The 63,202-nt window shown below is 45.2% G+C and overlaps 2 protein-coding genes and 1 pseudogene across 2 annotated transcripts; 2 read left to right on the forward strand and 1 right to left on the reverse strand.

Moving 5' to 3' along the window:
* The first annotated feature begins 14,223 nt into the window (after window positions 1–14,223).
* LOC119364727 (PTI1-like tyrosine-protein kinase 3) lies at window positions 14,224–16,743 on the forward strand. The gene is made up of 6 exons (XM_037630237.1): window positions 14,224–14,581; window positions 14,672–15,043; window positions 15,124–15,409; window positions 15,568–15,700; window positions 16,102–16,188; window positions 16,287–16,743. Exons 1-6 carry the CDS (start codon window positions 14,467–14,469, stop codon window positions 16,401–16,403), a joined length of 1,110 nt encoding a protein of 369 aa, XP_037486134.1. The 5' UTR covers window positions 14,224–14,466; the 3' UTR covers window positions 16,404–16,743.
* A 98-nt stretch (window positions 16,744–16,841) lies between these two features.
* LOC119364726 (CMP-sialic acid transporter 4-like) lies at window positions 16,842–23,607 on the reverse strand. Its single transcript, XM_037630236.1, has 16 exons — window positions 23,422–23,607; window positions 22,600–22,868; window positions 21,994–22,110; window positions 21,682–21,738; window positions 21,327–21,404; window positions 20,534–20,578; window positions 20,351–20,410; window positions 19,749–19,871; window positions 19,553–19,630; window positions 19,243–19,312; window positions 18,638–18,745; window positions 18,379–18,512; window positions 18,216–18,292; window positions 17,896–17,944; window positions 17,750–17,807; window positions 16,842–17,169 (listed from the first exon to the last, which is right to left on the reverse strand). The coding sequence occupies exons 2-15, from the start codon at window positions 22,768–22,770 to the stop codon at window positions 17,763–17,765; spliced, it is 1,212 nt and encodes a 403-aa protein (XP_037486133.1). The 5' UTR covers window positions 22,771–22,868; window positions 23,422–23,607; the 3' UTR covers window positions 16,842–17,169; window positions 17,750–17,762.
* An 873-nt stretch (window positions 23,608–24,480) lies between these two features.
* LOC119360990 lies at window positions 24,481–46,121 on the forward strand (annotated as a pseudogene).
* Window positions 46,122–63,202: the final 17,081 nt, after the last annotated feature.

The following is a 63,202-nucleotide window of genomic DNA, read 5'->3' on the forward strand; positions in this document are numbered from 1 at the left end:
TCTCCAACAATGATGTTTTCTGTTTTGTCATCCCCACTGTTATAGTTGTGTAACTCTGCCACTATGAATAGCTGACCAAACCATCGACAACAGCTCATGGCAGATATGGTACACAATGCACACTAGTAACATCATCAAAGCAGTGAAAGGTTTGCTCGTAAACTTGGTTCAATGTAGTGGCGGATGGTGAAAAAATTAAGGTGGGGCGAACTCTTCAGTAATTTTTTAATGCAAAACCATGACAGTCAATACACACTGATGATGCATGTTAATATTTTCATGTGATCCTCATCAGAATAACCAAATACAATGAAAATATGAACATGTTTAAATAGAAAAACAATCTAAAACATACTGATAATGAAGCTTTCAATGGTATGTAGAAGGCCCATGCAATGGTAGTACCGAAACATTGCCACTTTCACGGGTGCTTGGATTAGAGCTACTGCCACTACCAAGTACTTCCAAATATATTGTGAAATCTGCATTTCACAACACTATATTGTCACTAAAGTGTATAATGTCCACTTGGGTAGTTATTTTTGGTCTGCCCAAGACCTAGTAACCGTGGAGGAGAATTTTAACCTCCAAAAACCTTTTTCTGAGGATGAGATTAAAAACGTCATTATGAGCTCTTATTCTCATGGAGCCCCTGGCCCTCATGGGCTTTTATTTTTTGTTTTATCAGACATTTTAGGATGTTACTAAACATGACTAGTTGAATGCCCGTTTGTTGCCACGGGACAATAAACTTCAATGTAGATACATTAATATTAAATATTATTGTAATTGACTGTGTGTACGTCGTATGGGGCTTATGACTGTGCTGAGATACATATCTTATTGGAGCTCATCCTCACTTCCTCCTCTACCATGTCATCCGCTGCCAACGATGGCCGTCGCGTCTCCATCTTCTCATGTCGTTGTTGACAAAGTGAGCATGATAACAGTGACCTCATGCTTACTTTTTTCTCTTTAGCCCTCTCCCTCATGCCCTTCTGTGCCATTAGATGTTCTTCTTTGCTTCAATTTCACCATGTGTCGGTGTTGTTCCACCATTGTTCCTCCCAATTTGCTGACTCGGGATTCACAATCACGAGGACAAGGTTTTTTAGGGGGACAAGCTTCACCTCTTATTGTTCATGTTTTACCTCCCCTTCTAATTATTTCCTCCCTAGTTTTTTCTACACTTTTTTACCTCCTAATTTGTTCACGTCCTATTTTCCATGGTTCATGTATGAGTGATCTCTCCTTAAACCCATTTTATACATTTCAATTAATGTGACAAAAAAATAAACTTCACAACATGTTGGAAACTGGGCAAGGTGTGTTCTATGTCACTTGGCAACCACAGCCTTTATAGTTGTTTTCAGGACACCACAACCATTAAATACAAAATCGACCAATTCCTCTCTAACTTAAAAGGTATTATCTTCTACGTGGTGTTCTCAAATCCGAAACAAAAAAATAGAAATGAACACTTGGGCATACCCCGTTTTGCATTTGTCTTTAGACAATAAAGATCGTCTGATCATACACATATACAGTACATCCTTTCTGTCCATTTGAGGTAGAAAATGGGGCAATACCAGCAAACATAAAACATCTCCTTCTCTTATTAATTGAGTGTCTTTGTAAGGGACTCAAGTCGTTACTCCTCACTGCAAGTCAGAACGATCATTGTACAGTACTTCTCAACGGGGTAAAAAAGATGGGCGGGGAACCCAGGCAACCCAAACAAATGAGCAAACACCTAGCGTGCATGCCATGTCACAGCCAGAGAAACTCGAACAAGCAGTCCAGAACGGCGCACCAGTCAATGAGTAAGTTGGCATATCGCGATAGAAAAGGGCGAAAGAAGAAGACTGGAGTTACAGAAGAGACTTACGAGTGCATGCCTCGATCTTGCGCATCTGCGCCAGCATCGCCGCGGGTGCGCGGGTAACGGCGGTGCCACAGCCTACGCTGGTCCCGCCTTTATCTCGGTCGATGTGCACGACGGTTGCGAGCTCGGCGACGGTCAGTGCCAGCCCATCCTTCCGCTCCCGTGCATGACCCCTGGGACGGTTTGCTATCGGCGCCGATTTCGCTGATGGCCGAGGCAAGGTCCCATGCCCGGCCAGCTCGCACGCGACTCCTGCGTCCGAGTCGGTGTCGCTGCGCTGGGCGAGCTCACCATCGCGTTCGGCTTCCAGAGCGACGCATACGAATATCGGGGTGGACTGTGGAGGGGAGAAGACTCCGTAGCAGGCTGCTGCTTCTCGTAGATCGGCGACGACAACCGCAGCACCAAGGCGGGGCCAATGGAGAATACCCCGGACAGCATCTCTTGGTCGTGGGAGGCAAGCGGAAAGTTCACAGTCAGGTCGGCATACGCCGCCAGGTTTTGGGGCAGAGAGATCATTCCCACTGCGAACATCACTTGGAAATCGAGAGCCCCGGCATCGTGCAAGTTCTTTACATGGCTCGCCCTACGCAACAGATGTTGGACATCGGATAGGCTGACCAGAAGAGGACTACCACACCAAGACAAGTGTCGTGATCAAGAGGAAGAAACAATTGACCACGTGCTCTTAACATGCGCCTTTGCTAGGATGGTTTGGGCAGGCCTATGCCAGGCATTGGGGAAGTTAGATTGGACACCTACTTCGGCTGAGTGCCTCCGGACTTGGCTATGCAGTAAACAAGGACTCCACACCATTTCCAACAAGGATTTACACACACTACTATTGCTGACGTTGTGGGAAATCTGGAAACATAGGAATGCGGTTGTGTTCGGTGGGGCAAGGCCATCAGTTGCTGAGCTTCTACGCAAAATCTCCGCGGAAGGTAGAACATGGTTGATGGCTGGGCTCATTAAAGGAAATGTGGATCATGTGTTTGCGGGTCTAATACGGTGGAGCATTGGGGAGGAGTAGTCTATGTTAGGGTGGAGTGGAGATGTGTGTGTTCCTCCTCTTCTTGTGAGTTGTAACGCAATATGATGTTGTAAATAACTGGTGGAGGTGCTCTTCGCCTTTCTTCTATCAATATATGATATGCACACTCGTGCATATTCGAGAAAAAGAAAGCACCAAGGCGGGGCACCAGCCGGCGACGGAGAACGGTAGGCCTTCGTGGCAGAGTGGTGCAGAGGGCGGCAATTTTTCTCAGCAGAGAGATGGAAGTGCGGGCGAGGGTGGGGTTGATGGGCGTGCGTGAAAGTTAATCGCACGAAGGAGGAGGTCGATGGATCTCCACATCTCGTACGTGGGCTGAGGTGACTTTTTTTCCTGTATATGGTGAGATCGTGGCCCTCGCGCGACGCTGAGTTTTTTGGCCGATGGCTGCCGTAAGTGGGACGGAGGTCGAACCATCACAACTACTGCAGATCCCCCTTTAATAGTAGAGATTTCATGGCTTTGATCGAGGATTTTTTAGAATGGATCGCGTGCTATATTCCGTCTTAATTTCTCTCTCAATAGTCTAATTCCTAAAGAGAGCAACGCTAAAGAGATGAAAAACGTTAGACCTAGCCTATTAGCCTAAGCAACTGTGGTATTTTTTCACCAAAGCAATGACTAACAGGATTTCTCCTGTGAGTGATAGATTTAATTCACCTAATCAAATTGGTTTTATCTGAGGTCGTTTTGTTATAAAAAGTGTTGTTATGGCTCATGAAGTCATTCATGAGAGCCATACTTATGATTCTTCTGCATTGGTTCTTAAACTTTGACTAGGAGAAAGTTTAAGACTGAGTTTGCTGGGACTTCTTTTGAAAATGCTACACTCTAGAGGCTTCAGAGAAAAATGGATCAAATGGATTGAAATGGTTTTATTCCAAAGTTTATTTTGTGTCAGAATCAATTATACTAATTGCCCATATTTTGTGAGTAGCAAAGGTCTGAAACAAGGGGACCCTATGTCCCCCATTCTTATTAACTTAGTTGTTGATATTTTTTTAAATGGTGACAAGGCTGCTTCTCATGGCCTGATTCGAGGGCTTCTTCCTTATGTTATCCTTCAATATGCTAGAAATTTTCAATATGTTAATGACACTATCGTTTTCCTGGAGAACAAAATTAAATTGTGCTAGAAATTTTAAGTGGGTTCTTTCTTGCTTTGAGGCCCTTTTGGGTTTAATATTAATTTTCGTAAAATTGATCTTCTATTTATCAATACAAGTGATGCTAAGATTAAAGAGTTCGCTCAGGTGTTCTGCTGTACGATTGGTTCTAGCCAAGGATTGGCATCTTTTGTAATCCTTATACGCGAGAAGTAAACCACACAACACGAGTAGAATGTTATCCCTTACAGCATCAATAGTCAAGCGCCTTAAACCCGTTTCAAATACCCGGGCGGACTGTCCGGTTACTGACCGGTCATGAAAATGCGACTCCGACGGGCGCCCTAAACGGGTCACAAAAGCCCGGGCTGACCGGCACCCCTCGTATCCAGCCCGGATATGGGCGGATATGGGGATGCCCGAGCGGATCTGCGATGTCGGTCTTGGCCCATGCTGGCCCACCCGAGCCCACGTATTCCTCTTCATTCGCTCGCCGGACCAAACCCTAGCCATTTTACTTCACTACATTCCCTCCGGCACTCAAGCTCCCGTCCGGCGATCTCTGGCATGGCGGGCAGTGGATCTAACTCCGGCCAGTCTGGATCTGTCGGCTGGGGCGTCGTCCCTATTAGAGTTAAACACGACTTGGTATTCCATAGTTGTATGTGTACGGAAGTTACACGTACAGGTGCAGGTATGCGTGTCCGTGCCCAAGTAGTATTAGCTACCGACTAGGATTGATAGTAACAACTCTACCGTCCCCCTATCGAATCGTTTTCCTCCTGGCCCTGGCGGCTGGAAACCCTAGCCGCCGCCAGGAGACCCAATCTTTCAGCGCCGTCCTCCGGCGGCTCCCCTCCGCCGGCGACCTCGGTCGTCGGTAGTGAGGGGGGTCGCCGGATCCACGCATGTGGATCGTTTTTACTTCCTCGTAGTTTTAGATTTTTAGGCTGTTCATCGTCTTTGTTTCGGCAGTGACGATGACAGCGCTGAATAAAGATTCTTCGGATCCTTCCTTGACAAGGCCATTGGTTCTATGGTTGGGGATGGATTTGGAAACCAGTCTGTTCAAGTAAGGATGGCGTGGCGGCGGCGACATCCTCGTGGTGGACCTGTGTCCTCGGGCTCCGCCGTTGCGACGGTGTTTGCTCCAGCGTCGGCGCGGAGCTTGGGAGGTAGTCCAGGAGCGGATGCATATTGTGGTCTGCATCGACGACATCTGGAAGACGGAACATGTGCTGGGTTCATGGTTCGTGGATGGCAGGTATGGTTTCCTTCCGCGACGTCTTAGTCGCGATGGGGTGCCAGATCTGGAGTTCGATGGCGTGTCTGGGGTGTTGCCTCGGTCTGATTCGTTCAACGGTAAGGGCTTCACTTTTGGTGAGCCACCTTGGAGGTCCGCAAAGCTGCATATCAGCGATGGAGCCGCGTCGAGCTCGGTAAGGAGGTGATTCATCATTCTTTTCTTCGGTGGCTGTTGTCGTGGTGCCGGAGGCAGGTGATGGGCGTTGGTGTCAAGCTCAGAGATGTTCTGCTATCTTTTCAGTTTTGTCATGTCGGTCCGTACGTAACTTGTAGTTTAATCTTTATGATATGAATGAGACACGTATTACCATGCAAAAAAAAAGTAGGATTGATAGTTCTCGGTAAGCTAGTATATATAGGTACGTACCCCTGTAATCTGTACCAAGAAAATCAGAAAAGCAATAAAGGGAAAAGTCCAGGAGCGACACGCCCCTGTGGCAATCAAATATACATATCGATCAGTTTTTTTGTGTCGCTAGTTACGCAAGTTTCCGTCGAGAGAGTCGCTGACTATACACGTACATACGGCCAGAATCCATTAAGCTGTCTGCTAGCTTGCTTGCTAGCTGGGTGTACGTACGTAGTGCTCCTGGGTGATTTGATCTAGGGATCAAAAACCAACAATTGGTATCAGAGCCTCGACGATCTACGATGACGGATAGCGACGTTGAGTCCGTCAAGTCCGACAACGTCGGTTCCAAGGCGAACAAGTCCGGCGACGGCGATTCCAAGGCGAACAAGAACGGCGACAAGGTGAAGAAGGGCGGCAAGTCAGCAACCAGTGGTGGTGGAACGGGCGGCGCCAACATGCAGGCACATCGCAACATCCCCATCCAGTACTCGATGCTCACCGACGCCAACTACGGCATGTGGGCGGTCAAGATGAAGATCATTCTCCGAACCCTTCGAGTGTGGGAGGCCATCACGGACGACGACGTCAACGAGGAGTGCGACGAAGGTGCCATGGCCGCCATAGCCCAGTCTATGCTAGATTCCGTGCTGATGACATTGGCGGAGTTCAAGACAGCAAGAGAGGCGTGGAACGCACTCAAAGAGATGAGGATCGGAGAAGATCGCGTCACCAAGGCTCGGGCACAAGTACTGAAGCGCCAATTTCACAAGTTGCATATGGAGGAAACTGAATCGGTGAACGACTATGCCATGCGTCTAACTACATTGGTGGGAGAGATCCGCGCGCTTGGTGCAAAGCTCGACGAGACTGAGATTGTGGAGAAGTTTTTCAGTTCGGTGAGTGATAAAATTCACGTGCATCATCGGCACGCTCGAGCAGTTTTATGACATCGACGACATGACCATAACGGAGGCGGTCGGACGCTTGCGGACATGGAAAGAGAATGCTCGTGGTTGTCGGAAAGGCAAAGGAGGAGGTGATGACCAACTCATGTACTTGCGCGCAAATTGGGAGTCCCCAAATAGCAAAGGAAGGCGCAACGTTGGCGAAGGCTCAAGCAACACGAAGCGCGGCGGACAAACCAAAGAAGGCAAAGGAAAAGGCAAGCCACAAGGTCGTGGTAAGGCGGACCGATCTAAAGAGCGGAAGCCACGGAACTTGGATATGTCCGAGGTCAAGTGCTATAACTGCAACAAGATGGGTCACTTTGCGAAGGATTGTCCGGAGCCTAACAAGCGGGAGATCAAGGCAAATTTGGCGAAGCAGGAAGACGAACGTCTAGGTCTTCTGATGGCCGAAGTTTGTGATCTCGTCCAAACAGCGGTTGTGAAACCAAACCGGAAGGTGTTACTTCATGAGAAAAAGGTAACACCAAAGTTATCCGGGAGCCAGAACGTGTCGCGGTATCTTGACACGGGTGCCAGTAACCACATGACAGGGTGCAAGAAGAAGTTCCTCGAGCTGGAATATGATGTTCAAGGCTCGGTCAAGTTCGGTGATGGTTCAAATGTGGAGATTTGCGGGCAAGGTTCTGTCCTCTTCGAGGGTCTCACAGGAGAACATCGCATACTCACCGGAGTGTACTACATCCCACGGCTTCGCAACAACATCATCTCTGTCGGGAAACTTGATGAGAATGGATGCAAGGTGGATATTGAGAACGGAGTGATGACGATCTTCGACAACCTCCGAAACGTGCTAGCACGTGTGAATCGCACGCGGAACAGACTCTATATCCTCAACCTTGACCAATCTCAACCGGAGTGTTGGCTCGCCAAGAGTGATGATGATTCGTGGTTATGGCATGCTAGATTTGGACATGTTAACTTCTACGCCTTGAAGAAGATGTCGAAGATGGAGATGGTATCTGGGATGCCGTTTATTGACCATGTTGGCCGTTCCCTGCTCAGTCTACCTATCGTGCAAGTGATGCACTCGAGCTGCTCCATGGTGATCTATGTGGCCCTATCACCCCAGCAATTCACGGAGGAAAGAAATACTTCTTCCTTGTGGTAGATGACTACTCGAGATACATGTGGGTCGTTCTCCTACGATCTAAAGATGAGGCGTTTGAAGCGTTCAAGAAGCTGAAGGCTGCAACGGAGATGGAACACAAGCTGAAGGTTCATGCTCTACGGACAGATCGCGGCGGAGAGTTTACGTCAAACGAGTTCAACGACTACTGCGAGAAGATTGGCATAAAAAGGTTCCTCACGGCACCTTATACGCCACAGCAAAACGGTGTTGTTGAAAGGCGCAATCGAACCGTCGTTGACATGGCGAGAAGTTTACTCAAGAGCAAGAACTTGCCGGGGACTTTTTGGGGAGAAGCTGTCTCGACGGCGGTCTATCTTCTCAACCGGACTCCAACGAAGGCGGTGATCGGCAAGACTCCGTACGAAGCAATTTACGGACGTAAGCCGAATGTGTCTCATCTACGAACGTTCGAGTGTGTGGCGCATGTGAAGACGGCGGAGCCGCATCTCTCAAAGCTTGCTGATCGTAGCACCAAGATGGTGTTCATCGGATACGAGAGGAGTTCCGGCACCAAGGCATACCGCTTCTATGATCCACGAACCAAGCGTCTACGAATTTCACGCGACATCGTGTTTGAAGAAAACCAAGCGTGGAATTGGAGCGCAGCAGCCAACGATGCTCCAAATGGTAACATATTCACAGTTGAATTTCCAACTGATGAAGATGCAGGGGAGGATGTCCAGGTGGTCGGCAAGACGCACAACCAAGGTGACCGCAATGGCAGTGATCACCATGGTGCCGACACCAACGACGACGCGCATGGGTCGCAAGGTGATAGCGACAATGACGCGCAAGACACGAGTAGAGATCTCGGCAACGACATCGACAACGTGGCGCATAGTGATGATGACAATCAAGATGATGGTCACGATCACGACGACTACGCTGACGATGCAGATGCCAACGACCCGGCATCTACCACGCCCGAGACTCAAAGGTCTTCCTCAAGTGCATCGACGTCGACACAATTTGTTTCGCCCCCTTCGCAAGCCACGACAGATTCTTCCGAGCCTCGTTGCTACAAGCCCCTCAAGAAAGTCTACAAGTACGCAAAGCCAGTTACACTCGAGTACTCCGATTTGTGTTTACTCGGAGTTGAGGAGCCAGCGAACTTCGTAGAGGCGAGCAAAAGTTCAAGTTGGATGCACGCCATGGATGAGGAGATGAAGGCGATCGAGAGCAATGGCACGTGGACTTTGGTAACCCGACCTCCGAACCAAAAGGCGATAGGTTTGAAGTGGGTTTACAAGTTAAAGAAGGACACGAAGGGTGCCATTGTGAAGTACAAGGCAAGACTCGTTGCAAAGGGCTACGTACAACGTCATGGAGTTGACTATGAGGAGGTGTTTGCACCGATTGCTCGAATCGAGACGGTGAGAGTGCTCCTAGCTTTGGCAGCACAAGAGGATTGGAAGGTTCATCACATGGATGTTAAATCCGCTTTCCTCAACGGCGACCTCACTGAAGAAGTGTACGTGGAACAACCCCTTGGCTACGAGAAGAAAGACGAAGAAGAGAAATTTTACAAGCTCAAGAAGGCATTTTACGGGCTGAAACAAGCGCCAAGAGCTTGGAACTCAAAGTTAGACCGAAGTTTGGTCTCACACGAGTTCATAAGATGTTCCTTCGATGAGCCGAAAGACAGTCCAGTAAGTACCGAAGAACAGGTGAAGACTGAAGATGCGATCAAGAAGGAGTGTTGGCGTCAAGCATTGGACAAGCCGATGAAACTGAGGACCGTCCCTGAAATGCTGCAAGGATCGGCGAAAGCAATGCCGATGACATCTATAAGTAGCAGCAGTCGCATTTGGGATCCAGGTAAAAAAAGTGAGTACGTCATGTTTAAGGGGGTGAATATTAGATTAGAGTTAAACAAGACTTGGTATTCCATAGTTGTATGTGTACGGAAGTTACATGTACAGGTGCAGGTATGCGTGTCCGTGTCCAAGTAGTATTAGCTACCGACTAGGATTGATAATTCTCGGTAAGTTAGTATATATAGGTACGTACCCCCTGTAATCTGTACCAAGAAAATCAGAAAAGCAATAAAGGGAAAAGTCCAGGAGCGACACGCCCCTGTGGCAATCAAATATACATATCGATAAGTTTTTTTTGTGTCGCTAGTTACGCAAGTTTCCGTCGAGAGAGTCGCTGGCTATACACGTACATACGGCCAGAATCCATTAAGCTGCCTGCTAGCTTGCTTGCTAGCTGGTTGTACGTACTCGTAGTGCTCCTGGGTGATTTGATCTAGGGATCAAAAACCAACAGTCCCATGCGGGTTGGAGGAGGCAATAGTCGTCCCGATTGCACCCCGCCACTCCGGGGGACAACGCCCGGCCAACAGCAGGATCTGTCCGGCGACTCCATTGCTTTGGCGCATCGGGCGCTCGGATCCTCCGAAGCATGAGGACAACGATAGCGACAAGCAGATCCAGCTCGATCCATACCGCGTCTTCGACTGGTATTTCCCCGAGAAGGACGGCAATGGTGCCAGGAAGGGCAACGGCAATTGTGGATGATCATCTCCACCATAGTCAAACATGCCAAATTTTGGTAGTCCGATGACATGTTGTGATGTAGTAGTTGGATGATATGTGTAATGCCTCATTTACGTAGTTGCATGAGTTTGTATGAATTTAAGATATGCTAATTGAGGTGTCCGGTTAAGAAAAGGAAAATTTCAGGCTTGGCTGGTTAGTGTCCACAGATGTGCCGCCCTCATACTTATGTCAGTGAAACACCCAGGACATGTACTTCTATCACAAGACACAAAGACACACCTATTAAGTTTAAAAAAGAAAGCTTCATATACATGGAGGAGTATTATGGCTGGAGTTGATACGCTCAGACGTAGGTATATTTGAAGAGTTGGTGATGGTGAGAAAATTAGGATGTGGAATGATCCCTGCATACCACAGAGCCCAGCAAGAAAGGTGATTTCACCGAGGGGTAACAATCTTCTTTCTAGAGTTTCTGACCTCATTGATCCGGTGACAGGGAGTTGGGGAGCAGCTGGTTAACCAAACGTTCTAGCAAGTGGATGCTCGAAGGATTTTGGCCATTCCACTATCACTACATGAGATGACAGATTTTCTGGCATGGAACATGACAAAGTCAGGGACTTTCACGGTGCCATCTGCATACCAACAAAACGGGAATTTCAATTTGATCACAAGTTGGAATCAACGACTGGAGCTTCAAATCCATCTTATACATAGGACTCGGTATGGAACTCAGTCTGCCCAGCAAAGATAAAAATATTTATGTGGTGTGCGCTCCAGAGTGCTATTCCATGTCGATCTGTCCTAGCTAATAAGCACTTGAAAATCAATCCGAGTTGCCCAGCCTGTAACCAGAGCCTGATGACATAATACATATATTGTTCGAATGCAAATTGACAATGGACGTGTGGAAGATGCTCGGTCTTGAGCTTGTTATCAAACAGGCACTGGAAGTTGACATGGCAGGTGAGCTTGTGTTGGCACATCTCCTGTGCCTTCCAGAACAACAGATACAAGTGTTGGGCTTGTCGAAGTTTAGAGAAATGATGAGAACGACGGCTTGGTATTTGTGGTATGAAAGGCGAAAATTGACACATGACGAATAAACTCAAGGCGCGTGTCAAATCAATATTTAAGTGAGAGGCTTAGTAGAAAATTATACCATCTCTTATAGTCCAAAGGCTCACGTCCGATCAGATGCTTGGTTGAAACCAAAGTATGGTTACGTGAAATTAAACGTTGATGCGGGATTTGATGGTGACACACTCACAACAACATTTGGAGCAATTATCCAGGACCATAGGGGGGAATTTATAGCGACTGATAATGAAAAGATGGACCTTTTCTTCGACTCGTTCACAGCAGAACCAATTGCAGCGAGGTTTGGATTGAATCTTGCTAATACTGTCGAATGTAGTAAGATTGAAGTGAATTCGAATAGCGTGGAGGTGGTGAATGCGTTGAGCCAATGCTACTCTTATTCAGTCGCTTCATCCATTATAGAAGATTGTTATTTCACGTCATTAGATTTTTCTCATGTCACTTATGATCATTGTAATAGAGTGTAATCGAGTAGCTCGTGAACTAGCAAGATTAGCTAGGTTTTCTCCTGATGAGGTTGTCCCTTTACTTGTAATGATGCTACTTTACTTACGAATGAAGGAAAAAATTCATTTTAAACCCTGAACTCGTAGAGGTTCAGCAAAACAAACCCTCAAGTCGAAATCTCGGTCGATTGCACCCTGAACTATGCAATCCCGGTCTAAATTGAACCCTGCCATCGTTTGGCAAACGAGGATTGTCGACGTGTCAAAGGATGGCTGGGGTGCCATTTTGCGTTGTTCCCTGTTGGGCCAGCCCGCTTTAATTTTTTCATTCTTTAAAACGCGCAATTCTTTTGCCATTTCGCACTGTTCCCTGTTGGGTCGGCCCACTTTATTTCTTTTCCATCTTTAAACCGCTCAGTTTTTTTTCTTGTTTAATAAAAAAACAAAAATAAGAACGCACGGTGTGACTTGAACCCGAGATGTGATGTTGTTGGCCGACGCATGCAACCACCAGGATCTGTTGTGTTCAGTTGCTCCCTTTTTCTTCTTTCTTTTCTTTTTTATATTTTGTTTTCCATTTTCCCTTAAATTCGTGGTCATCTTAGTAGGAAAAATAGCAAACGAAAAAAAATGTCGTGAACCAGATTTTCAAAAGGAAAAAAAGGTCAAGAGTTTTTAAAAATATTCACCGATTTAGAAAAAGTTCAATAATTTTGAAAATAAGTTTACAGATTTTCAAAATAAAAGTTCATGGATTTGGGGAAAAAAGTGTAAAACTAAAAAGAAGAGTTCGTGGATTTGAAAAAAGTTCACATGTTCGAAAAAGTACATGAGTTTTGTAAAAAGGTTCATGAATTAAAGAAAGACAATTGAAAAAAGTTTCACACATTAGATAAAAAGAATAAAAAAACTATATACGGAGCTTCCATGAACAAAATAAAGAAGAAAATAAGAAATTGGAATAAAATTTTCACAAGAGGTGAGGCGACGTGGTTAAGGACAGTTTGCGCCGGAAGGGGAGTTGCGAGTTAGAATCACCTTGTGCGCGCATCTTTTTTTAGCAGTGTAACAGAAAAAAGACAATTTTATAAATAAAAAAAATGGACTGGCCTAGCGCGGAGGACGGGTGCGCGCAGGCACCTTTTTTTTAGCAATGTAACAGGAAAAACATATTTAACAGACAAAAAATACAAATGAGGTGGCCGGCACGGAGGACGGGTGTGCGCTGCGTACCTTTTTTAGCAGTGTAACAGAATAAGAAAAACATTTTTGACAGACAAAAAAATACAAATGGGCTAGCCCAGCGCGAAGAATGGGTGCGCACCGTAGTCAAAGCTGCCGCTCTTTGGCCCACCAGCTGGACGAATCCCTGCCATGTTAACATTTTTATGCTCAAACGGTACCAGGGTTTGATTTAGACCAGGATTGCATGGTTTAGGGTGCAATCGACCGGGATTCCGACTTGAGAATTCATTCCGCCGAACCACTACGAGTTTAGGGTTTAAAACGGACTTTAAGGAGGAGAATTTTATCAAAAAAAGAAACATGCGCCTATTAAGTTAAGCGAGACGGTGCATGATTTTCAAAGCATTTGTTAGCGATTATCTCACTGGTCTCGGCCTTGGCCGTTCGAAGTCTACCCTGTGACGTTCCAGCTAGAAATGCAGCGGCCGCGTTGAGTCGGGTCGGCAGGCGTGTCATATACTTCAAATCATTGGATTTTGGTCAAAACACAGACGCGAGAGGGCAACTGTTGGAACTTGGAAGCGACCACCGGGCGCCGGGCGCCGGGTCACGCTTAGGCAACTACCGTCGGCGCGGGAGGCGATGACACCGCCGTGCGGCCCGCGGCAGAGGCAGATAGAGGGAGGATTGATTCACCCGTTCAGCCTGCGGTGCGGCCGGGAACACCCTGCACCTGACGGTACGGCATGCCCAGACGTGCCGTGCGGCCGGAGTGTCTCTGGCCGGTCGCCCACGGCGCCCTGACGTCCCTCGTGCGCACACCGGAACTCGACGTGCAACGCCGCCGCAACCTCACGCAACAGCGACGCCTCACTCGCTATATTATTTCAAACGCGTCCAGATATATATCCTCATAAAAGTCGGATAACAAAAAGACCGACGGGCAACAGCGACACCGGCGCCCGTGCGCCACCTTCCGATCCGGTCAGAGGCGTGCGAACGGCGTGACCGAGCTAGCCAGCCACCGTGGCGTTGGCCGTTGGGGGTGCATGAAGCTGCAGCGGAGACTCGGTCCAACTGCCATGTACTGCTCGTACGTCCACCGGGCGGGTCCCCCGCACGCGAGGAAGTCCGCGGCGAGATGTCAGGACTGTTCCCAGCGACTGGACTACAAATCACCTGCCTGCTCGTTTCCCAGTCTCGGAACTTCGTCCACTACTTCCCACCCATGTCGCCGTAAGCTTCCTTGCAGCGATGTCGTCCACAGGCCGGTAGGCAGGAAAATTTCAGCAGCGCGGTGTCGATAGATTCCCTGCGATACAAGAGCGGACAACAACAACTAGTCAGTCAATCAGTCAGTCGCCTCAAGCTTTCTTCAAAGTTGCACCGGCGCTAGCCCTTTCTTCTTCTGCGGTGTGCCGCCGGCCGGCGATGAGGTGGTGGGAGAGCGTCAAGAGCCTGTTCGCCGACGGCGGCAACCTCGGTTGCCTGTCCTGCGTCGGGAGGAAGGCGCCCGAGGATCTTTACTCCTACCCCATGGAGCCCGGTAATTAGTTCTTCACTTGCTCAAAATTTCCGTGCACGTAATTAATAGCATCAACTATAATTTTAAAAAATTTGGTTTCGTCGTGTCCAGCGAAGTGGAAACGATCGCGCGGCGCCGCTCCGGCGGCGGAGGAGGAGCCGGGCGCCATCGAGGTGCCGGCGGTGGCGCTCCGGGAGGTGAACGAGCTAACCGGCTCCTTCGACAGGGAGAAGCTGATCGGGGAGGGGTCGTACGCCAAGGTGTACAAGGTGACGCTGCGGAGCGCGAGGCTCGCCGTGGTGAAGAAGCTGGAGAAGGCGTCCAAGCACGCCTCCAACGACGTCTTCCGCCGGCAGCTGTCTGTGGCGTCCAGGCTGCGACACGAGAGTTTCGTCCGCCTGCTCGGCTACACCATAAGCGGCGACCTCCGCGTGCTCGTCTACGAGTTCGCCACCATGGGCACCCTCCACGACGCCCTGCACGGTACGCACGACCTACTCGCCATTCTAGACCTTGAGTTATACACTGACTGACTGACTGACACGCGACGCCATGGATGGCAGGGCCGAGGGAGGGCGTGGGGGCGCGGGAGGAGGTGGAGGAGAGGCCGGTGCTGAGCTGGGCGCACCGGGTGCAGATCGCGCTGGACGCGGCGAGGGGGCTGGAGTACCTGCACGAAAAGGCGTCGCCGCCGGTGGTCCACAAGGACGTGCGCTCCACCAACGTGCTGCTCTTCGACGGCATGAGGGCCAAGATCGCCGACTACAACATGTTCAGCCAGGCCGCCGACATGGCGCGACTCAACCGCTCCACGCACACGCTCGGCTCCTTCGGCTACCAGGCGCCGGAGTACGTGCCCCACCCTCCACCGTCTCATCTCATCTCGCCGCCGGCGTCCTTGTTGATGATTGTTACTTACTACTCCACGTATTCGAATTTGACGAAGTGTCCATTGCTTAATTTGCTTGGTTTCTGAAAACTGAATGCTGATTTGACTGGGCATTCAGGTACGCGATGAGCGGTCAGATGACGGACAAGAGCGACGTGTACAGTTTCGGCATCGTCCTTCTGGAGCTCTTGACGGGCAGGAAGCCGCTGGATCGGACGTTGCCGCAGGGGCAGCGCAGCCTAGTCAACTGGGTGAGCAATGCTTCTCAGTCCCATAATCATCCTGCTGTTTGCCAAGCTAAGAAACTGCCGGTTGGTGAAAAGGTTTAACAGACACTCGATGCAGACTAATCATTTTTTTTTCTGATCTGACAAACAACCTATAACATCAGTTCAAGTTAATGAAAAGTAACATTTCTCTTGTTCTTTTCATTTGCACAGCTTCTAACTAGAATTGATAAGCTTTATTAATTAAAAAAAAGAACAATGCAATCACCACCCATTACGTCATCCGGATGCAGAACATTCTCGAAGGATCCAACTAGCTCCCAAACAATTGAGAAATAAGTTACCGTGGCAAACACATTTGCGTTTTCCATTCCGTTCTCAAGCAAAGTTTGATGGGCCTCCTGCCCCTACTGATGCACCTGCAGGCATCTCCGCTGCTGACTGAAGACAGAGCTCAGGAATGCATCGACCCGAGGCTCGGCGACAAGTACCCTGCCACCGGAGCGCTCAAGGTCAGTCTCCACACGGTTTCATCTAGAATTTGTTTACCCGAATCCATCTCATTATAGCCCAATCTAACAAACCCTGCAAAATCTGGTGTCCCTTGCAGCTAGGGAGGATCGCAGTGCAGTGCCTCCAGTATGACCCAACCTACCGGCCGTCCATGGGCACCATCGCCCGCGTGATCAACTACGCCGTCGTGCGGGACCAGCAGGGCGTGGTCTGATGCGATGATGTGCGCGTACCGGCGTACGTGTGGGATGAAGTTGCTGCCGTTGCCCAGTGGTTCTTCCTGCGAATTACCGTGCATGTCTAGTTGCCTGTACTATTGTACTCCCTTCTTTCCTAAATGTAAGTCTTTCTAGAGATTTCAATGCAAACTACATACGGAAATCTCTAGAAAGATTTATATTTAGGAACGGAGGGAGTAGTAACTTTTTTGGAAGCTATGTGTATCTGAACTTCGTAAGCTTGCCAGCCATGTTTGAGTAGCAGCTCTTGCCAGGCAAGAAAAAACTGTAGCCCATCGACAGAAGCATTCTATTTATTCATGCTCATTTCTGAAACACACGCACATGCATAGATGATAGGAGTACTATTTTTTCCTTCTGTTTTTGCGTCAAGAAACGTTTGTGGGCAGATAATAAACAGAGCGCTGAGCTCGTCAGGGAAATCTGATAGGCAGCATTTAATAATGGTGAGTACATATGGATATACATTTGGTACAACATTGAGCACACCAATTTAGCCAAAAGGCGCATGAGAAAAACTATCGTATATCATCAGTGAATTTGTATGGAATAAGTAATGTGTACCACCCCCTCATTTGTCGCCCCCAAAAAAGTTGGGGTCAAAAAAGAAAGAAAGAATAGGATGGCCTCTTACATATAAATATTTCTTTTCCTTTTACAGTTTACATGAGCATTTGGTTTAATCTACCATGCTACAGATATTTGTGGTTCGCGGCAAAAAGAATTTTCTTCTATACCTACCTGCATAACAAAAGGGAAACAGGTTCATCAAAATTCTTGAGAATGAGGTGCCTCATATGTTAAGGATTTGTAGTTACGTGTGCTAAATATAACACCAATTAATAAAACAAAAGTAAGTTATTTCTGTTGCCAAACAAAACAAATTACTTCTCCCTCCATCCCATAATGTAAGACGTTTTTTAACAGTGTTAAAAAACGTCTTACATTATGGGACGGAGGGAGTAGGTTGCTGTAAGCCAGTGGGATCACTTTAGGTTATGTTCGGCCCATTGATAACGGACGTTCAGGTAATACTTTGTTACAGCCCTGAACTCTTTTCCTATACTGGCTGCCGTGACAGATGCCAACCACGATAGCTACATGTTGAAGATGTAAGCAAAGCTGTAAAACACTGATTGCAATATGGCTAAACTCTAGATGCAGCAAATTGGTTGTCGTCTGACAAACAATCGAAGTGGTGTGCCAACATAAATGAACAGTTCCAAATTATCGTATTCAAGGTTCAGAACTTGCAACAGCATGATTTACAAAGTAAAACAGTAACTTATCTCGAGATGAAAAACAAAAGTATGAGACTCACCTCAAATATAGTGTTAGATTGGCAACAATGGTTTTCTATCATCGCTAATGTGGCTTGCCTGAAATAATGGCCAGCATAGGAAATAAGTCAATATAACAGAAGAATGTTATCCCAGATTTTATTTAATCAAACGATGTAGCACTTACATCATCAGCAGCACCAGCAGTCATATTTACAAAAGAAGAATCGGATGACCTGCCAAGAAGATTTTTTTAACCAGATTAGATGTTCGGAAATATTTCTGAACACAAATGCATGCCATCACCAGTTAATATGCTCATCAATATACCAGAGAGAATCAATAAAACAGTTTATTAATGTATGAAAATAGCACCATGTCGAAGAAACCAGACAAGAACTTTAACTGCAACTCTCAGAAATTAGAAATTCGAAGGTTGCTACTTGACACTTTCACTTCATATTACATTAATATAGAATAGAAAAACAAGGAAAGAGAAATATTCACCTATGTTTCTGTGCATCTCCCAACTCTAAAGTTCCAGCTGGTTTGTCATCTTTGACTTTGGCTAGTGGCGAGAAAAACTGAAAGAAATAGCTCTTATATAAGTTCAGTTGAGAGTCAGGACCAACTTGGCACAACAAGCTAAAGAATAATAAACAACAATCACCTGGTGCATTGAGATAAACACTATTGAGATGCCTAATAGAAAGTTAATAGTAAGGGTATGTCCCAAAAATGCAGCAGATGCTAGCCCAGTAAAAATTGTGGCCACTGTTGATGAGTACTTCTTCAAAATTGTGTCTGCAGTGTGATCTCAGTTAATCAGATGGAAATATGAGATTATGAAAGAAGATTTTAGAACGAAGGGCCAAGGACAGGTAAAAAATAATATGGTATAAGAGAATAAAATGGTGATCATCCTTTACCTGCATACTTAAAGAAGAATGAAGAGAGAATTCCTTGCGCAGCATTGTTACAAATGAGGAAAAAAGTGGCCCTTGAATGCCCTCGAAGGATATCAAAACTCTCTGGCCCTGCAACACATGGGCCAAGTTTAAATTATACATAGCTAATGCTGCAATAGCCAATAGTCAGAAGAAAACAAAAGACACCATGGGGCATTCATGAAATGACTCCTTGGTGTCCAAATATGTAGTAAGTTAACAACAATGTGCAATAGCACATGGCTTAAGTTCCTGACTTTCTAAATTAGGATATTTCTGAAAGATCCTAATGATGCTCAAACCACATAGACCATAGTTCACAGCACAACATTTTGATCAACATATCAAGCACTAAACAGCCATTCTATTTGCCTGCTTTGTAACCTCGCAGGTAAAACAGAAACCCCAGCTTGTGTACCACACCTCTGTGGTTTGTAAAACCTAAAAACTACTCAGCAAGTGTTGTATGGAATCCTATTCTCCTAGCCACACACATATAGACCTTCATAGTACAACAGTCTTAATGAATAACACCCTTATTTGTTGTCAATGAAAGCAAGTTTTCACTTTTCACATAAGATGGTTACCTTGAAATATGACGGTCCCTAGGATTCCAAGGAGATTGAAAATTGCACCATAACCATACAGAAATACATTCTGCATATTATGTTAAAAAGTTAGGGTGAATGGAAGGAATAAAAAACAGAGGAAAGTGGGAATTGGGCAAGTGCGTATTATGTTAAACAGTTGAATGCAAGTGCACCAAACTGGTAAGCATAAAGATGACATGATAAGGATGTTAACTTATTGTTTTCAGGCAGAGAACATAGTACTGCATTATGCACATGGACTATTACTATTTGAAAGAGCTGGAAGACAATCCTTAGTCGGAATTACCTGAAGATAGATGTTTGTGTCGAACTGACTTTTTAATGCATACTCGTTGTAGACAGAGGCAAACGATGGGACAGTAACCTACAATTTCACATACATATATATACATGCATGAACTCTGGACCCAATAATGGCTTAGTCATCTGAAGCAACACAAAAAAGATAAATATAAAGATCAAACAGTTCAGTAAAAACTTACAAATATTAGTGTGTATATGTATGCAATTGCGGTGACTGGAAGACCAAAAGTTTTGGTGCCCTCAGGCATTGAGCGTAGTTGATTCACACTGATTCCAATAAGCAGCAGGGCAAGGGCTTCCCACTAATATTTATCAGAAAAGAATGGGGTTATTTATCAATATTGCTGAAAGCATTTGAATTACAGCGTTTGCAGAACACATACTTGTGTGCATTAGTTCTTCCTATATTTGATTTAATTGAAGTTGCAGTATTAACCCTGGTTCATTTTTAGCCAATTCAGGATTGCAGCTGAAAATGGCAACCATAACTGGTAACCAGTAGCAACTGATTTATATTAGTACTACAGAGGTCATGAGAAATATAGTAAGCAAAGGGGAGAACAAAACTTTGACAAAAGAAGTGCAACTTGCCTAATGACTTAAAAATTCAAACAGATTATTAAATGGAAATAAATCAAATATATTTACCCTAAGCCATTAATGCCTTTTCTATTTAAGAAACACCTAAACAAGAGAAATTATCAGGTGCACACAACAGCATGAATTGGTATACAACTGTAATTTAGTAAAGATATATAGATAGTTGCAATGCCCGCCTCACCTGAATTATAGAGAATCTCCTTCGCATTATAAACTTTAGGAGTACAGCTATGACAAGTACCTGGATTGTATAGAAATGAGTATGATATTAACAGTTATGCATTTTCCAAACATATGTAAGCACATATTCGCAGACACTGCATTGCTAAGCTCGAAAACATGGTAATACATGAAAAATGAGTACCTTCAGGTTGCTTAGCATCTTCACAGTCGAGGGGTTGAAGTATAACTGCATCCGAAGTATAATAAGATACTTTACATGACAGAAGAATCACTTCCGGCCTCTGCATCTAGGATGCACCCAGCCATTTAAAAAAATGCAATAGTTGTAACTAAAACCAATGTCATATGGAAATACCAAAAGGTACAGCAGAAAATATTGCATGATGTGCATCAATTTAATATATAATAATATAAATGCAGCAAAGGCTCCATGTCCGAACTCAAGAAAAAAAATCCAACAAATGGGTAGATGAGAAAATTAGGATTAGTTCATCATCTGTACTCCTACTATGATGGCTTTGATTTCTGCCTTTAGCGTATTCCTTTGTCTGACAAGGAAAGAAAAATAGAAGGCAGAACTAAAAGAACTATCAGAAAATCCTCGAAGGACAAGAGTACAAGTTGGTACCCAAAAAATCCTGCTGTTTGGTTGATACAAGTTACTAACAGAACTGATATGAATCCAGCTGACTGAATATTAAATTTGAAGTGAATTTTTGAATTCAGTAATTAAAATGTATGGTCTGATCCTTCCAAACGAAGGTGATAATGAATTTCCTTCTTGAGACGTGACAGACTTAATTACACTGTAACATAATTATCGAAGATGCATCGTCTCGTACATGTAAATTGATAAACTACATCCAAATAACTGTAGCTTTTGTAAATATCAGGAGTACCAAAATATTTACTGGAGAAAATACGAGTACATTGCACAGAAGAATGGGAGTTCAGCCAGTTCAATGAACATTTACCTGCATGATAAACTTTAAGTAGTTGTTGATGGCATATAGTAGAGCGGGAATAGCTAAGAGTACATTGTTACGGGCTGCCTATACAAGAAAGGAATTGACAGATGAAACAGTTAGTTGCCATACTAGGTACGGAGCTATAATAAATAAATAAGATGCATGAAAACTGAAAGCAAGTCGGTTGGGCATAAAAACAACAAAAGAGATGAGCACCAATTGTTCCAAGGAATTGAAAACAAATAGAAACATTCTACATGTGGTTTAACATTAGAAGCAGAAGCAACATCAATTATTTTGTGCATGTTGAGCATAGTAACAAAAGAGTGCAAGGCGTTCTATGTTCTAAAAGAAAAATCACCTGTACAAAGGTCGAAACTGAGAGAAGTGACTTCTCCCCAACCTTCTGTTTTCTAGACTGTCAAATAGAAAAGCAACAACATTAGGGGGGTAACACCTTCAACACAATAGGACACACACATGCATAAATTCATTACTGCCGATCTAATAAAAACAAATTATAGTTTCTACACACTTTGATTACCATTGCCAGTATTGCCAACGATGCACTAAAAAAGTTGATAGTTCATAGCAGGATAGTATACAGATACAGATACAAGGACTGAAACACAAATAACAAGTAAGGAAAGGATATAGGCCGACAAGAACTAACCTCAATTATTAGCATTATCATAGCAAAGAAAACCTTTGTAACTTCCGTCAAAAAGTTAACACTGATGGGACTGAACTGAAATTTCCCATCAACCTTGCACATAAATACTAGGATAGGCTGCAGAGCAAAGTAAATTATTAGCATAATTGCAAATTGTCTGCAGTCAGATACACGCTACAGATTGACTACATGTTTGTACGAACTCCACATTAAAAATGTACAGGTAGCCATTAGCCGATTTAGTATTTACTCTAGGTGGAACGCTACCGGATCTGCCAATATATCTCTTTGGCAAATTGATGATAATGCATTTTTAAGGGGAACAACAATTGAATCTCATAACAACACTATAGCATGAAGTCCGCAGATGGTAGCCGTGTTTGGGAAATTCAGAAAAGAAAAAAAATCTCCGGCAAATTGAGAGCACAAGCAAACCTAAATTACTAGAAGAAAGACATAACCATGCTCTATCAGAAGAAGCACATAACATGGATTTTGATTCCCATTGTCATGTTGCATTTTCCAGTGAAAATATGATGCATTGAATCCCATCCAAACAGGTGTTGATTGGATATGAAGTTAACTATCATATTGAAAATGAAATACCTGAAGGCCGACCAAGACGCAGTCCCCGGACACAAGAAGGAAGGTGAGCACGCGCTGTTTGGACGATATCTTGCTCTTGTGCTTGTCGTATGCCCTTGATATGCTCCTGGGGGTCCCCGCCACCACCTTGGAGTGGCAGACGCTGCATTCCATCACCCCATTCCTCTGCATCTTCTCAAACCAACCAGGACCAGCAGCACCACAAACAGCACCAGCAAGAGATATATATCACTCTATAGCCGTGACATGTAAAGATTCCCTGCGCACACCTGTGTCCAAGACATAAAATTCAAAATGAGCAAGCTAATCACTGCAAACTGAGCAACTAGTACTCCCTCTGTTCCAAATTATATGTTCTAACGTATTATTATTTTTTGATCGCATGCATGTAGACATGTTTTAGTGTGTTTGTTCACTCGTTTCAGTCCTTATGTAGTCCATATTGAAATATTCAAAACGTCTTATAAGTAGAAACAGTGGTGATATTAGTTAGTATTTCCCTCCAAATTCACAACATTCCGCAGATTCACGTATATCAGAGCCGAAATGAAATTTAACAAAAATAGCATTGCCGTGAACATAAAAACACATACCAACTTCCAAAGCCCCCCATGAGCAGCTAGCTAATCCATGACAGAGCATAAAACTCCTAAAAACACGCTACATAGCTACTAAGTCACTATCAAATGCAGAGCAACCGCGTGCTGCTACTTACACCACTGGATCACAAGTTCAGAGTTAGACTACCCGAGACAACTTCCAACATCGCAGAAATGAGGTGAACGACGAAGATATCGGAGAAACTCGTGCCCTCGACTGTACCTCGGGGGAGGTGGGATCGGCGGGCGAGATCTCACAGATCTAGCACCGCCGGAGCACCGGGAATCTGGCCCAGCCGGCTCGGCGCGGCCGGGTTGCTTCGGCTACGCACCCGGCAGCCGGACGAGTGCTTGCGTGGGCGGGACGGCGGGTGGCGCTGCGAGATCTCGGGTTTGGGCGGGCGGGAGGGAACAGGGAAGGGAGGTGTGAGCGCGGAGGTGGAGCCGTGGACGGGGAGGTGGCCGTGACGGACGGGAGGAAGGCGGGTGCGCCTCCGGTTTATTTATGCGTTTCGGGATTTGTTCTGGCCTCCCTCCTCTTTGCTGGAAGAACTGTTGGAAAGTCCCCCAGTTTTACATCTTTCTTGTAGTCAGCCTACATTTGGCAATGCATTTTTTTCAGTCCTTTTCTGAAATAAATCATGGGTATGACTTCATCCAAAGTTCCAAACATATATGGTCTAATACACATATCAAGGTTTAATTTGACTGTCGATTAGATCAGTAATATATGAATGTGTGTAATACAAAGTATACCAGGAGTTTCAAATATGATCTAGTTCACAAAGGTTTACTACCTCGTCATGGCCGGAGTATATCCAGATTGCGGTCTTAACATCAACTCGACCGGGCCTAGCAAGTTCATGACTAAAAGAATTTTGCAAGTGTATACATCTCATACATTATTAGTCTCGTCGATATAAATCTCAAAATACGTATTAGGTCATATATGTCATGCAAAGTTTGGTGCAAACAACGGTAAGGGCCTTCATCGTGTCTTTTTTTATGCCCTCTGCATCACTAAGGGCATTTCTAACCAATCCCTTATCCGGTTGTAAGGAAAGATAAACTTGATTATCCTCTCTTACGGCCTACCTAACTGAACTCATATACCAAATAGTGGAGGAAAAAATTTCCTCCCCCGCCAAAAATCCCTCCCAATCTCCCTAAATTTACTCCATCCCGCCACGGCCGAGTAAAAGTGGCGGCCTCTCCTTCTCCCACCCTGTCAGCGCCTTGACTCCTGCCGCCGCCGCCACCGATGACCGTCCCTCCGGCTTGAATGGATAGCGCGGACCCTTCCCTCGCCCTGTCGGCCACCACCGTCGGCTTTTCACCGCCGGAAATCACCCCACGCACCGCCGCCCGTGCCGAAGTAGAGTATGGGATGACAAATGACAAAAACTCATTGGGTTCAAGCTCCTCCTTCAACTGCGGCAATGGCCTCCGGGTGGCCACCGCCCCTCCGGCAATGGCCCTCCGCCTCCCGTCGCTCCCGTCGGAGCCAAACGAGCTCGAAAGCCGACGACTGAGGTGCTCGTCGAGGCGACCACGAAGAAGAAGATGAAGAAGGCCACAACGACGCCTCGTCCAAGGCTGACGCCTCGTGCAACTACTCCGGCGCCCACACGGCCACTGCTTCGACGCGGGCGGCGGGCACAGCTGGCAACCAGCATCGCAGCCACCAAGTGCTCAATGAAATGCCTACAAGGTAAAAAAAATCCTCGACCACGGTGATTGTTTGTAGTCGATCGTGATGTAGTTTCTTTGTTGCCTTGTCATAGTGCGGAGATAAACACAGTTGAGTTCTTAACGTCTTTGGAGTCCCCGGTCATGATGGGAGTTGATGAGCTCAACTACGACTCCATTTGGTATCATTCACATACGGCCCAAGACATGGAGCAAGAGGAGGAGGTGGTCGAGGAAGAGGAGGCTGAGGAGGTGGTGGCTGATGAGGAGGTGGTCGATGAAGAGGAGGTTGTGGAGGTAAACGAAGCAAGCACGCAGTTGTCAAGGTCACGCACTGCCAACTACAATCACAAAGAGGATGTTGTTCTTTCCGATACTTGGATGAACATCTCCATGGATGCAACGATTTGAATGGATCAACCCAAGACTATGTTTTGGGAGAGAATTACGGACCACTACAACAACTCCGTGGACATGCAATCAAGTCACGTGCAAGGTTCTCTTGGGAATCGTTAGAGCACCATTCATGACCAATGCAACCGATGGTCCGATTGCATCAACCAAGTGAATCATGCACCACCGAGTGATGTGCAAATAGCGAAGTATGGCCGCTACATCAAAGAACTTTTCAAGCATAGAAACACCAAGTACCTTTTCGGGCCGCCAGCGGAGAATAAGATCTCTCTGGATGAATCTGTTTTGGGAGACATCCCTCAGCTACGGGCAGAGGAAAATGAGGTTTTATCTGCACCATTCACTAAGAAAGAGGTTTTTGTGCAATCTCTCAAATGAAACCCAATAAAGCGCCGAGACCAGACGGGTTCCCTGCGGAATTCTATAGGAAATGTTGCCATGTTATTAGGGATGATCTTATGCCTATGTTTCATGATTTCTTCAATGGTCACCTTGAACTGCTTCATCTTAACTTTGGTATGATTGCGCTTTTGCCAAAGAAAGAAGAAGCAGTTCACATCGAGCAGTTCAGGCTGATTTGTCTTCTTAATGCGAGTTTCAAAATATTCACGAAAGTGGGTACTAATAGACTGACACGGATCTCCCATTCGATGGTGCAACTGAGTCAGACGGCTTTCATGCCGGGAAGACATGTCCTAGAAGGGGTTGTTTGAAGGAAATATGCCCTAGAGGCAATAATAAAGTTGTTATTTTATATTTCCTTATTCATGATAAAGGTTTATTATTCATGCTAGAATTATACTGATCGGAAACTTAAATACATGTGTGAATACATAAACAAATACCATGTCCCTAGTAAGCCTCTACTAGACTAGCTCGTTGATCAAAGATGGTTAAGGTTTCCTAAGAATGGACATATGTTGTCATTTGATAATGGATCACATCATTAGGAGAATGATGTGATGGACAAGACCCACCCGTTAGCTTAGCATAATGATCGTTCAGTTTATTGCTATTGCTTTCTTCATGTCAAATACTTATTCCTTTGACTATGAGATTATGCAACTCCCGGATACCGCAGGAATACCTTGTGTGCTATCAAACGTCACAATGTAACTAGGTGATGATAAAGATGCTCTACAAGTATATCTGAAGGTGTTTGTTGAGTTGGCATAGATCAAGATTAGGATTTGTCACTCCGAGTATCGAAGAGGTATCTCTGGGCCCTCTCGGTAATACACATCATAAGCTTGCAAGCAAATGACTAAGGAGTTAGTTACGAGGTGATGTATTACGGAAAGAGTAAAGAGACTTGCCGGTAACGATATTGAACTAGGTACAGAGATACCAATGATCGAATCTCGAGCAAGCAACATACCGATGGACAAAGGGAATTACGTATGTTGTCATTACGGTTCGACCGGTAAAGATCTTCATAGAATATGTAGGAGCCAATATGGGCATCCAGGTTCCGCTACTGGTTATTGATCAGAGAGGTGTCTCAGTCATGTCTACATAGTTCTCGAACCCGTAGGGTCCGCACGCTTAACGTTCGATGTCGATTTGGTATCTACTATATCTAAATAGCTAGCCCCCACTACTAGTAATTCTCTCCTTTCTCCTTGAGGCACATCATTCAAATTAATTCAGCCCTTGGATATACTAGATCGGTTTACAATAACCATTGGATCTACACGTTGAGAGCAGCTCCACTAAGCATTGTAGTAACGGATGCATGCATGCTGCAAACATGCAAGCAGTAACTCACGCCAAAGGTGTGCTTTAATCCAAAACTAAAATTGACGCATACATGCAGCTCAAACGCCAGTTGCTCTGTGAAAGAAAACTGACACATGTCCAGATTTTGTGTAGAGGAAAAAATTATCTTGCTACATGAGGAACATCTTTACTAGCCAGGTTGATTAATTTGATGGAATTTTTGTTTCATATAAATTCCCGCAGCAATGAGTTATGTGGTTTGGTGACCGAATTTTGTTCGGAGTCCTGGATGTGATCACGGACATGACGAGCAGCTCCGAATGGTCTGGAGGTAAATATTGATATATAGGACGATGCTATTTGGTCTCCGAAATAGTTTTGGAATGCACCGGAAAGTTATCGGAATGCCGGAAGGGGTTCCGAAGGCACCGAGAGAGTATTGGGCCTTAGTGGGCCAAGTATTGGGCCTTAGTGCAGCCGCACCCAATTAGATGGAAGGGGGAGGCGCTACCTCCTCCTACCATATCTCCGGAAGGGAGAAAGGAAGGGGTGGGGGCGCCTCCCCCTTTCTTTCTCCCAAGTGCATTATATGGAGGGGGGCGCACCAGTAGGAAAACCCTAGGGTGGCCGCCGACCCTATTGTGGTGCCCCAGGGGCTGCCTCCTCCCCTCGCACACCTATATATATGTGGGGAGGGGTGCCACACAAGACCCAACTTATTCCATGCCGTGTGTCGGCACCCCTCCGCCTCTAGTTTACTCCTCCGCTCTAGATCATCGCAGTGCTTAGGCGAAGCCCTGCGGGGTTGCTTCACCACCACCATCACCATGCCATTATGCTGACGGAACTCATCTACTACCTCACCCCGCTTGCTGGATCAAGATGGCGAGGACGACACCGAGCTGAACGTGTGCAGAACATGGAGGTGTCGTGTGTTTGGTACTTGATCGGACGGACCACGAAGGTGTACGACTACATCAACCGCGTTGAATAAACGCTTCCGCTTACGGTCTATTAGGGTACGTAGATGATGTCTACTACACAACCTTCTTCTTGTAGACATTGTTGGGCCTGCAAGTGCACAGGTTTGTAGGACAGTAGCAAATTTCCCTCAAGTGGATGACCTAAGGTTTATCAATCCGTAGGAGGCGTAGGATGAAGATGGTCTCTCTCAAACAACCCTGCAACCAAATAACAAAAAGTCTCTTGTGTCCCCAGCACACCCAATACAATGGTAAATTGTATAGGTGCACTAGTTCGGCAAAGAGATGGTGATACAAGTGCAAAATAGATAGTAGATATAGGTTTTTGTAATCTGAAATTATAAAAACAACAAGGTAACGAGCGATAAAAGTGAGCGTAAACGGTATTGCAATGATAGGAAACAAGGCCTAGGGTTCATACTTTCACTAGTGCAAGTTCTCTCAACAATAATAACATAGATAGAACATATGACAAGCCCTCAACATGCAACAAAGAGTCACTCCAAAGCCACTAATAGCGGAGAACAAACGTAGAGATTATGGCCGGGTACGAAACCACCACAAAGCTATTCTTTCGAATCGATCTATAAAAGAGTTCGTACTAGAATAACACCTTAAGACACAAATCAACCAAAACCCTAATGTCACCTAGATACTCCATTGTCACCTCAAGTATCCGTGGGCATGATTATACGATATGCATCACACAATCTCAAATTCATCCAACCAACATAAAAGTACTTCAAAGAGTACCCCAAAGCTACTACCGGAGAGTCAAGAACGTGTGCCAACCCCTATGCATAGGTTCCCAAGTGTCACGAAACCCGCAAGTTGATCACCAAAACATACATCAAGTGGATCAATGGAATAACCCATTGTCACCACGGTTATCCCACGCAAGACATACATCAAGTGTTCATAAAAGACTCAATCCGATAAGATAACTTCAAAAGGGGAAACTCAATTCATCACAAGAGAGTAGAGGGGGAGAAACATCATAAGATCCAACTACAATAGCAAAGCTCGGGATACATCAAGATCGTGCCATAGAGGGAACACGAGAGAGAACATGAGAGAGAGAGATCAAACACATAGCTACTGGTACATACCCTCAGCCTCGAGGGTGAACTACTCCCTCCTCGTCATGGATGGCACCGGGATGATGAAGATGGCCTCCGGTGATGGGATCCCCCTCCGGCAGGGTGCCGAAACAGGGTCCCGATTGGTCTTTGGTGGCTACAGAGGCTTGCGGCGGCGGAACTCCCGATCTATCTTCTGTTCTGGAAGTTTTAGGGTACGTAGGTATATATGGGTGCAGGGGTTACGTCGGTGGACCTCCGGGTTGCTCACGAGGTAGGGGGGCGCACCTAGGGGGGCGCCCCCCACCCTCGTGGGCAGCCGGGGACTCCCCTGGCGTGCACTCCAAGCCCATCAGGTTGGTTTCCTTCCAAAATTAACTTCTCCAGTTGATTTCGTTCCGTTTTGACTCCGTCTGATATTCCTTTTCCTCGAAACACTAAAAATAGGCATAAAACAGCAAATCTGGGTTGGGCCTCCGGTTAATAGGTTAGTCCCAAAAAATAATATAAAAGTGGATAATAAAGCCCAATATTGCCTAAAACAGTAGATAAAGTAGCATGGAGCAATCAAAAGTTATAGATACGTTGGAGACGTATCAAGCATCCCCAAGCTTAATTCCTGCTCGTCCTCAAGTAGGTAGATGATAAAAAAGAATTTTTGATGCGGAGTGATACTTTGCCATAATTTCAATGTAAGTCTTCTTAATTGTGATATGAATATTCAGATCCGAAAGATTCAAGACAAAATTTCATATTGACACAAAAATAATAATACTTCAAGCATACTAATCAAAGCAATTATGTCTTCTCAAAATAACATGGCAAAAGAAAGTTCATCCCTACAAAATCATATAGTTAGGCTATGCTTCATTTTCATCAGACAAAGATGTTCCCAACTTCTATACCCCCGATGACAAGCCAAGCAATTGTTTCATACTTAAATAATCTCAAACTTTTTCAACCTTCACGCAATACATGAGCGTGAGCCATGGATATAACACTATGGGTGGAATAGAATATGATGATGGGGATTGTGTGGAGAAGACAAAAAAGGAGAAAGTCTCACGTTGACGAGGCTAATCAACGGGCTATGGAGATGCCCATCAATTGATGTCAACATGAGGAGTAGGGATTGCCATGCAACAGATGCACTAGAGCTATGAATGCTCAACAAAAGAAAACTAGTGGGTGTGCATCCAACTTGCTTGCTCACGAAGACCTAGGGCATTTGAGGAAGCCCATCGTAGGAATATACAAGCCAAGTTCTATAATGAAAAATTCCCACTAGTAAAAAAAGAAATTTATGAGACTCACTACATGAGGAACAAGGTGCTACTTTGAAGAACAATATATGAGACTCACTACATGAAGAACAAGGTGCTACTTTGAAGCACAAGTGTGGAAAAAGAGATAGTAGCATTGCCCTTTTCTCTTTTTTTTTTCTTTTTTTTCTTTTCTTTTTTTGGGCCTGTTTTTTTCTTTTTGGCCTTTCTCTTTTTTTATTTATTTGGACAATGCTCTAATAATGATGATCATTACACTTCTATTGATTACAACATAAGGATTACAACTCGAAACTTAGAACAAGATATGACTCTATATGAATGCCTCCGGTGGTGTACCGGGATGGTGCAATGAATCAAGAGTGACATGTATGAAAAATAATGCATGGTGGCTTTGCCACAAATACGATGTCAACTACAAGATCATGCAATGGCAATATGACAAAAGTAATGTATGTCATGATGATGATGATGGAAGTTGCATGGCAATATATCTCGGAATGGCTATGGAAATGCCATGATAGATAGGTATGGTGGCTGTTTTGAGGAAGATATAAGGAGCTTTATGTGTGATAGAGTGTATCGTATCACGGGGTCTGGATGCACCGGCGAAGTTTGCACCAACTCTCAAGGTGAGAAAGGGCAATGCACGGTACCGAAGAGGCTAGCAATGGCGGAAATGTGAGAGTGCGTATAATCCATGGACTCAACATTAGTCAAAAGAACTCATATACTTATTGCAAAAATTTAGAAGTCATCAAAAATCAAGTACTACGCACATGCTCCTAGGGGGATAGATTGGTAGGAAAAGACCATCGCTCGTCCCCGACCGCCACTCATAAGGATGCACAAGCCAGGTACACTTCATGTTTCAAATTTGTTACACAACTTTAACCATACGTGCATGCTACGGGACTTGCTAACTTCAACACAAGCATTTCTCAAATTCATAATCACCCAACTAGCACGACTTTGATATTATCACCTCCATATCTCAAAACAATTATCAAGCATCAAACTTATCTTAGTATTCAATTCACTCAAAAGAAAGTTTCACAGAAAAGAGTTTGATGTATACTACACAACCTTCTTCTTGTAGACGTTGTTGGGCCTGCAAGTGCACAGGTTTGTAGGACAGTAGCAAATTTCCCTCAAGTGGATGACCTAAGGTTTATCAATCCGTAGGAGGCATAGGATGAAGATGGTCTCTCTCCAACAACCCTGCAACCAAATAACAAAAAGTCTCTTGTGTCCCCAACACACCCAATACAATGGTAAATTGTATAGGTGCACTAGTTCGGCGAAGAGATGGTGATACAAGTGCAAAATAGATAGTAGATATAGGTTTTTGTAATCTGAAATTATAAAAACAACAAGGTAACGAGCGATAAAAGTGAGCGTAAACGGTATTGCAATGATAGGAAACAAGGCCTAGGGTTCATACTTTCACTAGTGCAAGTTCTCTCAACAATAATAACATAGATAGAACATATGACAAGCCCTCAACATGCAACAAAGAGTCACTCCAAAGCCACTAATAGCGGAGAACAAATGTAGAGATTATGGTCGGGTACGAAACCACCACAAAGCTATTCTTTCAGATCAATCTATAAAAGAGTTCGTACTAGAATAACACCTTAAGACACAAATCAACTAAAACCCTAATGTCACCTAGATACTCCATTGTCACCTCAAGTATCCGTGGGCATGATTATACGATATGCATCACACAATCTCATATTCATCCAACCAACATAAAAGTACTTCAAAGAGTACCCCAAAGCTACTACCGGAGAGTCAAGAACGTGTGCCAACCCCTATGCATAGGTTCCCAAGTGTCACGAAACCCGCAAGTTGATCACCAAAACATACATCAAGTGGATCAATAGAATAACCCATTGTCAACACGGTTATCCCACGCAAGACATACATCAAGTGTTCATAAAAGACTCAATCCAATAAGATAACTTCAGAAGGGGAAACTCAATTCATCACAAGAGAGTAGAGGGGGAGAAACATCATAAGATCCAACTACAATAGCAAAGCTCGGGATACATCAAGATCGTGCCATAGAGGGGAACACGAGAGAGAACACGAGAGAGAGAGAGAGATCAAACACATAGCTACTGGTACATACCCTCAGCCCCGAGGGTGAACTACTCCCTCCTCATCATGGATGGCGCCAGGATGATGAAGATGGCCTCCGGTGATGGGATCCCCCTCCGGCAGGGTGCCGGAACAGGGTCCTGATTCGTTTTTGGTGGCTACAGAGGCTTGCGGCGGCGGAACTCCCGATCTATCTTCTGTTCTGGAAGTTTTAGGGTACGTAGGTATATATGGGTGTAGGGGGTACGTCGGCGGACCTCCGGGTTGCTCACGAGGTAGGGGGCGCGCCCAAGGGGGCCGCCCCTGTTGGAAATATGCCCTAGTGGCAATAATAAAAGTATTATTATTATATTTCCTTGTTCATGATAATTGTCTTTTATTCATGCTATAACTGTATTATCCGGAAATCGTAATACACGTGTGAATACATAGACCACAATATGTCCCTAGTGAGCCTCTAGTTGACTAGCTCGTTGTGATCAACAGATAGTCATGGTTTCCTGGCTATGGACATTGGATGTCGTTGATAACGGGATCACATCATTAGGAGAATGATGTGATGGACAAGACCCAATCCTAAGCTTAGCACAAAGATCGTGTAGTTCGTTTGCTAGAGCTTTGCCAATGTCAAGTATCTCTTCCTTTGACCACGAGATCGTGTAACTCCTGGATACCGTAGGAGTGCCTTGGGTGTATCAAACGTCACAACGTAACTGGGTGACTATAAAGGTGCACTACAGGTATCTCCGAAAGTATCTATTGTTTTATGCGGATCGAGACTGGGATTTGTCACTCCGTGTAAACGGAGAGGTATCTCTGGGCCCACTCGGTAGGACATCATCATATGCGCAATGTGACCAAGGAGTTGATCACGGGATGATGTGTTACGGAACGAGTAAAGTGACTTGCCGGTAACGAGATTGAACAAGGTATCGGTATACCGACGATCGAATCTCGGGCAAGTAAAATACCGCTAGACAAAGGGAATTGTATACGGGATCGATTGAGTCCTTGACATCGTGGTTCATCCGATGAGATCATCGTGGAACATGTGGGAGCCAACATGGGTATCCAGATCCCGCTGTTGGTTATTGACCGGAGAACGTCTCGGTCATGTCTGCATGTCTCCCGAACCCGTAGGGTCTACACACTTAAGGTTCGATGACGCTAGGGTTATAAAGGAAGCTTGTATGTGGTAACCGAATGTTGTTCGGAGTCCCGGATGAGATCCCAGACGTCACGAGGAGTTCCGGAATGGTCCGGAGGTAAAGATTTATATATAGGAAGTCCTGTTTCGGCCATCGGGACAAGTTTCGGGGTCATCGGTATTGTACCGGGACCACCGGAAGGGTCCCGGGGGCCCACCGGGTGGGGCCACCTGCCCCGGGGGGCCACATGGGCTGTAGGGGGTGCGCCTTGGCCTACATGGGCCAAGGGCACCAGCCCCAAGAGGCCCATGCGCCTGGGGAAACCCTAAAGGAAGAGTCCCAGCAGGGGAAGGCACCTCCTATGTGCCTTGGGGGGGGGGGGGAGGACTCCTCCCCTGGCCGCCGCCCCCTTGGAGATTGGATCTCCTAGGGGCTGGCGCAACCCCCCCTTGGGATCCCTATATATAGTGGGGTAGGAGGGCCTCCCAAACACACCTTATGCCTTTGGTGCAGCCCCTCCCTCTCTCCCAAGTTACTCTCCTCTCTCGTAGGTGCTTGGCGAAGCCCTGCAGGATTGCCACGCTCCTCCACCACCACCACGCCGTTGTGCTGCTGTTGGATGGAGTCTTCCTCAACCTCTCCCTCTCTCCTTGCTGGATCAAGGCGTGGGAGACGTCACCGGGCTGTACGTGTGTTGAACGCGGAGGTGCCGTCCGTTCGGCACTTGATCATCGGTGATTTGAATCACGACGAGTACGACTCCATCAACCCCGTTCACTTGAACGCTTCCGCTTAGCGATCTACAAGGGTATGTAGATGCACTCTCCTTTCTACTCGTTGCTGGTCTCTCCATAGATAGATCTTGGTGTTACGTAGGATTTTTTTTGAATTTCTGCTACGTTCCCCAACAGTGGCATCAGAGCTAGGTCTATTGCGTAGATTCTTTGCACGAGTAGAACACAAAGTAGTTGTGGGCGTTGATGTTGTTCAATATGCTTACCGTTACTAGTCCAATCTTGTTTCGACGGTATTGTGGGATGAAGCGGCCCGGACCGACCTTACACGTACTCTTACGTGAGACAGGTTCCACCGATTGACATGCACTTGGTGCATAAGGTGGCTAGCGGGTGCCAGTCTCTCCCACTTTAGTCGGAACGGATTCGATGAAAAGGGTCCTTATGAAGGGTAAATAGCAATTGGCATATCACGTTGTGGTCTTGCGTAGGTAAGAAACGTTCTTGCTAGAAACCCATAGCAGCCACGTAAAACATGTAACAACAATTAGAGGACGTCTAACTTGTTTTTGCAGGGTATGCTATGTGATGTGATATGGCCAAGAAGAATGTGATGAATGATATGTGATGTATGATATTGATCATGTTCTTGTAATAGGATTCACGACTTGCATGTCGATGAGTATGACAACCGGCAGGAGCCATAGGAGTTGTCTTTATTTTTTGTATGACCTGCGTGTCATTGAAGAACGCCATGTAACTACTTTACTTTATTGCTAAACGCGTTAGTCATAGAAGTAGAAGTAGTCGTTGGCGTGACAACTTCATGAAGACACGATGATGGAGATCATGATGATGGAGATCATGGTGTCATGCCGGTGACAAGATGATCATGGAGCCCCGAAGATGGAGATCAATGGAGCTATATGATATTGGCCATATCATGTCACAACTATATAATTGCATGTGATGTTTATTATGTTTATGCATCTTGTTTACTTAGGACGACGGTAGTAAATAAGATGATCCCTTACAAAATTTCAAGAAGTGTTCTCCCCTAACTGTGCACCGTTGCTACAGTTCGTCGCTTCTAAGCACCACGTGATGATCGGGTGTGATGGATTCTTACGTTCACATACAACGGGTGTAAGACAGTTTTACACAGCGAAAACACTTAGGGTTAACTTGACGAGCCTAGCATGTGCAGACATGGCCTCGAAACACGGAGACCGAAAGGTCGAGCATGAGTCGTATAGTAGATACGATCAACATGAAGATGTTCACCGATGATAACTAGTCCGTCTCACGTGATGATCGGACACGGCCTAGTTGACTCGGATCATGTGATCACTTAGATGACCAGAGGGATGTCTATCTGAGTGGGAGTTCATGAGATGAACTTAATTATCTTGAACATAGTCAAAAGACCTTTTGCAAATTATGTCGTAGCTCGCGCTTTAGTTCTACTGTTTTAGATATGTTCCTAGAGAAAATATAGTTGAAAGTTGAAAGTAGCGATTATGCGATCAGTAGAAAGCTTATGTCCTTAATGCACCGCTCAGTGTGCTGAACCCCAACGTCGTTTGTCGATGTTGCGAACATCGGACATACACGTTTTGATAACTACGTGATAATTCAATTAAATGGTTTAAATAGAGGCACCAAAGACGTTTTCGAAACGTCGCGGAACATATGAGATGTTTCGAGGGCTGAAATTGGGATTTCAGGCTCGTGCCCACGTCAAGAGGTATAAGACCTCCGATGATTTTCTTAGCCTGCAAACTAAGGGAGAAAAGCTCAATCGTTGAGCTTGTGCTCAGATTGTCTGAGTGCAACAATCACTTGAATCAAGTGGGAGTTAATCTTCCAGATGAGATAGTGATGTTTCCCCAAAAGTCATTGCCACCGAGCTGCTAGAGCTTCGTGATGAACTATAACATATCAGGGATAAATAAGATGATCCTTGAGGTATTCACGATGTTTGACACCGCGAAAGTAGAAATCAAGAAGGAGCATCAATTGTTGATGGTTGGTGAAACCACTAGTTTCAAGATGGGCAAGGGCAAGAAGGGATACTTCATGAAACGGCAAATCAGCTGCTGCTCCAGTGAAGAAACCCGAGGTTGAACCCAAACCCGAGACTAAGTGCTTCTGTAATAAGGGGAACAGTCACTAGAGCAGAATTACCCTAGATGCTTGGTAGATGAGAAGGCTGGCAAGGTCGATAGAAGTATATTGGATATACATTATGTTAATGTGTACTTTACTAGTACTCCTAGTAGCACCAGGGTATTAGATACCGGTTCGGTTGCTAAGTGTTAGTAACTCGAAATAAAGAGCTACGGAATAAACGGAGACTAGCTAAAGGTGAGCTGACGATATATGTTGGAAGTGTTTCCAAGTTTGATGTGATCAAACATCGCACGCTCCCTCTACCATCAAGATTAGCATTAAACCTGAATGGTTTATTGAATCTCGATCGTAGTGATACACATTTTCATGCCAAAAGATATAAGATAGTAATGATAGTACCACTTACTTGTGGCACTGCCATGTAAGTCATAATGGTATAAAACGCATGAAGAAGCTCCATGTTGATGGATCTTTGGACTCACTCGTTTTGAAAAGTTTGAGACATGCGAACCATGTCTATTGGTGTATATGCATGAAGAAACTCCATGCAAATGGATCGTTTGGACTCACTTGATTTTGAATCACTTGAGATATGCAAATCATACCACATGGGCAAGATGACTGAAAAGCCTCGTTTTCAGTAAGATGGAACAAGATAGCAACTTGTGGGAAGTAACACATTTTGATGTGTGCAGTCCAATGAGTGCTGAGGCATGCAGTGAATATCGTTATGTTCTTACTTCACAGATGATTCGAGTAGATGTTGAGAATATTTACTTGATGAAACACAAGTCTGAATTATTGAATGGTTCAAGTAATTTCAGAGTGAAGTAGAAGATCATTGTGACAAGAGGATAAAATGTCTATGATACGATCATAGAGATGAATATCTGAGTTACGAGTTTTGGCACACAATTAAGACATTGTGGAAATTGTTTCATAATTAATACCGCCTGGAACACCATAGTGTGATGGTGTGTCCGAACATCATAGTTGCACCCTATTGGATATGGTGCGTACCATGATGTCTCTTATCGAATTACCACTATTGTTCATGGGTTAGGCATTAGAGACAACCACATTCACTTTAAATAGGGCACCACGTAATTCCGTTGAGATGACACCGTATGAATTATGGTTTAGAGAAACCTAAGTTGTCGTTTCTTAAAGGTTTGGGGCTGCGACGCTTATGTGAAAAAGTTTCAGGATTAAGCTCGAACCCAAAGCGGATAAAATGCATCTTCATAGGACACCCAAAACAGTTGGGTATACCTCCTAATTCAGATCCGAAAGCAATATGGATTGTTTCTTGAATCGGGTCCTTTCTCGAGGAAAGGTTTCTCTCGAAAGAGTTGAGTGGGAGGATGGTGGAGACTTGATGAGGTTATTGAACCGTCTCTTCAACTAGTGTGTGGCAGGGCACAGGGAGTTGTTCCTGTGGCACCTACACCAATTGAAGTGGAAGCTTATGATATTGATCATGAAACTTCGGATCGAGTCACTCCCAAACCTCGTAGGATGACAAGGATGCGTACTACTTCAGAGTGGTACGTAATCCTGTCTTGAAGGTCATGTTGCTAGACAACAATGAACCTACGAGCTATGGAGAAGCGATGGTGGGCCCGAATTCCGACAAATGGTTAGAAGCCATGAAATCCGAGATAGTATCCATATATCAGAACAAAGCATGGACTTTGATGGACTTGCCCGATGATCGGCAATCCATTGAGATAAATGGATCTTTTAAGAAGAAGACGGACGTGGATGGTAATGTCACCATCTATGAAGCTCGACTTGTGGCGAAGTGTTTTCCGACAAGTTCAAGGAGTTGACTACGATGAGATTTTCTCACTCGTAGCGATGCTTAAAGTCCGTCGGAATCATGTTAGCATTAGCTGCATTTATGAAATCTGGCAGATGGATGTCAAGACAAGTTTCCTTACTAGTTTTTGTAAGGAAAGGTTGTATGCAATACAATCAGAAAAGTTTTGTCGATCCTAAGGATGCTAAAAGGTATGCTAGCTCCAGCGATCCTTCTAAGGACTGGAGTAAGCATCTCGGAGTTGGAATGTACGCTTTGATGAGATGATCAAAGATTTTGGATTTATACAAAGTTTATGAGAAACTTGTATTTCCAAAGAAGTGAGTGGGAGCACTATAGAATTTCTGATGAGTATATGTTGTTGACATATTGATGATCAGAAATGATGTAGAATTTCTGGAAAGCATATAGGGTTATTTGAAATGTGTTTTTCAATAGAAAACCTGGATTAAGCTACTTGAGCATTGAGCATCAAGATCTATAAGGATAGATCAAAACGCTTAATGGTACTTTCAAATGAGCACATACCTTGACATGATCTTGAAGGTGTTTAAGATGGACCAGTCAAAGAAGGAGTTCTTGCCTGAGTTGTAAGGTACGAAGTTAAGACTTAAAGCTCGACCACGGCAGAATAGAGAGAAAGGACGAAGGTCGTCCCCTATGCTTAAGACGTAGGCTCTTCAGTATGCTATGCTGTGTACCGCACCTGAAGTGTGCCTTGCCATGAGTCAGTCAAGGGGTACAAGAGTGATCCAAGAATGGCTCACAGGACAGCGGTCAAAGTTATCCTTAGTAACTAGTGGACTAAGGAATTTTTCTCAATTATGGAGGTGGTAAAAGAGTTTGTCGTAAAGGGTTATGACGATGCAAGCTTGACACCTATCTGGATAGCTCTGAGTAGAGAGACCGGATACATATAATGGAGCAACAATTTTGAATAGCTCCAAGTAGAACAGTTATTTGGAATAGCTCCAAATAGAGCGTGGTAGCTGCATCTAGGAGATGACATAGAGATTTGTAAAGCACACACGGATCTGAAAGGTTCAGACCCGTTGACTAAAACCTCTCTCACAAGCAACATGATCAAACATAAAACTCATTGAGTGTTAATCACATAGTGATGTGAACTAGACTACTGACTCTAGTAAACTCTTGGGTATTAGTCACATGGCGATGTGACGTGTGAGTGTTAATCACATGGCGATGTGAACTGGATTATTGACTCTAGTGCAAGTGGGAGACTGTTGGAAATATGCCCTAGAGGCAATAATAAAAGTATTATTATTATATTTCCTTGTTCATGATAATTGTCTTTTATTCATGCTATAACTGTATTATCCGGAAATCGTAATACACGTGTGAATACATAGACCCCAATATGTCCCTAGTGAGCCTCTAGTTGACTAGCTCGTTGTGATCAACAGATAGTCATGGTTTCCTGGCTATGGACATTGGATGTCGTTGATAACGGGATCACATCATTAGGAGAATGATGTGATGGACAAGACCCAATCCTAAGCTTAGCACAAAGATCGTGTAGTTCGTTTGCTAGAGCTTTGCCAATGTCAAGTATCTCTTCCTTTGACCATGAGATCGTGTAACTCCTGGATACCGTAGGAGTGCCTTGGGTGTATCAAACGTCACAACGTAACTGGGTGACTATAAAGGTGCACTACAGGTATCTCCGAAAGTATCTATTGTTTTATGCGGATCGAGACTGGGATTTGTCACTCCGTGTAAACGGAGAGGTATCTCTGGGCCCACTCAGTAGGACATCATCATATGCGCAATGTGACCAAGGAGTTGATCACGGGATGATGTGTTACGGAACGAGTAAAGTGACTTGCCGGTAACGAGATTGAACAAGGTATCGGTATACCGACGATCGAATCTCGGGCAAGTAAAATACCGCTAGACAAAGGGAATTGTATACGGGATCGATTGAGTCCTTGACATCGTGGTTCATCCGATGAGATCATCATGGAACATGTGGGAGCCAACATGGGTATCCAGATCCCGCTGTTGGTTATTGACCGGAGAACGTCTCGGTCATGTCTGCATGTCTCCCGAACCCGTAGGGTCTACACACTTAAGGTTCGATGACGCTAGGGTTATAAAGGAAGCTTGTATGTGGTAACCGAATGTTGTTCGGAGTCCCGGATGAGATCCCGGACATCACGAGGAGTTCCGGAATGGTCCGGAGGTAAAGATTTATATATAGGAAGTCCTGTTTCGGCCATCGGGACAAGTTTCGGGGTCATCGGTATTGTACCGGGACCACCGGAAGGGTCCCGGGGGCCCACCGGGTGGGGCCACCTGCCCCGGGGGGCCACATGGGCTGTAGGGGGTGCGCCTTGGCCTACATGGGCCAAGGGCACCAGCCCCAAGAGGCCCATGCGCCTGGGGAAACCCTAAAGGAAGAGTCCCAGCAGGGGAAGGCACCTCCTATGTGCCTTGGGGGGGGGGACTCCTCCCCTGGCCGCCGCCCCCTTGGAGATTGGATCTCCTAGGGGCTGGCGCAACCCCCCCTTGGGATCCCTATATATAGTGGGGTAGGAGGGCCTCCCAAACACACCTTATGCCTTTGGTGCAGCCCCTCCCTCTCTCCCAAGTTACTCTCCTCTCTCGTAGGTGCTTGGCGAAGCCCTGCAGGATTGCCACACTCCTCCACCACCACCACGCCGTTGTGCTGCTGTTGGATGGAGTCTTCCTCAACCTCTCCCTCTCTCCTTGCTGGATCAAGGCGTGGGAGACGTCACCGGGCTGTACGTGTGTTGAACGCGGAGGTGCCGTCCGTTCGGCACTTGATCATCGGTGATTTGAATCACGACGAGTACGACTCCATCAACCCTGTTCACTTGAACGCTTCCGCTTAGCGATCTACAAGGGTATGTAGATGCACTCTCCTTTCTACTCGTTGCTGGTCTCTCCATAGATAGATCTTGGTGTTACGTAGGAAATTTTTTGAATTTCTGCTACGTTCCCCAACAGCCCCCACCCTCGTGGGCAGCCCGGGACTCCCCTGGCGTGCACTCCAAGCCCATCAGGTTGGTTTCCTTCCAAAATTAATTTCTCTAGTTGATTTCGTTCCGTTTTGACTCTGTCTGATATTCCCGTTCCTCGAAACACTAAAATAGGCATAAAATAGCAAATCTGGGCTGGGCCTCCGGTTAATAGGTTAGTCCCAAAAAATAATATAAAAGTGTATAATAAAGCCCAATATTGCCTAAAACAGTAGATAAAGTAGCATGGAGCAATCAAAAGTATAGATACGTTGGAGACGTATCAGTAGACACACTCTTCCCCTCGTTGCTATGCATCTCCATGGATAGATCATTGCGTGTGCGTAGAAAATCTTTTGTTTTCCATGCGACGTTTCCCAACATTGTTGTCCTCCATGAAACTCTACATGAAATCCATTCGAAGAAACTAGACGGGGTTATATTCAAAGTGGATTTCAAGAAGGCTTATGATAAAGTTAAATGACCTTTCCTTCAGCAGGCAATGCATATGAAGGGTTTTAATGAGACATGGTGGAACCAAGTGGGTTCTCTTGTCCAATAAGGTAGTGTCAGAATAAAGGTTAACAATGATACCAGACATTATTTTTAGACCCATAAGGGCTTGAGACAAGGGAATTCGATGTCTCCTCTCCTGTTCAATATAGTGGTTGATATGCTAACCGTTCTGATCAGTAGGGCGAAGGAGAACGACCAAGTTGGTGGACTTGTCCCGCGTCTAGTTGATGGGGGAGTATCCATCCGACAGTATGCCAACGACACTATCCTTTTCATGGAGCACGACATTGCAAAGGCCCGGAATATGAACCTAGTGTTATGTCTTTTTGAACAATTGTCGGGACTAAAAAATAATTTTTGCAAGAGCGAATTGTTCTGCTTTGGTAGGGCTAAAGAGGAACAAGACGCATATAGACAATTGTTTCGATGTGAATTAGGTTCTATGCCATTCAGTTATTTGGGCATACCGATTCATCATCGCAAACTTTCGAATAAAGAATGGAAATGCATCAAGGATCGAATTGAGAAAAAGCTTAATTAGTTGCTGGAAGGGCAAGTTAATGTCGTATGGAGGTTGGTTAGTGCTTATCAATTCAATATTAACTAGTATGCCAATGTTCCAGCTATCTTTCTTTGAAGTACCCAAAGGGGTACGAAAGAGATTAGAATTTTTTTGGTCTCGGTTTTTTTGGCAGTCTGATGAGGCTAAAAAGAAGTATCGCTTGGCCAGATGGAATATCATCTGCCGGCCTAAGGACCAGGGAGGTCTCGGTATTGAGAACCCGATAATTAAAAATAAATGCCTCATGAGTAAATGGCTGTATAGATTATCAGTGGAGACGAAGGGTATCTGGGCACAGATATTACGCAACAAATACTTGCAATCTAAAACTCTTGCCCAAGTGATCGTGAGACTTAATGATTCGCCTTTATGGAAAGGGCTTATGAGATCGAAAGATTTGTTCTTCCACAGGGTCAAATTCTTCGTTGGTAATGGAATGGCAACAAGATTTTGGGAGGATACGTGGTTAGGGGATACGCCTCTAGCCATGCAGTATCCCACCCTATATAATGTTGTACAACGTAAGGAGGCTTACGTGGGCACAGAGTTACAATCGGTACCCTTAAATATCCAGTTTAGATAATCTTTAGTTGGGGAGCGCTGGAACTCCTGGATGCACTTGGTACGGAGGTTGATGGAGGTTCAATTATCTGACTTACCTGATTCATTTAATTGGAAGTTAGCTAGAAATGGTGTGTTTACGGTCAAATCAATATATGTGGATCTAATTAATTCTGGCCCAATCCCGAGATCGGTGCATATCTGGAAAGTTAAGGTTCCCTTGCATATTAAAATCTTTATGTGGTTTGTCCACAAGCAAGTGATCCTCACAAAAGATAATTTACTAAAGCAACGTTTGGTAGGCAGTGCATGATGTTGTTTTTGTGATCATGATGAAACAATACAACACCTATTCATATATTGCCCTCTCGCAAAATTACTTTGGCAAACGATTCATATAGCCTTTAACATTATTCCACCAGTTAACATTGAATCAATATTTGGGACGTGGTTACCTGGAGTGGATCATATTAATGCGCCTCATATTCGGATTTGAATATGCACGCTTGTTTGGGCTATATGGAACTGCAGGAACGACATGATTTTTAACAGACAACACATCTTAAACTTTTTGCAGGTCATTTTCAAAGCTACAACATGGATCCGTACATGGTCCTTACTCCTATGGACTCCAGGGAGCCTTTGGTTACTGGGTGCAACTAGTGGGAGATAGCACGGGCTATATTCAACCAGTTTGGATGGCGGTCTCATAATAGGATAGGCGTCTAGGGATCTTGTCCTATTATACATAACGGTTGTGGTATTGAGTTATTTTTTTTGCTTTTTTGCTCCGCTTGCGAGCTGTAATGAATCTAAGACCTTGTGCTCTTTTCAAGACTTTTAATAAGATGGTTGCATGCATCGCTTAGATGCAGAGGCCGGGGGCAAGCCTTCTTTTCCAAAAAAATAGGAACACCAAGTTCGACCGCAAGCCCTTCACATTGCATCATTGCTACGAAGTGCTATGCAAGAACGAGAAGTGGATCCAAAGAATCTCGGAGACCATTCCAAAAAGATCAAGGTTGCTCATATCCATTGAGGAGGACGACGAGGTTGGTGAGGATGCCAACAATAGAACGAAAGGTAACAAGATTGCAAAAGAAAGAAAAAAGAGAAATGCATTCGGTGGCGCTTACAAATAAGAACTTGTAGCCATGTTTGAGGCCGATAAGGTATTGGTGGCCGAACGCAAAAAAGAGAAAAATCTCAAGGTGTTGGAGGATGAGAAATGGAAGGCCAAGTTAGTGGCCGAAGAGAGGAAGTTGAAGGCGAAGGAGCGTAGGCTTGCACTTGAGGAGGAGAGGATTGTGATGCCAAGAAGGCCGAAGAACATGCTACCATGTTCATGAATCCAAACACAATGGATGAAACCACAAGAAAGTATTGGGAGCTCACTCGTGGAGAGATCTTGAGAGCCTCTTTTCGGAATGTTGGTGATGGCTAAGGCGGCGGCGGCGGTGGTGGTGATGGTGGTGGGCGAGGGGTGGTGGTGGTGATGGTGATGGCCGAGGGGGTGGCGGTGGTCATGGTGATGGCCGAGGGGGTGGTGGTGTTGATGGTGGCCGAGAGGATGGTGGTGGTGATTTCTTCTCCGAGGACCTCATTTGAGTGGTGGTGGACCGAGGGAGCGATGGTGCATGCCAATGGTTGGATCGGTCCACAATATATACATGCTATATCTCTGGTGATTTCCTTTTTTTTCCAAAAAGAAGGATGACCCTAGCCTTTGTATCAGAACGATGCATGCGATCATATATTATTAATAATGCAAAATCCAGCAGCCGAACAATCTCGACCCAGAAATAAAGCGGAAGACAAACCCTGAGGCTGTATACCTCGCGACAGTAGCTCCCCCAGATAGCCACTAAACCTATGTTACAAGACACATCAGAAATGAAAAATGCCCAACTCCTAGGCTACGCCTTCAAGAAGGAATCGTTGCACGTGCGCCAATGATGGCGAGTCCATCACAAGGGTGAACTCTGAATTCTCATCCCCAAAGCTAAGCTTCAATCCACCACCTTCAGTAAGTACACGACGCAGGCATGCGTCGACATAGCCCGACCAGAGATATTGTGTTTCCACTTGAGTGCATAAACTCGTAGTTGAAGCCGTCTGTACCATCCGCCCTTATCCGTCTATCGACGCCTTGGTAGCCAGATACCTCTGAAGAAGACAACAGAAGTCAAAGACGTCCCATACCGCCTGCCTCCCGCTACTGTCGCACCACCTTCGATCCAACAACAACAGACTAAACATGACACTCCGCCAGAGCCACTGTGCATCACTCTGCCGGTAGCAGGCATGACTTGACATTTCCGAATAAGACGTCGTGCGTAGCATCCACCGGTAGCGCATCCCAGGTGGCTTCACCTGCCGGTGACAAGTACTACTCGACAACTCCGAAAGAGGTACATGTTTGCAGTGATTTTGGAACAAACTTTGTGTTTGAAGTGATGTCTTTTGGGTGAACTTTGCATATTTTAATTTGAAAAACACGATAGTAAAACTACTCCCTCCGTTCCTAAATATTTGTCTTTCTAGACATTTCAAATGACTACTACATATGGATGTATGTAGACATATTTTAGAGTGTAGATTCATTCATTTTGCTCCGTATATAGTCACTTATTGAAATGCCTAAAAAGACAAGTATTTAGGAACGGAGGGAGTATATGTTACTATGATGGTATGCTATGCATGTTTTAATTTGAATAATTAAAAATATATATTGTGTAGTGTTTGAAGTTCACACGACTAGGCCATAAAATCTACATAATTTTGTTTTATTTCCATTAAGTATAGAGAATCGGTTAGGTGCGGTCATCGTTAGTGGAGTAAAAAATAAAATCTCCGCTAACTTTACTCCACCAAATATCTCTTAGCTTTTAAGGGATCGGTTAGAAATGGGCTAAGATATCAATCTAAAAAAAATCAGTTAACATCGAGCGTGCATGGGCATGTTTTAGCAAATAAGAACTTTTTTTTTTAGACAAAGGCAAATAAGAACTGGCCGAGGGAGGGCGGTGCAAAAGCGAAACACGCACATTAGCAGTGTGAGTTGTCAGAGCTCTACCGTCGTCTTGGACTCTTGGCCCCGAACAAGTTGGCTACTCTGTTGCTTTGCGCTTCAGGTTCACAGAGAAGTGTAGCTGCAGGCTACTCCTCTTGACTTTTTTTCCCCCGGCGTCCTTTTGCAGCACGTTCCCAGCATGCCGTTTAGAAGATTTCCACGAATGTTAGGTCCGAGACCAAGCGCACACACTAGCAGTAGCAGTGACCGGCCTAAGCAGCACACAAGCTGCTCTATGTCCTTGTCGTGCGCTCGCGCCCCGCTCGCTGCTGTTGGGTTGCGCTTGCCCGCCCCGCCCGCTCATTGATGGTGGGCAGAATACTCTCCCGCCTGACCCCGGCCTCCGTTAAGGTGCACTAAAATTGAACCTTAAAGAGTCGTGTTGAATAAGCTTGGAGATGATATACACATGAGTCGGCTAACTGTGTTGACAACAAAGATAGTAATTCACCGTTCTGTTTGGACAAACTTATGACGGTTGAATCAACCTTTTGCGAGTTTTTTTAAAAGCAGAATCAACCTCGTGTAGTTTTTTTTAAGCTGAAGAAGCACTTCAGATCCTTCAATGGAAGCTCCAGAAAATATACTCCACCCCTCCTCCCTCGCGTCGCCGTCCCAGGGGCAACTCGGGGGCGACCAGATCTCGTCCGTCGCCAACCCCCTTCCTCCGCATATTCCCCTTGCCGTCGCCGGAGGCAGTCGCCGGCATCCCCGCGCGGCTGCCTATGAGGGTGGCGGCGAGGTCCGAGGTCGCTTTTCCCCTTGGGATTGGACCTAGGGTTCCGAGCGGCGGCTCAGGCAGAGTGGGCGGCATCGTCCCGACGGCGGCGGCGTTCACTGGAGTTGTTGGCCGCTCCCCCTTGGCTGCGTGGGTAGCGAGGCGGCGGTGGACATGGGTGTCATGCGGCGGGTCCCCCGCAACCCCCTGCACCAGATCTGAAGACGGCACCCCGACGCGTGCAGCTGCCTCGTTCACGTCTTGGCGGCTGGATCTGGCTGCTGGCTGCGTGGCTGTGGGGTGGGGAGCTCTGGATCGGGGTAGCCCCTGTTGAAATACAAATTGTACAGTGATAGGATTGGTGTTTAACTATAAACCTCTCCTGTCCATCCTTCTCTTGGTCTCCTCCTCTACCGACCTTCTCTGTACTTCTCTCGATCAAACTCCTGATCGATCTTCTTGTAAGCTACGGCAACATCGATATAAATAGAACTGCGGCCCGAGAAAAGGGTTTAACGCTTCCCATAGATTTTACATGGTAATCAGAGCATCTTCTTCCTAGATCAAGGAGAGATCGCATCTCGCCCATCTCGAGCCAATCCCAAGCCTCGTCAGAACCTTCAAACCTCGCCATGACTACCCCCTCTACCCAATCAAGCAACATGATCTCCCTCTCCACCTCCCTCGCTTCATCATCTAACTTCGCCCCCTCATCCAGTAGCTCCCACGCCATGAGCCTCAGGTCACCGCCACAGGAGAAGCTTACGAGGAATAATTTCCTCATGTGGAAAGCCATCGTGATGCCACAGATCAAGGGCGCAGATGGCACATCACCTTGATCCGACGAGCCAAGCGCCGCCGTAAACTATCACCGCCACCAAGGACGGGAAGGTGGAGCAGATTGCCAACGTTGTGAGATATCTCTAGTACGCTCAACAACAGCAGGTTCAAGGTTTTTTATGGGATCTTTGTATCGCGAAATCCTTGCCCAGGTGGTGACCTTGCAGACTCCGGCGGAGGTGTGGGCAGCAATTCACGCCACGTTTGCTGCTCAAACTCAAGCTCAAGCCATCAACACCAGAATTGAGCTTACAAACCTGAAAAAAGGTAATCTGTCCATGTCTGAATATCTCGCCAAGATCAAGATGTTGTCCGATGAGATTGCCAGCACGAGAGCAGCGCTAGGCAGCACTGAAATCGTCTCTCATGTCCTGGCCAGTCTCGACCTCGACTACAACCCAGTTGTGTCAGCTCTTGCAGCGCGAGTTGAACCCGTGACAGTACAGGAGCTCTTCACCCAACTGCTCAGTTTCGACGCCCGCCTCAACCTTCTCCATGGTATGAATATTCATCAATCATCTTCTAATGCTGCATCACGAGGTCGTGGAGGCGGCCATGGGCGCAACCAACAGGGACAGAACTGTGACAGCAGCAGTGGTGGCGGGCGCGGACGTGATAACAACCAGAATATGCGCTCGGGAGGGGGGGGGCTACAACAACAACAATGCTCCTACGCGGTCTGGAGGGGGTGGCTACACCAACAACTACACCTCCTTTGATCATCTTCTTCCAACCATGTTCGGTGCCAATTGTGCAAGAAAGCAAGCCATGAAGTCATGGATTGTTGGCACCGTTATGATGAAGATTACGTCCCTGATGCACGTCTCGTTGCTGCTGCAATGAGGGAACAAGGCGGTGGCGATGGTACCATCTGGTACGCAGACTCAGGAGCCACTGACCATGTCACCAATGAGCTAGAGAAGCTGGCCATGAGGGAGAAATACTTCAGCAACGATCAAATTCACACCGCTAGCGGTGGAGGTATGGACATATGTCATATTGGTCAAGCATCTATTAATTCCCCTAATCTTAAACGTGATCTAGTTCTTAAGGACGTCCTTCATGTCCCACAAGCCGACAAGAACCTTGCATCTATGTCTCATTTGACCGCTAAAAATGTCTTCTTTGAAACTCATCCTATGTATTTTTTTATTAAGCATCGGGCAACGAGGGAGCTTCTTCAGCACGGTAGATGCATTGGAGGCTTGTACCCAATCACATCCGGAGCACTTAGTCGAAAGCGTCGTTATCAAGTTTACCCCATCGTCAAGCCCTCCTTGGCAAGTTGTCATCAAAGATTATGACATCCCTCTTCGGTCATAGTCAAGCAAGTCGTGAATAAAGGCAATCTTGCATTGTCGTCCAGTCAAAGTATTGAGTCGGTTTGTGATGCTTGTCAATGTACAAAAATTCACCAACTACCCTATCCTAGGTCATATAGTGTGTCTCATGCTCCGTTGGAACTTATCTTTAGTGATGTATGGAGTCATGCAAGACATTCTTTTGAAAGGAAAAAAATATTATGTCAGTTTCATCGATGATTTTAGCAAATTCACTTGGATATACTTGCGTAAGTTTAAATTTGAAGTTATCTCTGTATTTCAAGAATTTCAAAAACTTGTTGAATGCCAGTTTGACAGGAAAATCCTTGCAGTCCAAAGTGACTAGGGAGGGGAGTATGAAAAACTCAACTCATTCTTTTGCAATATTGGCATTGCTCATCATGTCTCTTGCCCTCATGCTCATCAACAAAATGGCTCTGTCGAGCGTAAACATCATCACATCGTTGAAGTAGGTCTATCTCTGTTAGCTCATGCCTCAATGTCATTAAAATATTAGGATGAAGCTTTTATTGCTGCCACTTATCTTATCAATCGCCTTCCTAGTAAAGTCATTGGCAACACCACTCCTCTGAAAAAACATCAAAAACCAGACTACAATTCCCTAAGAATCTTTGGTTGTGCTTGTTACCCCCAATCTTCGTCCATATAATCGACAAAAACTTGAGTTTCGTTCCACTCAATGTGTTTTTCTTGGATACAGTAATCTTCATAAAGGGTACAAATGTCTTAAGATCTCTACTAGACATACTTATATTTCTGGTGATGTTATATTTGATGAGACAATATTTCCTTTTGCCAAGTTGCATCCAAATGCCAAAGCCCTACTTCGTGCAGAAATTGCACTTCTTTCGAACTACATGGCTAGTCCAAATCACTGGGATGAATTAACTAATGCTGATCATGTGACTAATTCCACAGGAAAAGAAAATTTTGATTTTGATGCTAAGTGTGAAGATTCCAGACGTCATTTTATGCAATCGGATATGGGCGAAAATAGCATAGGATCCCAGAACGATTATAGTGGCAGCGGCGGCACAAGATCCGATAGAGATTGATCTGGCAACAAGATAGGCGCGCGATCCCATGAAGGTTGCAGCCCACTGCACATGTTGGGCGATGTGGTGACCGACAACCCAATCAGTGGGGGGCCCGCCAGCCCAGCTAGTGCAGTGGCGTGACTTGCCGTGCGCCACGGGCGCTGATACGTCTCTAACGTATCTATATTTTTTGATTGTTCCATGCTATTATATTACCTGTTTTGGATGTTTATGGGCTTTACTTTACACATTTATATCATCTTTGGGACTAACCTACTAACCGGAGGCCCAACCCGTATTGCTGTTTTTTTGCCTATTTCAGTATTTTGAAGAAAAGGAATATCAAACGGAGTCCAAGCGGAATGAAACCTCCGGGAGCGTGATTTTTGGAACGAACGTGACCCAGAGGACTTGGAGTGCAAGTCAAGAAGCAACCAAGGCGGCCACGAGGGTGGAGGGCGCGCCCACCCCTATAGGGCACGCCCCATTATCTTGTGGGCCACTTGGGCGGTCACCGACCTACTTCTTTCTCCTATATATACTCATGTACCCCGAGAACATCAGAACAAGCCACGAAAAATTATTTCCACCGCCGTAACCTTCTGTATCCGCGAGATCCCATCTTGGAGCCTTTGTTGGTGCTTCGCCGGAGGGGGAATCGACCATGGAGGGCTTCTACATCAACACCATAGCCCCTCTGATGAGTTGTGAGTAGTTTATCACAGACCTTCGGGTCCATAGTTATTAGCTAGATGGCTTCTTCTCTCTTTTTGGATCTCAATACCATGTTCTCCTTGATCTTCTTGGAGATCTATTCGATGTAACTCTTTTTGCAGTGTGTTTGTCGAGATCCGATGAATTGTGGGTTTATGATCAAGTTTATCTATGAGAAATATTTGAATCTCCTCTAAATTCTTTTATGTATGATTGAGTTATCTTTGCAAGTCTCTTTGAATTATCAGTTTGGTTTGGCCTACTAGATTGATCTTTCTTGCAATGGGAGAAGTGCTTAGCTTTGGGTTCAATCTTGCGGTGTCCTTTCCCAGTGACAGCAGGGGCAGCAAGGCATGTATTGTATTGTTGCCATCGAGGATAAAAAGATGGGGTTTATATCATATTGCATGAGTTTATCCCTCTACATCATGTCATCTTTCTTAATGCGTTACTCTGTTCTTATGAACTTAATACTCTAGATGCATGCTGGATAGCGGTCGATGTGTGGAGTAATAGTAGTAGATGTAGGTAGGAGTCGGTCTACTTGTCGCGGACATGATGCCTATATACATGATCATGCCTAGATAATCTCATAATTATTCGCTTCTCTATCAATTGCTCGATAGTAATTTGTTCACCCACCATAATACTTATGCTATCTTGAGAGAAGCCACTAGTGAAACCTAAGGCCCCCGGGTCTATATTTTATCATATAAGCTTTCAATCTACTTTTATTTGAATCTTTACTTTTCCAATCTATATTATAAAATACCAAAAATATATTTATCTTATCATACTATCTCTATCAGATCTCACTTTCGCAAGTGGCCGTGAAGGGATTGACAACCCCTTTATTGCATTGGTTGCAAGTTCTTTGTTTGTTTGTGTAGGTGCGTGGGACTTTTGAGGAGCCTCCTACTGGATTGATACCTTGGTTCTCAAAAACTGAGGGAAATACTTACGCTACTATTGCTGCATCACCCTTTCCTCTTCAAGGAAAACCAACGCAGGCTCAAGACATAGCAGGCGCGTGCGGTGGCCCAGTAGCCAACCAAGCGACAACCGCGGGCCCCAGCGCAGATATCTCGTCCCACCTGACCGAGCGGGTGCGTGCTGACGACGCCATGCGTTCTCCGTCTACTGGTGAAACAATCCCAAGGGGGATCTCTGGCGACTTGGTTTCCTCGGATCATAGGTTGGATGGTGCAGCAGTTTCTTTAGGATCTTCTATGGAGACTGATTCAGCTGCAAAACCTGCAACTCACGTACCAGCTCCTGCGCCTATTCTATCACGCCGACACACGAGGTCTCAATCTGGTATTGCTAAGGAAAAAGAGTACACATATGGTACAATAAGGTACGATAAAATATAACGTGTTTTCTTACTAGTATGGGTGAACCGACTGAAGGAAATATACCCTAGAGGCAATAATAAAGTTGTTATTTATATTTCCTTATATGATCATAAATGTTTATTATTCATGCTAGAATTGTATTAACCGGAAACTTAGTACATGTGTGAATACATAGACAAACAGGGTGTCACTAGTATGCCTCTACTTGACTAGCTCGTTAATGAAAGATGGTTACGTCGATGCAAGCTTTGACACTGATCCGGACGATTCTAAATCGCAAACCGGATATGTGTTTTTATTAAACGATGGAGCTGTAAGTTGGTGCAGTTCTAAAAAAAGCGTCATGGCGGGATCTACATGCGAAGCGGAGTACATAGCTACTTCGGAAGCAGCAAATGAAGGAGTCTGGATGAAGGAGTTCATTTCCGATCTAGGTGTCATACTAGTGCATCGGGACCAATGAAGATCTTCTGTGACAATACTGGTGCAATTGCCTTGACAAATGAATCCAGATTTCACAAGAGGATCAAGCACATCAAGAGACGCTTCAATTCCATCCGGGACCAAGTCTAGGTGGGAGACATAGAGATTTGCAAGATACATACGGATCTGGATATTGCAGACCCGTTGACTAAGCCTCTTCCACGAGCAAAACATGATCAACACCAAGACTCCATGGGTGTTAGAATCATTACTGTGTAATCTAGATTATTGACTCTAGTGCAAGTGGGAGACTGAAGGAAATATGCCCTAGAGGCAATAATAAAGTTATTATTTATTTCCTCATATCATGATAAATGTTTATTATTCATGCTAGAATTGTATTAACCAGAAACATAATACATGTGTGAATACATAGACAAACTTAATGTCACTAGTATGCCTCTACTTGACTAGCTCATTAATCAATGATGGTTTTTTTCCTAACGATATACATGTGTTGTCATTTGATTAATGGGATCACATCATTAGGAGAATGATGTGATTGACTTGACCCATTCCGTTAGCCTAGCACTTGATCGTTTAGTATGTTGCTATTGCTTTCTTCATGACTTATACAAAGTTCCTACAACTATGAGATTATGCAACTCCTGTTTACCGGAAGAACACTTTGGTGCTACCAAACGTCACAATGTAACTCGGTGGTTATAAAGGAGCTCTACAGGTGTCTCTGAAGGTACATGTTGAGTTGGCGTATTTCGAGATTAGGATTTGTCACTCCGATTGTCGGAGAGGTATCTATGGGCCCTCTCGGTAATGCACATCACTATAAGCCTTGCAAGCAATGTAGCTAATGAGTTAGTTACAGAATGATGCATTACATAAACGAGTAAATAGACTTGCCGGTAACGAGATTGAACTAGGTATTGGATACCGACGATCTAATCTCGGGCAAGTAACATACCGATGACAAAGGGAACAACGTATGTTGTTATGCGGTTTGACCGATAAAGATCTTCATAGAATATGTAGGAACCAATATGAGCATCCAGGTTCCGCTATTGGTTATTGACCGGAAACAGTTCTAGGTCATGTCTACATAGTTCTCGAACCCGTAGGGTCCGCACGCTTAACGTTACGATGACAGTTTTATTATGAGTTTATAAGTTTTGATGTACCGAAGGTTGTTTGGAGTCCCGGATGTGATCACGCACATGACGAGGAGTCTCGAAATGGTCGAGACATAAAGATTAATATATTGGAAGCCTATATTTGGATATCGGAAACATTCCGGGTGAAATCGGGATTTTACCGGAGTACCGGGGGGTTACCGGAACCCCCCGGGGGTTAATGGGCCTACATGGGCCATGAGGGAGAAGAGGAGGGCCGGCCAGGGCAGGCCGCGCGCCCCCCTTTCCTTCTCCACCAAGGCAAGAGGGGGGAGTCCTACTTCCGGTGGGAGTAGGACTCCTCCAGGCGCACCCCTAGGGGGGCGGCCGCACCTTCCCCCTCCCTCCTTTATATACGGGGGCAGGGGGCACCTCTAGACACACAAGTTGATCATCGCGATCATTCCTTAGCCGTGTGCGGTGCCCCCTCCACCATATTCCACCTCGGTCATATCGTTGCGGTGCTTAGGCGAAGCCCTGCGTCGGTAGAACATCATCATCGTCACCATGCCGTCATGCTAACGGAACTCATCCCCGACACCCTGCTGGATCGAACTCCGGGGATCGTCATCAAGCTGAACGTGTGCTGAACTCAGAGGTGCCGTATGTTCGGTGCTTGGATCGGTCGGATCGTGAAGACGTACGACTACATCAACCGCGTTGTCATAACGCTTCCGCTCACGGTCTACGAGGGTACGTGGACAACACTCTCCCCTCTCGTTGCTATGCATCACCATGATCTTACGTGTGCGTAGGATTTTTTTTGAAATTACTACGTTCCCCGATAGTGGTATCAGAGCCTGGTTTTATGCGTAGATGTTATATGCATGAGTAGAACACAAGTGAGTTGTGGGCGATATAAGTCATACTGCTTACCAGCATGTCATACTTTGGTTCAGCGGCATTGTGAGATGAAGCGGCCCGGACCGACATTACGCGTACGCTTACGCGAGACTGGTTTCACCGCTACGAGCACTCGTTGCTTAAAGGTGACCGACGGGTGTCTGTCTCTCTCACTTTAGTTGATCGAGTGTGGCTACGCCGGGTCCTTGCGAAGGTTAAAACAGCACCAACTTGACAAACTATCATTGTGGTTTTGATGCGTAGCTAAGAACGGTTCTTGCTCAGCCCGTAGCAGCCACGTAAAATTTGCAACAACAAAGTAGAGGACGTCTAACTTGTTTTTGCAGGGCATGTTGTGATGTGATATGGTCAAGACGTGATGCTATATTTTATTGTATGAGATGATCATGTTTTGTAACCAAAGTTATCGGCAACTGGTAGGAGCCATATGGTTGTCGCTTTATTGTATGAAATGCAAACGCCCTGTAATTGCTTTACTTTATCACTAAGCGGTAGCGATAGTCGTAGAAGCAATAGATGGCGTAATGACAACGATGCTACGATGGAGATCAAGGTGTCGCGCCGGTGACGATGGTGATCACGACAGTGCTTTGAAGATGGAGATCACAAGCACAAGATGATGATGGCCATATCATATCACTTATATTGATTGCATGTGATGTTTATCCTTTATGCATCTTATCTTGCTTTGATTGATGGTAGCATTTTAAGATGATCTCTCACTAAATTATCAAGAAGTGTTCTCCCTAAGTATGCACCATTCGAAAGTTCTTCGTGCTGGGACACCACGTGATGATCGGGTGTGATAGGCTCTACGTTCAAATACAACGGGTGCAAAACAGTTGCACACGCGGAATACTCAGGTCAAACTTGACGAGCCTAGCATATCCAAATATGGCCTCGGAACACAGAGACCAAAAGGTCGAACGTGAATCATATAGTAGATATGATCAACATAGTGATGTTCACCATTGAAAACTACTCCATCTCACGTGATGATCAGACATGGTTTAGTTGATTTGGACCACGTGATCACTTAGATGACTAGAGAGATGTCTGTCTAAGTGGGAGTTCTTAAGTAATATGATTAATTGAACTTAAATTTATCATGAACTTAGTACCTGATAGTATTTTGCTTGTCTATGTTTGATGTAGATAGATGGCTCGTGCTGTTGTTTCGTTGAATTTTAATGCGTTCCTTGAGAAAGCTAAGTTGAAAGATGATGGTAGCAATTACATGGACTGGGTCCGTAACCTGAGGATTATCCTCATTGCTGCACAGAAGAATTATGTCCTGGAAGCACCGCTGGGTGCCAGGCCTACTGCTGATGCAACTGACGACGTTAAGAACGTCTGGCAGCAAAGCTGATGACTACTCGATAGTTCAGTGTGCCATGCTTTACGGCTTGGAACCGGGTCTTCAACGACGTTTGAAACGTCATAGAGCATATGAGATGTTCCAGGAGTTGAAGTTAATATTTCAAGCAAATGCCTGGATTGAGAGATATGAAGTCTCCAATAAGTTCTATAGCTGTAAGATGGAGGAGAATAGTTCTGTTAGTGAACACATACTCAAAATGTCTAGGTATAATAATCACTTGATTCAACTGGGAGTTAATCTTCGTGAAGATAGTGTCATTGACAGAATTCTTCAATCACTGCCACCAAGCTACAAGAGCTTCGTGATGAACTATAATATGCAAGGGATGGACAAGACTATTCCCGAGCTCTTCGCAATGCTAAAGGCTGCGGAGGTAGAAATCAAGAAGGAGCATCAAGTGTTGATGGTCAATAAGACCACCAGTTTCAAGAAAAAGGGCAAAGGGAAGAAGAAGGGGAACTTCAAGAAGAAGAACAAACAAGTTGCTGCTCAAGAGAAGAAACCCAAGTCTAGACCTAAGCCTGAGACTGAGTGCTTCTACTGCAAGCAGACTGGACACTGGAAGCGGAACTACCCCAAGTATTTGGCGGATAAGAAGGATGGCAAAGTGAACAAAGGTATATGTGATATACATGTTATTGATGTGTACCTTACTAATGCTCACAGTAGCACCTGGATATTTGATACTGGTTCTGTTGCTAATATTTGCAACTCGAAACAGGGACTATGGGTTAAGTGAAGATTGGCTAAGGACGCGGTGACGATGCGCGTGGGAAATGGTTCCAAAGTCGATGTGATCGCGGTCGGCACGCTACCTCTACATCTACCATCGGGATTAGTTTTAGACCTAAATAATTGTTATTTGGTGCCAGCGTTGAGCATGAACATTATACCTGGATCTTGTTTGATGCAAGACGGTTATTCATTTAAATCAGAGAATAATGGTTGTTCTATTTATATGAGTAATATCTTTTATGGTCATGCACCCTTGAAGAGTGGTCTATTTTTATTAAATCTCGATAGTAGTGATACACATATTCATAATGTTGAAACCAAAAGATGCAGAGTTGATAATGATAGTGCAACTTATTTGTGGCACTGCCGTTTAGGTCATATTGGTGTAAAGCGCATGAAGAAACTCCATACTGATGGACTTTTGGAATCACTTGATTATGAATCACTTGGTACTTGCGAACCGTGCCTCATGGGCAAGATGACTAAAACGCCGTTCTCCGGAACTATGGAGCGAGCAACTGATTTGTTGGAAATCATACATACTGATGTATGTGGTCCAATGAATATTGAGGCTCGCGGCGGGTATCATTATTTTCTGACCTTCACAGATGATTTGAGCAGATATGGGTATATCTACTTGATGAAACACAAGTCTGAAACATTTGAAAAGTTCAAAGAATTTCAGAGTGAAGTGGAAAATCATCATAACAAGAAAATAAAATTTCTACGATCTAATCGTGGAGGAGAATATTTGAGTTACGAGTTTGGTTTACATTTGAAACAATGTTGAATAGTTTCGCAACTCACGCCACCCGGAACACCACAATGAAATGGTGTCTCCGAACATCGTAACCGTACTTTACTAGATATGGTGCGATCTATGATGTCTCTTACTGATTTACCTCTACCGTTTTGGGGTTATGCTTTAGAGACGGCCGCATTCACGTTAAATAGGGCACCATCAAAATCCGTTGAGACGACGCCTTATGAACTATGGTTTGGCAAGAAACCAAAGTTGTCGTTTCTTAAAGTTTGGGGCTGCGATGCTTATGTGAAGAAACTTCAACCAGATAAGCTCGAACCCAAATCAGAGAAATGTGTCTTCATAGGATACCCAAAAGAGACTATTGGGTACACCTTCTATCACAGATCCGAGGGCAAGATTTTTGTTGCTAAATTCGGATCCTTTCTAGAGAAGGAGTTTCTCTCGAAAGAAGTGAGTGGGAGGAAAGTAGAACTTGATGAGGTAACTGTACCTGCTCCCTTATTGGAAAGTAGTTCATCACAAGAATCGGTTCCTGTGACAACTACACCAATTAGTGAGGAAGCTAATGATATTGATCATGAAACTTCAGATAAAGTTTCTACTGAACCTCGTAGGTCTACCAGAGTAAGATCCGCACCAGAGTGGTACGGTAATCCTATTCTGAAAGTCATGTTACTTGACCATGGCAAACCTACGAACTATGAGGAAGCGATGATGAGCCCAGATTCCGCAAAATGGCTTGAAGCCATGAAATCTGAGATAGGATCCATGTATGAGAACAAAGTATGGACTTTGGTTGACTTGCCCGATGATCGGCAAGCCATTGAGAATAAATGGATCTTCAAGAAGAAGACTAATGTTGATGGTAATGTAACTGTCTACAAAGCTTGACTTGTTGCAAAAGGTTTTCGACAAGTTCAAGGGGTTGACTATGATGAGACTTTCTCACCCGTAGCGATGCTTAAGTCTGTCCGAATCATGTTAGCAATTGCCGCATTTTATGATTATGAAATTTGGCAAATGGATGTCAAAACTGCATTCCTGAATGGATTTCTGGAAGAAGAGTTGTATACGATGCAACCGGAAGGTTTTGTCGATCCAAAAGGAGCTAACAAAGTGCGCAAGCTCCAGCGATCCATTTATGGACTGGTACAAGCATCTCGGAGTTGGAATAAACGCTTTGATAGTGTGATCAAAGCATATGGTTTTATACAGACTTTTGGAGAAGCCTGTATTTACAAGAAAGTGAGTCGGAGCTCTGTAGCATTTCTGATATTATATGTAGATGACATATTATTAATTGGAAATGATATAGAATTTCTGGATAGCATAAAGGGATACTTGAATAAAAGTTTTTCAATGAAAGACCTCGGTGAAGCTGCTTACATATTGGGAATCAAGATCTATAGAGATAGATCAAAATGCTTAATTGGACTTTCACAAAGCACATACCTTGATAAAGTTTTGAAAAAGTTCAAAATGGATCAGGCAAAGAAAGGGTTCTTGCCTGTATTACAAGGTGTGAAGTTGAGTCAGACTCAATGCCCGACCACCGCAGAAAATAGAGAGAAAATGAAAGATGTTCCCTATGCTTCAGCCATAGGCTCTATCATGTATGCAATGCTGTGTACCAGACCTGACATTTGCTTAGCAATAAGCTTGGCAGGTAGGTACCAAAGTAATCCAGGAGTGGATCACTGGACAACGGTCAAGAACATCCTGAAATACCTGAAAAGGACTAAGGATATGTTTCTCGTTTATGGAGGTGACAAAGAGCTAGTCGTAAATGGTTACGTCGATGCAAGCTTTGACACTGATCCGGACGATTCTAAATCGCAAACCGGATACGTGTTTTTATTAAATGGTGGAGCTGTAAGTTGGTGCGGTTCTAAACAAAGCGTCGTGGCGGGATCTACATGCGAAGCGGAGTACATAGCTCCTTCGGAAGCAGCAAATGAAGGAGTCTAGATGAAGGAGTTCATTTCCGATCTAGGTATCATACCTAGTGCATCGGGACCAATGAAGATCTTCTGTGACAATACTGGTGCAATTGCCTTGGCAAATGAATCCAGATTTCACAAGAGGACCAAGCATTTCAAGAGATGCTTCAATTCCATCCGGGACCAAGTCCAGGTGGGAGACATAGAGATTTGCAAGATACATACGGATCTGAATATTGGAGACCCATTGACTAAGCCTCTTCCACGAGCAAAACATGATCAGCACCAAGACTCCATGGGTGTTAGAATCATTACTGTGTAATCTAGATTATTGACTCTAGTGCAAGTGGGAGACTGAAGGAAATATGCCCTAGAGGCAATAATAAAGTTATTATTTATTTCCTCATATCATGATAAATGTTTATTATTCATGCTAGAATTGTATTAACCAGAAACATAATACATGTGTGAATACATAGGCAAACTTAATGTCACTAGTATGCCTCTACTTGACTAGCTCATTAATCAATGATGGTTATGTTTCCTAACCATAGACATGTGTAGTCATTTGATTAATGGGATCACATCATTAGGAGAATGATGTGATTGACTTGACCCATTCCGTTAGCCTAGCACTTGATCGTTTAGTATGTTGCTATTGCTTTCTTCATGACTTATACAAAGTTCCTACAACTATGAGATTATGCAACTCCCGTTTACCGAAAGAACACTTTGTGTGCTACCAAACGTCACAACGTAACTCAGTGATTATAAAGGAGCTCTACAGGTGTCTCTGAAGGTACATGTTGAGTTGGCGTATTTCGAGATTAGGATTTGTCACTCCGATTGTCGGAGAGGTATCTCTGGGCCCTCTCAGTAATGCACATCACTATAAGCCTTGCAAGCAATGTAGATAATGAGTTAGTTACGGAATGATGCATTACGTAAACGAGTAAAGAGACTTGCCGGTAATGAGATTGAACTAGGTATTGGATACCGACGATCGAATCTCGGGCAAGTAACATACCGATGACAAAGGGAACAACGTATGTTGTTATGCGGTTTGACCGATAAAGATCTTCGTAGAATATGTAGGAACCAATATGAGCATCCAGGTTCCGCTATTGGTTATTGACCGGAAACAGTTCTAGGTCATGTCTACATAGTTCTCGAACCCGTAGGGTCCGCATGCTTAACGTTACGATGACAGTTTTATTATGAGTTTATAAGTTTTGATGTACTGAAGGTTGTTCGGAGTCCCGGATGTGATCACGGACATGACGAGGAGTCTCGAAATGGTCGAGACATAAAGATTGATATATTGGAAGCCTATATTTGGATATCGGAAACGTTCTGGGTGAAATCGGGATTTTACTGGAGTACCGGGGGGTTACCGGAACCCCCCCGGGGGTTAATGGGCCTACATGGGCCATGAGGGAGAAGAGGAGGACCGGCCAGGGCAGGCCGTGCGCCCCCTCCCCCCTAGTACGAATAGGACAAGGAAGGGGGGGGGGGTGGCGGGCTCCCCTTTCCTCTTTCCCCTCCCCCTTTCCTTCTCCACCAAGGCAAGAGGGGGAGTCCTACTCCCGGTGGGAGTAGGACTCCTCTAGGCACACCCCTAGGGGCCGGCCGCACCTCCCCCCTCCCTCCTTTATATACGGGGGCAGGGGGCACCTCTAGACACACAAGTTGATCATCGGGATCGTTCCTTAGCCGTGTGTGGTGCCCCCCTCCACCATATTCCACCTCGGTCATATCATTGCGGTGCTTAGGCGAAGCCCTGCGTCGGTAGAACATCATCATAATCACCACACCGTCGTGCTGACGGAACTCATCCCCGACACCCTGCTGGATCGGAGTCCGGGGATCGTCATCGAGCTGAACGTGTGCTGAACTCGGAGGTACCGTACGTTCGGTGCTAGGATCGGTCAGATCGTGAAGACGTACGACTACATCAACCGCGTTGTCATAACGCTTCCGCTTACGGTCTACGAGGGTACGTGGACAACACTCTCCCCTCTCGTTGCTATGCATCACCATGATCTTGCGTGTGCGTAGGATTTTTTTTTTGAAATTACTACGTTCCCCGACAGTAACATACCGATGACAAAGGGAACAACGTATGTTGTTATGCGGTTTGACCGATAAAGATCTTCGTAGAATATATGAGAGCCAATATGAGCATCCAGGTTCCACTATTGGTTATTGGCCGGAGACATGTCTCGGTCATGTCTACATAGTTCTCGAACCCTTAGGGTCCGCACGCTTAACGTTCGGTGACGGTCGGTATTATGAGTTTATGTGTTTTGATGTACCAAAGGTAGTTCGGAGTTCCGGATATGATCACGGACATGACGAGGAGTCTCAAAATGGTCGAGATATAAAGATTGATATATTGGATGGCTATGTTTGGACGTCGGAATGGTTCCGGGTGAGTTCAGGCATTTACCGGAGTACCGGGAGGTTACCAGAAACCCCAGGGAGTCAATGGGCCTTATTGGGCCTTAGTGGAAAGGAGGAGGAGGCGGCCAAGGTGGGGGCACGCCCCCCAATCCCTAACCGAATTGGGAGGGGGCCCGGCCCCCCTTTCCTTCTCTCCTTCTCCCCCTTCCTCCCCTCTCCTACTCCAACTAGGGAAGGGGGAATCCTACTCCCGGTGGGAGTAGGACTCCCCCCTTAGGCGCGCCTAGGAGGCCAGCCCTCTCCCCCTCCTCCACTCCTTTATATACGGGGGAGGGGGCACCCCATAGACACACAAGTTGATCATTGATCTCTTAGCCATGTGCGGTGCCCCCCTCCACCATAATCCACCTCGGTCATATCGTTATGGTGCTTAGGCGAAGCCCTGCGTCGGTAGCATCATCATCATCGTCATCACGCTGTCGTGCTGACGAAACTCTCCCTCGACACTTTGCTGGATCAGAGTTCGTGGGACATCACCGAGCTGAACGTGTGCAGATCGCGAAGGTGCCGTACGTTCGGTACTAGGATCGGTCGATCGTGAAGACGTACAACTACATCAACCGCGTTGTCATAACGCTTCCGATTGTGGTCTACGAGGGTACGTGGACAACACTCTCCCCTCTCGTTGCTATGCATCACCATGATCTTGCGTGTGCGTAGGATTTTTTTTGAAATTACTACATTTCCCAACACCGACTCATTTGCATGATGCTTGCTAATAAAAATTGGAAAGAAGCAATGGATAATGAATATGAGGCACTCATGAAAAAAAACATGGCACTTGGTACCACCAGAAAAAGGCAAGAATTATTGGGAAATATTGCATGGAAAACAATTTTTTTTCTATGCACACGCAATGATCTATCCATGAAGATGCATAGCAACGAGGGGGAGCACTACAAAAAAAGACACATCCATGACATTTTGGGCCGAACGATTTTTTTTCCTGTCATACATATGACGATAATTGTGACAAAACCCGGTATCATCATAGATGTGGTGGGCTCCTACTTCTATGACAAAAAATCATGACAGAAAATGGGCTTTTCGTCCTGGGCGGGCCGGAGACGCAGCTGCATGACATTCTTTGGGCCATCCATGATGGAAAAAACCGTGGTAGAAGCGAGGGGGAGGAAAATTTTGGGGAGTTGCCGGTTACGGTGGGAGGTCGGGGGCCGAGCGATGCGCGTTTCTCTCGTACACGTACGCGTGTGTGTGCAAGGCATTGGCTCTAACTGAACCCGAGCGAGGCGTTGGGCTCTAACTGAACCCGAGCGATTGCACTGCAGGCTACGCGTTACTGAACCCGAGCGATCGATCGATGGCTGTTAACTGAACCCGATCGAGCGATTCCTTCGCTATTGCTACTAACTGAAGCTGATCGATGCTGCCTCTGGGATGAACAGTGAGCGTT

This window comes from Triticum dicoccoides, chromosome 2B, assembly GCF_002162155.2.
Source record: "Triticum dicoccoides isolate Atlit2015 ecotype Zavitan chromosome 2B, WEW_v2.0, whole genome shotgun sequence".
NCBI classification, from domain to species: domain Eukaryota; kingdom Viridiplantae; phylum Streptophyta; class Magnoliopsida; order Poales; family Poaceae; genus Triticum; species Triticum dicoccoides.

Bases quoted from the DNA above. Each gene is read 5' to 3' on its own strand.
- LOC119364726 (XM_037630236.1), bottom strand. From the start codon at position 22,770: ATGCAGAGGAATGGGGTGATGGAATGCAGCGTCTGCCACTCCAAGGTG. The intron at 18,746-19,242 runs GTAACCATCTTA...CATGTGTTGCAG, and splicing joins AGGGACCGTCATATTTCAAG to GGCCAGAGAGTTTTGATATC. The intron at 17,945-18,215 runs GTGAATATTTCT...TCTTCTTGGCAG, and splicing joins GGAGATGCACAGAAACATAG to GTCATCCGATTCTTCTTTTG.
- LOC119364727 (XM_037630237.1), top strand. From the start codon at position 14,467: ATGAGGTGGTGGGAGAGCGTCAAGAGCCTGTTCGCCGACGGCGGCAAC. The intron at 14,582-14,671 runs GTAATTAGTTCT...CGTCGTGTCCAG, and splicing joins CTCCTACCCCATGGAGCCCG to CGAAGTGGAAACGATCGCGC. The intron at 15,701-16,101 runs GTGAGCAATGCT...ATGCACCTGCAG, and splicing joins AGCGCAGCCTAGTCAACTGG to GCATCTCCGCTGCTGACTGA.